Source organism: Nycticebus coucang, chromosome 12 (assembly GCF_027406575.1).
Source record: "Nycticebus coucang isolate mNycCou1 chromosome 12, mNycCou1.pri, whole genome shotgun sequence".
In the NCBI taxonomy this organism is placed as follows: domain Eukaryota; kingdom Metazoa; phylum Chordata; class Mammalia; order Primates; family Lorisidae; genus Nycticebus; species Nycticebus coucang.
The window spans coordinates 55,106,139-55,178,227 of NC_069791.1; the positions used below are offsets into that span (position 1 = coordinate 55,106,139).

The 72,089-nt window shown below is 45.2% G+C and overlaps 1 protein-coding gene across 4 annotated transcripts; it reads right to left on the reverse strand.

Moving 5' to 3' along the window:
- Window positions 1–7,200: 7,200 nt before the first annotated feature.
- KCNA6 (potassium voltage-gated channel subfamily A member 6) lies at window positions 7,201–57,447 on the reverse strand. Of its 4 annotated transcripts, XM_053557799.1 has the most exons (3): window positions 51,987–57,447; window positions 17,966–18,227; window positions 7,201–7,559 (listed from the first exon to the last, which is right to left on the reverse strand). In XM_053557799.1, exon 1 carries the CDS (start codon window positions 56,770–56,772, stop codon window positions 55,180–55,182), a length of 1,593 nt encoding a protein of 530 aa, XP_053413774.1. In that variant the 5' UTR covers window positions 56,773–57,447; the 3' UTR covers window positions 7,201–7,559; window positions 17,966–18,227; window positions 51,987–55,179. The 4 variants fall into 4 exon arrangements, with proteins under 4 accessions (XP_053413774.1, XP_053413777.1, XP_053413775.1 ...); XM_053557802.1 differs by lacking the exon at window positions 17,966–18,227 and having other exon boundaries at window positions 54,270–57,447; XM_053557800.1 differs by lacking the exon at window positions 17,966–18,227 and having other exon boundaries at window positions 54,127–57,447.
- Between the last annotated feature and the right edge of the window lie 14,642 nt (window positions 57,448–72,089).

Consider the following 72,089-nt stretch of genomic DNA (forward strand, 5'->3'; position numbering starts at 1 on the left):
TGGCGCGTTCCTGGTCATCGGACATGGTGTCCCCTTTGGCGTCCACTGTGGTGCTCAGAACATGCATGTCCCCAGAAGAAAGCAGCCCATAGGGTGTGTGGCAGGGACATGCAATAGTTCATGGCCCATGCTTCTTTGCAAATTCAGGCAGGTAGAATATCTTCTTAGTCGTTTGTCTTCTTAACCTCAAGGTCTGCCTTACTATGCCATTTTCTCCTTTAAAAATTCCTTCATCTTCCCTACCCCAAGGGAGTACACCCTGACCAGCGCCAGGACCCTCAGGGTAGACTGAGACCCCCAAAGCTGGCCAGTCCTCCTGCAGGTTTGCCTCCCACGACAATGGCCCCGGACAGAAAACATCCTGCTCCGGCCAGCCCAGCACCCCCTTACTGGCATCTGGAGCAGCTGTTTTCTCTGTCTTCTGTGCTCACTCCATCTGCAAAGCAGGGGTAAGCAATCTTTGCTCCTTGTCACACCAGAGGGCATCCATTGCATAAGAAGGTTAATGCAAAGGCACTTTGAGGAATGGAAGGAAAACCAAGCAACTTGGAAAAGAAACCATCCTCCCTCCCACCAAGCCTGTGGTCTCAACCATGTCTGTGCACATTGTGATTGCAGCAGTGTGCGGGGGCCTGGGGCACGCAGTGCTGCAGCATTTTCTGGATGGCTTTGCTCACCCTTTTCAGTACTTTTCCCCTCCTGTCGTCCTCTGGCCTGCAGAGGAATGGCCTTGGCTCCCCCTAGTGGCAGAAGCTCAGCGCACTAACCAGAGATGCTCCCCACAATGGCAGCAATTAGCCAGTAGCTGTTACAACTACACTCTTATTAACAGTGGGAGAAGACACTGTCCCTGTTTCCATGGAGACCTAGCTACACGTGCATCTACTTCACTCACTGTTCCCTGGATGGTGAAAGTGCCCGGGTTTCTATCTGCACACTGCCCACTGCACAGGACGGAGATGAGGACCTGGAGTCATCATTATGCTCCAGGCTGGTGCTCCTCAAAGAGTGGTCTCCTGACCTGCAGGATCAGCCTTGCCTGGTAGCTTAATATAAATGCAAATTCTCGGGCCACTTCTCAGACCTACCAAATCAGTAACTCTAGGGGTCACAGCCCAGGAATCTGCACTTTTAACAAGTTCTCCAGATGGTGTTTTGTTCCTATTAATCTCCAGAAACTTTTCTTGGCTATTAAAGAGCTGAACAAAAAGAAACTGAAAACTACTTCTTTATTCCAAGCAATATGTATTCAATATGATTCCAATCAATAATGTGATCCTGTCATGTAGTGATTGGAATGAAGAACTCCTTCTCCCAGATTTGCCTCTAGGGAGAGTCCCCCGCCCCTTCCATTGCCATCCACTTTTTGCTTTTATCTAAGCCCAGGTTGGAATGGAGTGTGAGACACCTCTGAGAGAGGAAATTGGAAATTAAAAGTAGCTCCATGAGGTTGTCTCCCATGCTGCAGACATGCCCCATGCTCCCATGTGCCACAAGCGGATGCTAGCCTGCCCGAAGTAAGCAGGACCAAGAAAGCAACTCCACAGCAAGGAAGCCAACACTGCCAGAGAGAACGTAAACCTCAGCCCTGCATTTGCACTTTTTCAGCCTACTGCTGTGAAATGCACCAATTACTGTTAACATTGTTAAGCACAGAAGAGCTCAGAATCATTTCTGACCAGCTGACTGGTTCTAAGAGACCAATTTAATTGTATTTTAACTGGTATTTTTAAGAGATGCTTCTGCGGGGCAGGAGGACTTTTAATGGGCTTCGACCTATGTGAAGTAGAGAGCTGGTCATGAGCCACAACACAAGAGACAAACTGAACATAGCTCTCTTTATTGCAGGAGGGACCCAGGAGGTCATCCCAGTCAACTTCCTGCTGACAAAGGGGTAAACTGAGGCCCAGAGTTGAAGACTTACACTGTAGGAAAAAAAGATGCACAGGTCACCTTCCCATTTGTCCCTTCCTAACAACAGGTCCAAGTATTTGACCTGGGGAGGATTGAATTCAAAATAATTCAGCCTGATTCTAGGTGGTTTGAGGGGGATTCCAGGAAATCTCTATAACCAAGTAGTATTTGAAATAGAAAATCATTTTTCCCAAAAACGTCTGATCTCTTTACTGTATCATCGCCTGGTCTCTATGGATGATTTTCCTCCACATAGAGCAAACTGGGTCCAAGTACCCAGGATGCCAGGCCTCTGTTAGGGTTTTCAGGGAAGTTTCCTGCTTCCCACTGCTCTGTCGCCTTCCCTGGACGACAGCCTTCATAGGCTGGGGCATTAGAGGAGCCTTTGAAGCTGCAGCTCCCCCCAAACCACATCTGCCTAGAATCTTTGAGCAGCTGTTTGCACATAACACCTCCAGGGGGCAGGCTGCCACCCACTTATTGTAGAAGGGCTGGCTGTGCCTCTGCCAAGGGGAAGAACCCAGCAGCCCCAGAGGAGGGCAGTGCCCCAAATAGATGGCACAGTAGATTAGCTTGATCCTTCCTCCTGAGCTCCCCCTAGGAGGAGCCGCCCTGCTGGTAGACACTCGCTGGTCCGTGCTGGTGGAGCATTGTCAGGAGTCTTCCTCCCAAGAAGGGGCTACGGGCTTTGCTGCCCAGAGATCTTTTTAGAGGAAGTTGTTTTTCATTTGTTTGCTCACGCCCAGCACAGGAAGGCCTTGGCTACTGCCATCTCGATCTCCCACTGTGGGCCTCATGATGAGCAGCAGACCAGAAGCAGGAGCCCCAGGAACGCTGATTGCTACCCAGGAAGCTTCTTCTGGCCACTCTCCCTTCTCTGGGGTTTGCTTTTCTCAATTTATTGGAGGCTGTAGTGTGTAGGTCAACCAGCTGGATGCCCATCTCCAAGATTCTCCAAAACTCCACAACTCCATGTCTGTGACTCCTAAGTGAGCTCACGGGCTCTGGCTCATCCGGGAGGAAGCCAATGGCATTGCTCATAACCTCCCACACTGGGATAGGGCCCCAATAGCCACCAAGCACTTCAGGAGCATGACTGCACTTGACTCTCACAATGCACGTCTGACTCACCTTCTCCTAATCTCTCCCGCTCTACACACTGTGTGTTCCAAGATGGAGCTGAGAGGGACAGGTCATCTTCTGTGGCCCAGACAACCAAAGTGTCCTGACCTAAGGGTTCAATTAGGGCTGTTGGCTTGGTGTTGGAGCCCATGAAAATGAGGCTGAGGACTCCACTCTTCCTCAGCAGAAAAAGAAAGTCTATATGACCCATCCTATAGTATTATAGCAATGATAATAATAAAGGCAGTTAATGCTTACACACGCTTATGGCCAGCGGCACAGTAAGCACTGTACTTCCAGCAACTCACTTAACCATCACAACAACCCTTTGCGGCAGGTGATCCACAAAGCTGCCACTCTTGCCCGGACCCTAGAATCACTTTCATAAGAGCCAGAATCACCTGGCTATTACAAATGCCTGTCATAGAGTGTACATGCTTAACAAGAATTGAATCTACACAGATCTCCCTAGACGAGAGGAGAGGGCTTCCGTTTTCCATCTGGAACCTGGAATCACCCCACCTTCAGTCATCCCTGTGATGGAGTTACAAATCTCAGAGTTACTAAGTGAGAAGTGATATCGGGTCCAATTCCCCATTTCACAGATGAGCCAACTTGGGCGTAAAGACGTGAAGTCTTGTGTGCATCACACAGGGAGTTAGTGGCAGGGCTGGGAATGGCTCCTGGGTCTCCAGACTCTCAGCCCAAAGCTCTTTCCCCTCTCCACCTGTGGCTGCCGGGCATTGAGTGGATGAATAGTACCAAGGTCTCCCCTTCAATGGCCCAGGACTCCCTAGTCATCAGCCAGCCCAACTGAGCTCAGGAGGCAGAATCTTTCTAACACTAGCCTAAGGCACCCAAGGGTGCCCTGGTCAATCAGTTCTCTGCTACCTTACCCAGAAAACAAGACAAGAGTACCCCCCAGCCTGGAATGACACATTCCAAAGACAGGCAGATGGCAGAGAGCAGCCTGGGACATCAGTCCTCACTTGTCCACCCACTCCAGACAAGACCTCCTGGCCCCTCCCCGGGAGTGATGACAGAGATGTTCTCAGCCTCCCACTGGTTTTTCTTCTTTTCCACAGAATGATTTCGGGCCCTTCTGCTGGTGCTGTCCACACACCCACCTTCTCCTTCCCCACTGTCTCCGCCCCAGGCTATTTGGTCCCCTGCTTTCCATTTTGGTGAGGCTTCCATCAGACATGATCGCGGCCTGCCTATCACATCCCCAACCCTCCCCAGAGTGGAAAGAAAACCTTCCAGACTGTCTCTCCCTCCTGCTCTGCAGTCCTAAACTTGGTAGTGGTTCCCTAGTCTCCGGGCACCGTAGGGCTCTCTGGCTACATAGCTTATGGGTGTTCTGTCACTCGGCCAGCACAGAAGCAGACTGCTCCGCTCTGGCCTCAGTGGGGAGGGTGAGGAACATGAACAAGGTAGAAAGTAAGGAGAGAGAGAGAGTGTGTTTGTGTGCGTGTGCAGGGCAAGGAGAGTGAGAGACAGAAAATGAATCACAGACACTCAGATGCCTCCCACCTCAGACGTGGGGTCAGGAAGACAGATGGGGAGGGTCCGTGACAGCTGTCACTGCCCACTGGCTTCCTCCAAAGGAAGGTGTGATGCTGGAAAGTAGAGTCACACTCCAGGAGTCTGCTCTGAAATGCTGGGGGGGTCACCCCACAGGCCAGCCTGGGTATAGGAGGAGATGTGGGGGGAATTGGCCTCCAGCAGCAGCCAGGAAAAGGGCTTCAGCCTCCAGGGCCCTGTTCTTAGCTCAGCCACCTTTGCTTTTTTCCACACATCACTCAAATCCACAACCTTGAAGTCAGCCTTGGCTTCAATTTCTCACACCCCATAACGATTCTTCCTGCTGGCGTCCCCTTCAAAATGACCCAGATCTGTCCTGTCTACATCTTACTCCTCACTACCTCCACTGCTACAGCCTGATCCAAACCACCATGAGCTCTCCCCTAGACTATTCAGCAGCCTCCTAACCGGCAATTCTGTTCAAATGTATGTGCCATCATATCACATCTTCCCTCATATCACGTCACTGTCTTCCCCTCCAGGTTGGAGTACACATGCAAAAGCCTTATAGACCCCAGCTGACCCACCCCACTCTCTACCACTCAGTTAAGTCTGGCCTCAGCTTCTGTTCCTTCCCTTCCTTCTCACTGCCCTCCAGCCACAATGTCCTCCTTGTTAGACCCTGAGCATGCTAGCAGTGCTGCCACCACAGGGCCTTTGCACTTGCTATTCCATGTCTAGATGGTCCCCTCTTTGACTTCCCTCTCTCTGCTCTTTCTTTTTTTTTTTTTTTTTGTAGAGACAGAGTCTCACTTTACTGCCTTCGGTAGAGTGACTTGAGGTCACAGGACTCACAGCAACCTCTAGCTCTTGGGCTTCCGCAATTCTCCTGTCTCAGCCTCCCAAGCAGCTGGGTCTACAGGCGCCGGCCACAACGCCCTGCTACTCTCTGCTCTTTCTAAAAACATTACCTTGCAGTTCACATTTTCCTTGTCTCTCCTATTTTAAGCTACTCCCCCACCCCCACACATACATGGTTGAATTCTACAGCCTCCTTTCTTGATTTTTCTCTAATGTCTGTATACTCAGCTACCATAGATACAATGTATTTTAGTTACTTATGGTACTGTTTACCTTTGTCCCCAGGCAGAACTTAACCTTCATGAAGGTACAGGTTCTTGTTGCTTTGATTCATTAGTGAATCTCCAGCACCTAGAAAAGCACCAAGCACATAGTAGGCACTCAAAGAATGCTTGTTGAATGAATGAACAAAGGAATATTAGACACAGTTTTGGAAACAGACCCTCACAACAGGGGCTTATTAACAGAGGGCTTTATAACAGAGTTATTAGGCTTATTTAATAAGAGGAGAAGCTGGCAGGAAAAAGTGTGTGTGTGTGTGTGTGTGTTACAGGGATATTTGACAACCACTTTCGCTGGTAGTAAACAACATGTGAGCCCTTGCTTATATGTACGTAAATGTTTTGACTGCATGCATTAACAAGTGCCAACACTTCATTCATTCACTTCCTCGTTCACTCATTCCCACACTCATTCATTCACCAGACATTCTATGACAATTTTGTGTCAGGTGCTCTGCTGGACATCAGGTGGACTCGTAGCTAAGAACACCATCCCTGTTACTAAGACTTCTGCAGTATGGTAACGAAGCTCTGGCAATGAAGATAATTTGGGCAGGTCTAGGCATTAAAACAAACTAGAACCTCATAAGAATACCTAATTAGAAAAGTAAACCCAGTGCAAGAAAATCTTCCTAATGTGTTTCGTCACTAAAAGGAAAAGATGTTTGGGTGAATGGCCACCAGTGGGAATGCTCCCCTTCAGAGATCCTGGAAGAGTACAAGGCTTCCCAGAAGGAATATCATGGCCCTACCACTCAGGACAGGCCAAGAGTGGGCAGCTGTCAGCTACAGGCAGAGCACTGTGGGCTACTAGACACCATATCCCTATTGCCCCTGGGAGAGCATGGGCCCTGGGAAGTCCATGTGAAAGAAAACTCTGGCCTTGATATGTGCCCAGTCACATAATACCTAAAAAAGGTGGACAGTGGGCAGGGCCAGGTGCAGTGGCTCATGCCTGTAACCTAGCACTCTGGGAGGCAGAGGCAGGAGAGTTGCTTGAGGTCAGGAGTTCAAGACCAGCCTGAGCAATAGCAAGATCCCATTTCTACAAAACATTGGAAAATTAGCTGGGTGTCATGTAGGTGCCTGCAGTCCCAGCCACTCAGGAGGCTGAGGTAGGAGGATTACTTGAACCTAGGAGTTTGAGGTTGTTACGAGCTACACTGATGCCATGGAACTCTAGCCAAGGTGACACAGTGAGACTCTATTTTGAAAAGAAAGAAAAAGAAGAAAAGAGGTGGATAGCACTTAACCATGAATTACACATTTTGCCTTCTTGGAAAATGCCCCCATCAATAAGTCAGCCCACTGCAGACAGGGTGATCACGCACTTTCTCTGGTGACCTGTGGGTGGCTGGCACATCCTCACGTGCAGTGAGGACACCCAGGAGCTCTGTAATCTCAGGTGTCGGCCTGAGATTTGTCACAACCACTAGACTAGTCTGCCTAACTTAGCTACTGATGTTTTCACACAGCATAACACACGGCCTCGGGGACTTTGTCATGTATTTATTTGTTATTCGTCCACAGCCACCTTTCTCCTGGGTGGGTCTGCAGCACAGCCATGCACCTTCTGTGATCCCCTGACCTCCCCATACCTTGGCTCTTTTTCTCACACCACCAGCTTTCACCCTCCTCCTACAGCCTCCCCCCAGCATTCTGGGCCCCGTCTTTAACACCAGCGGATCTGATCTCAGCATTTTCTGGCCTGGTCATTGCTCCTGGAAGGCCACCAGAAGGATGTCACACTAGATCACCCAAGGAGGGGTTTCATCTTCTGAAGAAGTTGAGGGTCCAGCTGCTATCAGAAATGTATGCGTAGGTCTCCTTGCTAAGACCACGGTGCCAGGATTTTTCCTGCCAGGGAAGAATCAAAAGAAAAGGAATAGCTATCAGTATGATGGTGAAGTGCATGAGTGATGGAGCCAAGAACCCTGAGAGCACCAGCTTATTCCTCACCCTCTGGCCTTTGCCCAGTGATCCCCTGCCAGGTCCCTATGCCTGAGCTCAGTGGCTTACTAACCCTGTCTATAAATCCCAGCGGACTCACTAGGACCCCAGCAACTGATCAATACCTACTGGGCACATGCATCCTGCAGCCACTTCTGCGCACATTGTCTGTAAGATTCCGACCTTAACTGTCTACCTTTAATGGTCTCCCCAAGAATCTAGTCCAAGCCATTTGCTTGACTTCAGGCCCTGTAAAGGCAGCCTCATTTGATCTCTCCAGTCCCTGCCCCCAACACCTCTCCCATCCACGTTGGTCACAGGGGCCCATCTCGGATTTTCAGTATACATCTCCATAAGCATGTTCCTCCTCCCTGGAAGAGTGCTTGTCACAGCCTGGCTCCTGCCTTCCCTCACCCGTCCGAATGCTCTTGATTCTCCCTCCCACTTTGCAAATTCCTAGAGTCTTAGGGCACCTCTCTAGGCCCAGCTGAGCCCTCCCTCCTTCAGCCTTCTCCCCATTCCATGAGCCTCTCTGCCCATCCCCAGCATGACTGATCTCTCTCTGCTCTGACTTCCTGCTGTCTTTATGGTCTGGCCCACATGATATGTATGTAGCTGTTTTCTGTCAGAAATTTATGTGAGATTTGTGGCCCAAAGTCTTGGTTCACTGTCTTCCTTTACCATGCCCCAGGCAAAGAAAATTAAATGGCTCATTTATCATCCCTGATGCCATGCATATATCTCCCTGACAACCACAAAGCACTTTACCAGAAAGCTGGGGTCTGGCTAAACAAACAAACCCAAAATCACCTGCATCTCTCTTTTTGCGAAGCAAAGGTGATGATGATTAGGTATGTTCTAACCTTTTTTATGGCTACTACAATAACCAGGTGTTTCTAAGACTGCTTTAGAAAAGGGAAAGGCTTACAAAAACTTCAGTTAACATTATTAATGGGCCGGTCCAGTAGACTCCTGCATATTTAAAACATTTAATATTTGTAACTGCAATTATTTGGGAGCAAGCCCAATCCAAGGTCATAACATAGAGTAATTTGTAATCTTACTAAAGCACAAATATAACTCAAAAGCACTCTGCAAGCCTGGTGTTCATAGGCGTTTGCCTGGTGACTAAGTGACACTATCTTGCCTCCGACAAAGACGTTACCAGGGTCTTCCTACTGGCTCTGTCAGCATGCCATTACTCCTGATAAGGGGCTAAAAATGAAAACAACAACAACTAAAAAACCTTCCCTTTTTTTGTGAAATTCCATTGACCACTAAGTGAAAGATATCACTTCAGCAAATGGTCAAAAGATAACATTTTTGGTTTGAAAGTAAAAGAAATCTCATAACTCTTCCCACCCATGCTTATAGGAAAACCTGGGCTAGCACTTCTGCATTCACAAGCATAGAGCTGTGTCACTGGACACAACTTCCAAATGCCAAGGGCCTGCCATAGGCTCAGCTTTCTTGCTATAAATGTAAATTACACATTGAAAGTTTTATTCTTAGGTGGCTCTTATGGCGCCACCTACAGCGTGTTCTGAGGACATTCACTGTGATTTTCACATCAGCCTGAAGGAACCCTCACTGGGGAAGTCCATCAGACCTAGAGCTGGGTATATTTCAGAATAACGAAGAGTAAATAATAAATGTCTTACCACAAAAAAATAAGTAATTGAGGAGATGTTTATGTTCATCAGTTTGATTTAAGCATTCCACCTTGTATATCAAATCCTCATAATGTACCTCATAAATGTATACAGTGATGATTTAATAAATAAATAATGACAGATGAAAAGCAGAGAACTTGTTTGGGCTCTGTCCTGAAATCCTACTAAAATAACAGTAATGGAAATTTTTACAGAGGGCAGGAAGGGTTAAAGTTAAAATGAAAAATAAGCCAGGACAGTGGATGAAATAATTCAAGGCCAATTTGCAGACGGCTGGAGGAACAGCATTTGACTTTTAAAATCTGGGTAATAAGTGGGTAATCCTGTTGATAAGTGAGATATAAGTTTATTTACCCCCATGAAACCAGTAAAGGCTTAGGAGGTGGAGGTATCAGGCATCACCGAAGCCAGTGGAAGGGCAGAGCTAATCACTGGCTGCAGCTAGACACACCCTTCCAGGTTCCCTCTGCAGCCTCACAAAGCCAAGCATGTACTCATCCCGCCACCCTATCAAAAGAGGGGAAGTTTCTTTGGATAACATGGATCAGAAAGGCCTGGACTGGCGGACAGCTGGCACTCTGTAAGGCAGGGGTGAGGGACTGGACGGAAAGCAAGGGCATAAAGAGTGGAAAGTCCACAGGCAGAATGGGGACGCGGTCAGCCACCCCCCTGCTCTGCTCCCATAGTGATGTCAAGTAAGTAACTGGAGAAATTTTTCCTGGAAAAATCAAAGGATTTCAAGAGAAAAGGAATACCAACATTGATATCTGGAGCTCACCACTCAACAAGTCCCACAGATACAGAGCTTCCCATAAGCTTACGAGTACTTCACTCTTGAAAATCAACAGAGATCCTCAGATTACAAGCATCTAAGGAAAGCCTTCCACAGGTGAAAAACAATGACAGAAACTCAGAGGCAACAGAAAATTCCAGAAGTGTGGGGGGCGGGTAGGGGGGATATCCTCCAAACATATTAAAAAACCTTCAGATAAATAAGACGGAATATTTTATCCATGAAATAAGAGCAGGCTGCTACAAAAATGGAACTATCCAAAGGAAGAAAAGAATTCTTGTTAATTGAAAATATGCTAGCCAAAATGAAAACTTTAAAAGAAAAGCTAGAAGGTAAAATAGAGGAACTCGCCCAGAAAGCAGAACAGAATTATAATGGAGAAAAGGGGAGAAAAAAAAAAGAAAGAAATATGAGAACCAGCCCAGGATTTCCAAAATATGATTAATATAATCCTAGAAAGAGAAAACAAGCAAAGGGATCAAATAAATAATGAAAGAAAATGTTCCAGTATTGAAAAACATGCATTTCCAGACCAAGAGCGCTCAATGAACACCCATGAGATGGATAAAGATAGACCTATTTCAGGATACAGCATCAAGAATTTCAAATATAGGATGGCATCAGATTTTATCAAAAGTATCACTAGGAGCTAGAAGATAACAGAAGCAATTGCCAACCTAAAGTGCTGTCTTCATCCAGGCAGGGAACCAGTGTGGGAAGTCCTTGATCACTAATTAAGGGGCGCCCCAGAACAGTGGTCAGGCAGCAGGCCTCGTCCACACCGCAGCAAGATGACAAAGAGACAGAGGGGTTCCAGCAACAAAAGACGAAGGTCAGAGCCTTGTGTGTCTTCATCGACTAGGATGAGGTTTGAGTTCCTGGTGGCAAGTTTTCTGAACCCCCCCTCCATTTGAGTATCAAACAGTGATAGATGTATGACAAATTAAGCAAAGAAAAAGAAGATATTTAAGAACTCAGAGGAAAATAAAAAGTAGTACAAGAAAGGAAACCACAGTCCACTATGTGGTTCAAGGAGGAATAATATTTACACCGTCATAATAAAGTACAACTGAATAATGTGCTAATAAACAGCGTGGTGTTTATACGATAGTAGGCTGGGAAGGGTGCGTGTCTATAGCGTGGAGAGCGACGGTGGGTGGTGTACGAAAGCTAAGTCCTCATCTCTCATAGTAGGAAGTTAATTTTTCTAAGACCTAAAAAATAAAAATTAAAGAGCAACGTTAATGTGTTCTAGGCTGAGCATCTACCCTGTTTCCCCGAAAATAAGACACTGTTAGGTGTGCTCCCAAAGATGCGCTAGGTCTTATTTTCAGGGGACGTCTTATCTTTCCTGTAAGTAGGTCTTATTTTCGGAGGATGTCTTATTTTCGGGGAAACGGGGTATAATCCAAACATACAAAATGTGACATGCTCCAAAATCTGACATTTTTTGAGCACTGACATGATAGTGACACCTTTGCCTTCTGATGGTTCAATCTATCAATCTTATTTCCTGCACAAAATTATGTAAAATATTGTATGCAATTACCTTCAGGCTATGTGCATAAGGTAATATGCAAGGTAAATGAATTTCATGCTCAGACTCAGGTCTCCTCCTCGAGTCATCTCATTATGTATACGCAAATATTCTAAAATTTAAAAAAATAAAAAATCTGAAATACAGAGCAGAGAGAGGGAAGGAGGGAGGGGAGTGGGGCCTCAGTGACACATATTGTGCCCTCAATGAATCACCAACAAAAAATAAGCATCCAAAATACAAAACATTTCTGTTTCCCCAACCTGTTTGACCCCACCCAACAAGAAACAAGCCAATAAACTAGAAAACATATAGTCCAGGAAAACGGCCCAGCATAGATGTGGTGGAAAATGAATTTCCGGGACACCAGCCCTGTGGAGGCAGAGAAAAAGCAGGCAAGACAGAGTCGAGAAATGGAAGCCTCCAGCAGAAAAAAATGGAATGAAACAGAGAGCCTGATGTGTTTGGTCTCGTGGGAAATGGTGCATAGAGCAGTTTCCCAACTCCGTTGGAGAGTCTGGAAATAATTACAAGTAGGAGCACAGAAAATTAAGCAGGTGAAGAAAATGAGATAATTATTAAAATGTTTACATGAGATTAAATGAACATTATCATAATATACTGCTTGACAATGCAGAAAATATTTGGTAATGATAATCACAGAAACACTGAAGAGTGATTTAACCAAAACATTAAGTGGGAGGCAAATGTAAAGGTCTTAGCAAAATAACTAAGAAAATGCTACAAAAGCTATGTTAACTAATGTGATGAAAATGTGTCAAACAATCTATGAACCAAGTGTATGGTGCCCCACGATCATACCAATGTACACAGCTATGGTTTAATAAAAATAAATAAATAAATAAATAAAAAGACAGTGGTACAGGCACGTGGCTTCATAAAGACAAGAGGTGCTGTCCACTCACCAGAGTCAAAGTCCTCCTAGCAGCCCACAGGCCCTGCACAAACTGTCACCCTACCTTACCTCCCTAATCTACCCCATATGCTGTCCCCTCAGTCACCTTGTTCCAGCCATAAAACTCTCATTGCTGTTGTGTTTTTCAGTTACATCACACACACACCCCCCAGCACCTTGGCACCTGCTGGTCCCTTCACTTAGCATACCCTTCCCCCCAGAGCCACGGAGTTCCCTCCTTCAGGTCCTTGCCCATCTTCTCGGCAAGGTCCCGCCCTTCTCCCACTCCCTTATTTAACATTGAATTTCTTCCCCGACGTTCTCCAGCTCATCCCTACTGCTGCTTACTTTTTCCCATATTATTCATAATCATCTCATATAAAGCGCCACCTCTATGTAATGAGATTGATAGAAGGATATTTTATTTTATTTGCTCACTCTCCCCACCTGCATGAAATCTCCGTGAGGACAGGCAATCTTGTTCACTACCCATTTCTATAACTTGTTCACGGATGTATGCTTAGAACAGAGTGACTGGCCTACAGTAGTTGCCTTAGAAATATTTGTTAAGTGAAAAAAATAAATCAAGAAATAGCAACATACGTGTGCATTTACTGAGGAAAAAACACAGGTAAATACCTGATAAACTGTTAAAATACTTGAAAGTGGTTCCTCGAGGACGTGGCTTCTTGGTAAGAAGAGAGACAAAAGCATGCCAGCTTTCCTAAGGACCCTTAGACTACTGCTTTGCTCTTCAAACCAGGTGCGTGTGTTACAGGCAGGCCTCGGGTTACAAACAAGATAGGTTCTGTAGGTTTGTCCTTGAGTCAAATTTGTATCTAAGTTAGAACAGGTACATTCACCTATTACTTGTAATAGCCTCTATTTGTAGATGTGAGTTGTATGTTAGTCAAACGTTTGTAACTCAGGGACTTACAGTAATAGTCTCCATGCCTAAGTGTGAGTTATACGTAAGTTGGATATTTGTAACTTGGGGATTGCCTGTACTTCATAGAGATTAAAATGGGCTGGGTGCAGTGTCTCCTGCTTGTAATCCCAACACTGCTGGAGGCCAAGGTGGGAGGACTGGTTAAGGCCAGGAGTTTTAGACCAGCCTGGGAAATACAGCAAAACCCTGCCTCTATAAAACAATTTTAAAATTAACATAGCAGGGTGGCTCATGCCTGTAGTCCTAACTTCTTAGGAAGCTGAAGCAGGAGATCACTTGAGCCCAGGAATTCATGGTTATAGTGTGCTATGATCATGCCCCTGCATTCTAGCCAGGGCAACAGAGTAAGACTTTGCCTCTAAAAAAAAAAACAAAAAAGTAAAATGATTATTTAAATATGCTTACTGTTTAAACCCCCCATCCAACATTTAATTCCAAAACCAAAACGAAGTGACTCTTAGATTACCTATTACTTTGTGTCATGAGGGCCTAGAAGTCATCATCTGATTGCCTACCCCTTTCTCTCTAATCCATCACCTCCGTCCCACCCCCAAGTCCTGAAGCTCTCGTCTCCCCCATAGTTCTCAAATCTATTTAGCTCTTTCCATCTCCATCACTGTTGCTCTAACAATATCTTTCACCCAGTCCACCTGAATCCAGCCAGTCCTCCAATCCATTACACCCTGGCAAATACAAAGCTGATTATATTACCCCACCACTTCAACCTGCCTACAGAATTCCCCTGCTCCCAGGCTGAAGCTACAACTCTTCACCCGTGGACCTAGCTCCCTGGTTGCCCTTGTCCATATCCACCGTGTTTCCCCATCACAGGACCTCTGGACATGCTGTTCCCCTGTATAGGATGCATTTCTTACCTCTTTTGACTATTTACCTCCTGCTCATCTTTCAAATATCAGCTAAACAGCCATTAAGTCAAATTCCCCTATTTTAGGATCTTACAGCAGTTCTGTGGATATCAGTCCCTAGAAACACTCCCCACAGTTGTAATATTAAAGTTGGGCTTATAAGATGAACATCTGCAGCTCAGCGCCTGTAGCTCAAGTGGCTGGGGCGCCAGCCACATACACCATAACTGGTGGGTTCAAATCCAGCCTGGGCCCGCCAAACAATGACAACTACAACTTAAAAATAACCAGTCTTGTGGCAGATGCCTGTTGTCTCAGCTATTTGGGAGGCTGAGGCAAGAGAATCACTTAAGCCCAAGAGTTTGAGGTTGCTGTGAGCTGTGATCCCACAGCACTCTACCCAGGGTGACAGCTTGAGACTCTGTCTCAAAAAAAAAGATAAACATCTGCCTCTACCATCAACATCCACACACACACAGAGACAGTTGTAAGGGCCACAAAAGGAGGAAACCATTTGCTTCATTTATCAGTATATCCAGTGCCTACTACATTGTAGGAGCTCAGTAAATACATGCGGAAGAATTTGTTTGAAACATTCTGTTTTACCACTGCAACAAAAATATGTATTGCTTGGATTTAAATAACATTTATTCATCTCTCTTATCTCTACCCTAAAATTCTAGGACATGGAGATTGCACATTTTTCTTTTAAATCCCTGGCTCCCTCTCCACTCTCTCCTACCAGTCACCGTCTTCATACATAATTTCTAGAAGTGGAAATTTACTGACATAAAGTATGCAAAAGATGTCGTGTTGTACGGGGGTTCTATCCTGGAGAGCTAACATGGTGTAAAATCCTCCCCGACACTCTGCCTTGGAGACATAATCACTGATGATATATTTCCAGCATTTCACACTTGCAGTTTAAATATGTTACCTTTCTTCACAATTCAACACGCAGTCAATTGGCTGAATTCCAGTTAACATCTGATTGAGGCTAAATATTCAGCACTTCAGGCAAATCTAATGATTTTCGTCTTGTTTCAACTCTATTAAGTTTTAACACCTGAGCTTTGCGCTGTAGATTTATCTACTTTCCCCTTGTTTTGATAAAATGAGGGCAAAATGTACAATAAAACCACCAAATTATGCACACATATTCTTAGACAGAAAAGATGGGAATAGTGGCTGACAAGACCACTGGGAGAAGGACCATTTATCAGCTAGCACACAAAATCCCAAACTCAGCATGAGATGGGGCCTTCAGGGGTTGATACTAAACTTGAACATCTAATGTTGAGCACCACTTATTTACACTCCTAATACAATTAGGGACTGCCTGATAATTCAATGTTAATTTAGCCCTTTGCTGAGTAAAATGAGTTTAAATTCATCCTTTTTTATCTTTCTACTTATTTAGGACTATATGATAAACTAAATATTTGCTTGAAAGTTCCTTCCAAAGAGTAAAATGATCAGGTTGTCTTCCTTTAAATTAACACCCCTTCAGACACAAGGTCTTGGACAATCTGAACTTTTTTATGTTTGCAATAGAATACAATTGAACAGTTAAGAATCCTCCTTGCATATATTTTTTAAATACTCCATCTTCTGCTCCCTAGTCAGTCTCTGGCAATAGTTATTGGGGGCCACATCTTTAAATGGGCCCCACACCCCAGAGTTTGGGCCATGCCATATTGGCAGGGAAGAATCCCAGCCATCCTTCTTTGCTGGACCCAGCCCATTCCACTGATCATCATTATCTCATCATCTATGCTCCATAACTTGGCATCGTTTTGGAAGTTAGACTTAAGAGCTGTTTTCCCGATCATTCTGCTAATTCTTTTTTTTTTTTTTTTTTTGGTTGGGGATTGAGTGTACAAAAAACCAGGTTACACTGATTGAATTTGTTATGTAAAGTCCCTCTTATAATTGTGTCCCTCCCCCAAAAGGTGTGTCACACCCGTGACCCCCACCCCTTTCCCTCTCTTTGCTCTCCTCCTCCCCCCCACCATGTACTAGGTCATTAATTGCCCTCATATCAGAATTGAGGACATGGGATTCTTGCTTCTCCATTCTTGTGATGCTTCACTAAGAATAATGTGTTCCACTTCCATGCAGGTTAATACAAAAGACATAACATCTCCATCTTTTTTAATAGCTGAATAGTATTCCATGGCATACATATACCACAGCTTATTAATCCATTCCTGAGTTGATGGGCATTTAGGCTGTTTCCACATTTTGGTGATTGTAAATTGAGCTGTGATAAACAGTCTAGCACAAGTGTCCTTGTGGTAAAAGGATTTTTTTCCTTCTGGGTAGAAGAAAATCCATGGGATTGCAGGATCACATGGGAGGTCTAGCTTGAGTGCTTTTAGGGTTCTCTATACTTCCTTCCAAAAAGGTTGTACTAGTTTGTAGTCCCACCAGCAGTGTAAAAGTGTTCCCTTCTCTCCACATGCATGCCAGCATCTGCAGTTTTATGATTTTATGTCTGGGCCATTCTCGCTGGGTTAGATGATATTTCAGGGTAGTTTTGATTTGCATTTCTCTAATAGATAGGGATGATGAACACTTTTTCATATGTTTGTTAGCCAATTTCTGCTAATTCTTACTGATATAGAATGTGTCATCCCTTGAACCCTTGAGCTGCATAAAACGTCCTGTTCCTTTTGACCATGTTACCAAATCCCTGTGCATTTTCTAAGAGGTGGAGAAGTGGTATACAACAAGTGGTCAGAGCACTCTCAAGGCTTATGTTCACCATGATCTTTAAGAGCATATATACATCATAATCAATTAAATGCAAGTTAAATAAGATCAATCAAACCAATAGTTTCCCTCTCCAATTAGAATATTCAGGGATGACATAAACACACTCATGCAGAACTGGAGATTTCTTCTATCAGTTTGTTCCTTAACTTCTATAACCATTCATTATAATGTTTCAAGATGGAGTTTTTTTCTGATCCTCAAAAAGTACACACTCATTATAAACAATTAATGCACTTCAGAAAACTATAAAAACAAGAAATGTAAAATCACGCACTTCCCTTCTACCTAGAAAAACCACTTTGCCTTTGAAGTCACAAAAATCTGGTCTTAGTCCAGTGACTTCTTTGGTGGCCCCATCTGATCAATGGAAAACATAATTGAAGCTGCCACACAGAATGAGGACTTAAGATACAATGCTGGGATAAGGCACAGTGTTCGATATGTCAGTGTGCACTTTTTATGTTTCTACAAAGTGGATTTTGTGTGCTGAACAATGATTTAGAAAATGCATTGCTTCAATAAATAAATGCAGTTAACCCTTGAACAATGCAGGGGTGTCAACCCCTGTGCAGTCTAAAATCTGAGCATAACTTTTGACTCCCCCAAAACTTAACTACAAATAGCCTGCTGTTGACCAGAAGCCTTATCAATAACAAAAAGCCAATTTGATGCATATTTTGTATATGTATTCTTACAATAAAGTAAATTAGAGAAAAGAAAATATTAAGAAAATCATAAGAAAGAGAAAACATATCCATTATCCATTATATGGAAGTGCATCTTAAGGGTCTTCATCCTCACCGTCGTCATCCTTAGCAGGCTGAGGAGGAGAAGGAGGAGGAGGGGTTGGTCTTGCTGCCCCAGGGTGGCAGACATGAAAGAAAATCCATGGATAAATGGACATGGACAGTTCAAACTTGTGTTGTCCAGGAGTTAACGGTACTCAATTTATTAAGATTATAAATCTTTAAATCAAGTTCTTCTTTAAGCTTTTGAGTTCAGCTTGCAGATTGAAGAGTTCACCTTTTTTTTTTTCTTAACAGAAGTCTAAATTCCTTAAGAGCTGTAGAGAGCAATATAAGAAGAGGAGAACACTTTCAAGGATATGTGTTATGAACCAAATGTTGTGTTTCCCCAAAATTGATATGCTAAAGCCCAAACCCCTAGGGTGACTGCATTTGAAGATAAGACCTCTAGGAAGTAAACTTAAAGTTACATGAGGTCATGGAGGGTTGGGCTGGTTTGATGGAATTAGTGTCCCCATAAAAGAAGGAGGAACACTAGAGGAAAGGTCACATACAGGCACAAGGAGAAGGCGGCAGTCTGCAAGCCAGAAAGAGAGTCCTCACCAAAACCAATTTGCTAACACCTTGATCATGGAATTCTAGCCTCCAGAACTGTTACAAAATTTATTTTTGCTGTTGAAGTCATCCAACAAAGTCATCATCAACCAAATACCTGTGCTATTTAATTATGGAGCCTGTAACAACTGATACAATAGGAGAAAAAAGAGTCCTCCCCTACACCTGGAAAAAAAGGGATTAGCAGTTAGCAGAAGGGAAAGAGAAGAGACCCACATACCACTAGATTGTAGCATCTTGAGAGATGCCAGATTTTGGAGGGAATTGCTACTTGATGTAATGACCTTACTGGCTTTGAAGCATAAGACTCCCAGCATGAAATCTGCAGAAACACTACCAGGTATGGGAACTGAAATTTATACCTTGCCTCGTGGTTGCCAGATTTAGCAAATAAAAGACAAGATCCCCAGTTACATTTGAATGTCAGATTGTTTTGCAATATCTGGGACAATATTTGTCCAATATTTGTCAATATTTGTAATATTTAGGACATTATTTATCTGAAATTCAAGTTTAATTGGGCTGACAACCCTACCCAGTACAAGTACAGTATTCTAGAGGACAATCTAGTAACCCCTGTTGAAGTCTTAAAAGCATACATAATCTTTAGCATAGAAATTCCATTTCTGAGAATTTACTCACAAGAAACAATAAGGTAAAAGGTAAACATGCACAGTTAAGAATACTTATCAATGCATTATTTGTAATCATTAAAATTGAATTATTAGAAGAATGGTTAAATAATTATGGCATTTCTTTTCAAATGTATGCATCCGTAAAAGTTTAAATTTTGTGGTCTATATTTATTATTAACAAGAAAGGATGTCCAGAATCCATCGTTAAATTTTAAAAAGTAATAATTTTAAGTTTGCTATTATTTTTTAATAAGAGAAATGTTTATTTTTAAATACCATGTACATGGGGAGAATCACAAGAATGATTCTCCCTAAGTTTTATTTTATTTTTAACTAAGTGTACTAATATGTACAAGCAGCACACACACACATATACACACATTCCTTCTTTTTTATATATACATAAAAAAACTGGAATAATTATGCCACAGTGTTGGCGTAATTGGATAATCCAATTATCTTTGGATTGTGGAATCATTGGTTATGTTTACTTTGCTCTATACTTTACACATATATTAATAATCATAATAAAACAATGAAACAATTACAATTTTGAAAAAAGTGCTAGTAACTTTTAGAAAGTTATGTAAAAACATTCTTTGGTAATTCTACAATCTTTTTTTTTTTTTTTTGAGACAGAGTCTCAAGCTATCAATCACCCTGGGTAGAGTGCCTTGGCATCACAGCTCACAGCAACCTCAAACTCATGGGTGTAAGCGATTCTCTTGCCTCAGCCTCCCAAGTAGCTGGGACTATAAGTGTTTGCCACAATGCCCAGCTTTTGTTTTGTTGCAGTTGTTATTGTTGTTTTAGCTGGCGCAGGCCAAGTTTGAACCCACCACCCTTGGGGCATGTGGCCAGAGCTATAATCACTGTACTACGGGCACCGAGCCAATTCTATAATCTTATAATCTAAGGCAGTGAGTCCATGGGTAGATCCAAAAATTCCTTACCTAAATTCCTGGACATGTTCCACATCCTATACTAGTGCTACTTTATGACAGCTATGCATCTTTCTCACACTATAGAGAACTTGGATATAGTAGATATTTGCCATTTTTATGTATTTATGTATTTATCTATTTATTGACAAGGAGGGCAATAGGGCAGTATTACCTTTTTGGCTACCCAACATCCATTTTATCCATTCTTTTAATTATAGAGCACAAATGTTCCCCTGCAAGAAGCTTCTTAGTCTAAGTTCTTTGGGTAAAACTGACTCCAACCCTGGCTCCAAGAGTGTGCATGTAACTTAGATGCATCTGGTAAAAGTACACTATTCCTCTGGTCTAATAATTTGGCCAAGAATGAGCATGAGATGAAATTCTGACCAATGAAAATCAGATCCTGTTCTTTGTCAGGTCAACAAAAGCACTTTTTATTGGACCAGAATCTAGGAGGGTGTTTACCTGGAGTTACTAGCCATCTTGCCACCATTAGAAGTCAACATGGAGAGCAGAACTGCATCAAGAAAGACAAAAAAGAGAGGCGGAGCAAGATGGCAGCCAAGTAACAGCTTTCTTGCATCTGGGCACCGTGAGTCTGGGGAGATAGAACTCCAGGCATCTCTGGCTGGTGGGATCTGCCTATCATCACCCCTGCAAGGATACAGGGAGTCAGCGAGAAACTTCTGGACCCCAAGAGGAGGACTAAAACAGTGGAAAACTGGCAAGTGGTCATGTATATTTAATTGGTCTAAACCTGCCCGCAACTGTAAGTTCAGTAGCAGCGAGACTGCAAACCAGAAAGGCCTTACCTGTGAACTGTTTTGGTGTCTTTGGACTTGGCACTCAGTTGAACTGCCTTGGGGAGAGCCTGAGCCGGAGTGCGGAGAACTTTGGCCATTGTCTAGGGCCCCAGTCTGAGCCGCTGAGCCAGACGGAGCAAATGGTGTTTGGCAGTGGGTCACAGGGAGCCATTGTGAGCAATCTGCCCCAGCAAGCTCCGCCCTCAGGGTCACAGAGCTAGAATTGGGTGGGAGCTGGTAACCCAGCGACCAAATAGCCTAAGGGCGGGGTCTGAGCCGCCTTGCAGCCCTAACCCTCAGGGGCAGAGTGAGACCAGTTTTGGCACACTGGGTAAGTGGATAGCCACTTCACCAGTGATTCCAACGACAAGCACTGTCCTGGGAAAGCTTCTGTTCAGCAAGTGAACAAGTTCAAAGTGTCTTTTAAGTGGGCTGAAGAGAGATTTAGGGTGTCTGCCTGCTGGGGTTTGAGAAATCAGCAGCCTCCAGTCGTATCAGAACTGTGATTAACATCTCATACCCCAGACCACGTGCTTCCCAGACAATATTCAATAACATATACATACTGCTTTGGTTTTGGTTGTGTTTTTTTGTTTTGGTTTTTTTTTTTTGGTTTGGTTGGGTTTTTTTGTTTACTTTGATGTTGTTGATGTTGTTTTGTTTTTTAATTTCAACCTTTTCCATACAGATCCTTTTTCTTTCTCAATTTTTCTAGTTTAATTATAATTTCCCATTGCTGTCTTTTTCAATAGTTATAACTTCATTTTTGCTAGTGTTTCTACTGCTATTATTTGGTTTTTCACCCAATTTTATCCCGTAAAGTTTTCTGTTTGCTTGTTTTGGTTTGATTTATAGCATTTTTGTCTTTCCTCTCTACTGGGTGGAGGTGGGGTACTGTGTCTGATCAGGTTAGCAAAGAGCTACCGACTTCAAGGGAACCACCCAACTGGGCACCCCCAGAAGGTGGGATTTTTTTAAGGTTGTGTCAAAGTACCCTACTGTACACCTATATTGTTCTGTCTCCCTCTTTCTGTGCCTCTCTTCTTTTTGTCAATATTCCTTTTTCCCACCCCCTCTCCTTTCTCTATATTTCTTTTTTTCTTATCACTCAGTCCTCCTTTCTTTCATCCCTTTTTTGCTCTTCAACCTTCTCACCCTTCTGGTCCTGTAACCCTTAGTCCACAGGCACGAGAACTTAAAGAGCAAGAGGAAGTGAAAGGAAAATTAGGGCAAGGAAACAGATAAAAGAAACCACTCATGAGGAAGAATCAGCAGAAAACTCCAGGCAACATGAAGAACCAGTCCAGAACAACCCCACCAAGGGACCATGAGGTAGCTACTGCAGAGGATTCCACCTATAAAGAAATGTTAGGAATGACAGAAAGGGAATTTAGAATACACATGTTGAAAACAATGAAAGAAATGATGGAAACAATGAAGGAAACTGCTAATAAAGTGCAAAATAACCAAAAGGAAATCCAAAAACAGAATCAAATAAGAGATGAACGATATGAAGAATATAAAAAGGATATAGCAGAGCTGAAGGAACTGAAACAGTCAATTAGGGAACTTAAAGATGCAATGGAAAGTAGCAGCAACAGGTTAGACCATGCAGAAGAAAGAATTTCAGACGTAGAAGACAAAGTTCTTGAGATAACTCAGATAGTAAAAGAGGCAGAAAAGAAGAGAGAGAAAGCAGAACGTTCACTGTCAGAATTATGGGACTTTATGAAGCGTTCCAACATACGAGTTATAGGAATTCCAGAAGGGGAAGAAGAATGCCCCAGAGGAATGGAAGCCATACTAGAGAATATTATAAAAGAAAATTTCCCAAATATCACCGAAGATTCTGACACACTGCTTTCAGAGGGATATCGGACCCCAGGTCGCCTCAACTCTAACTGAGCTTCTCCAAGACACATTGTGATGAACCTGTCCAAAGTCAAGACCAAAGAAAAGATTCTGCAAGCTGCCAGGAGTAAGCGCCAGTTGACCTACAGGGGCAAATCCATCAGAGTGACCGCAGACTTCTCTAATGAAACTTTCCAAGCAAGAAGACAATGGTCATCTACCTTTAATCTACTTAAACAGAACAATTTTCAGCCCAGAATTCTGTACCCTGCTAAGCTAAGCTTCAAAATTGATGGAGAAATCAAATCATTTACGGATATACAAACATTGAGGAAATTCGCCACAACAAGACCAGCTCTACAGGAAATACTTCAACCTGTTCTGCACACTGACCACCACAATGGATCAGCAGCAAAGTAAGAACTCAGAAATTAAAGGACAGAACCTAACCTCCACACTGATGCAAAAGATAAAACTAAACAATGGACTCTCACAAAATAAGACGAATAGAATACTACCACACTTATCAATTACCTCAATAAATGTTAACGGCTTGAATTCCCCACTGAAGAGACACAGATTGGCTGACTGGATTAAAAAACACAAGCCATCTATTTGCTGTCTGCAAGAAACACACCTGGCTTCTAAAGACAAATTAAAGCTTCGAGTCAAGGGTTGGAAGACAATTTTTCAGGCAAATGGAATTCAGAAGAAAAGAGGAGTTGCAATCTTATTTTCAGATACATGTGGATTTAAAGCAACTAAAGTCAAAAAAGACAAAGATGGTCACTTTATATTGGTCAAGGGAAAAATACAACAAGAAGACATTTCAATTCTAAATATCTATGCACCCAATATAAATGCTCCCAGATTCTTGAAACAGACCTTACTCAGTCTGAGCAACATGATATCTGATAATACCATAATAACAGGGGACTTTAACACTCCTCTTACAGAGCTGGACAGATCCTCTAAACAGAAATTAAACAAAGATATAAGAGATTTAAATGAGACCCTAGAACAACTGTGCTTGACAGGTGCATATAGAACACTCCACCCCATAGATAAAGAATATACATTCTTCTCATCACCCCATGGAACATTCTCCAAAATGGATCATATCCTGGGACACAAAACAAATATCAACAGAATCAAAAGAATTGAAATTTTACCTTGTATCTTCTCAGACCATAAGGCACTAAAGGTGGAACTCAACTCTAACAAAAATGCTCGATCCCACCCAAAGACATGGAAACTAAACAATCTTCTGTTGAATAACAGATGGGTGCAGGAAGAAATAAAACAGAAAATGATTAACTTCCTTGAGCATAACAACAATGAAGACACAAGCTACCAAAACCTGTGGGATACTGCAAAAGCAGTTTTGAGAGGAAAATTCATCGCTTTAGATGCCTACATTCGAAAAACAGAAAGAGAGCGCATCAACAATCTCATAAGAGATCTTACGGAATTGGAAAAAGAAGAACAATCTAAGCCTAAACTCAGTAGAAGAAAAGAAATATCCAAAATCAAATCAGAGATCAATGAAATTGAAAACAAAAGAATCATTCAGAAAATTAATGAAACAAGGAGTTGGTTTTTTGAAAAAATAAATAAAATAGATAAACCATTGGCCAGACTAACGAGGAATAGAAGAGTAAAATCTCTAGTAACCTCAATCAGAAATGATAAAGGGGAAATAACAACTGATCTCACAGAGATACAAGAGATCATCTCTGAATACTACCAGAAACTCTATGCCCAGAAATTTGACAATGTGAAGGAAATGGATCAATATTTGTAATCACACCCTCTCCCTAGACTTAGCCAGGAAGAAATAGAGCTCCTGAACAGACCAATTTCAAGCACTGAGATCAAAGAAACAATAAAAAATCTTCCAACCAAAAAATGCCCTGGTCCAGATGGCTTCACACCAGAATTCTATCAAACCTTCAAGGAAGAGCTTATTCCTGTACTGCAGAAATTATTCCAAAAAATTGAGGAAGAAGGAATCTTCCCCAACACATTCTACGAAGCAAACATCATCCTGATACCAAAACCAGGAAAAGACCCAAACAAAAAGGAGAATTTCAGACCAATCTCACTCATGAATATAGATGCAAAAATCCTCAACAAAATCTTAGCCAATAGATTACAGCTTATCATCAAAAAAGTCATTCATCATGATCAAGTAGGCTTCATCCCAGGGATGCAAGACTGGTTTAACATACGCAAGTCCATAAACGTTATCCACCATATTAACAGAGGCAAAAATAAAGATCACATGATCCTCTCAATAGATGCAGAAAAAGCATTTGATAAAATCCAGCATCCTTTTCTAATTAGAACACTGAAGAGTATAGGCATAGGTGGCACATTTCTAAAACTGATGGAAGCTATCTATGACAAACCCAAAGCCAATATTTTACTGAATGGAGTAAAACTGAAAGCTTTTCCTCTTAGAACTGGAACCAGACAAGGTTGTCCTCTGTCACCTTTACTATTCAACGTAGTGCTGGAATTTCTAGCCAATACAATTAGGCAAGACAAGGAAATAAAGGGAATCCAAATGGGAGCAGAAGAGGTCAAACTCTCCCTCTTTGCTGACGACATGATCTTATACTTAGAGAACCCCAAAGACTCAACCACAAGACTCCTAGAAGTCATCAAAAAATACAGTAATGTTTCAGGATATAAAATCAATGTCCACAAGTCAGTAGCCTTTGTGTACACCAATAACAGTCAAGATGAGAAGCTAATTAAGGACACAACTCCCTTCACCATAGTTTCAAAGAAAATGAAATACCTAGGAATATACCTAACGAAGGAGGTGAAGGACCTCTATAAAGAAAACTATGAAATCCTCAGAAAGGAAATAGCAGAGGATATTAACAAATGGAAGAACATACCATGCTCATGGACGGGAAGAATCAACATTGTTAAAATGTCTATACTTCCCAAAGCGATCTACCTATTCAATGCCATTCCTATCAAAATACCAACATTGTACTTTCAAGATTTGGAAAAAATGATTCTGCGTTTTGTATGGAACCGGAAAAAACCCCGTATAGCTAAGGCAGTTCTCTGTAACAAAAATAAAGCTGGGGGCATCAGCATACCAGATTTTAGTCTGTACTACAAAGCCATAGTGCTCAAGACAGCATGGTACTGGCACAAAAACAGAGACATAGACACTTGGAATCGAATTGAAAACCAAGAAATGAAACTAACATCTTACAACCACCTAATCTTCAATAAACCAAACAAGAACATACCTTGGGGGAAAGACTCCCTATTCAATAAATGGTGTTGGGAGAACTGGATGTCTACATGTAAAAGACTGAAGCTGGACCCACACCTTTCCCCACTCACAAAAATTGATTCAAGATGGATAAAGGACTTAAATTTAAGGCATGAAACAATAAAAATCCTCCAAGAAAGCATAGGAAAAACACTGGAAGATATTGGCCTGGGGAAAGACTTCACGAAGAAGACTGCCATGGCAATTACAACAACAACAAAAATAAACAAATGGGACTTCATTAAACTGAAAAGCTTCTGTACAGCTAAGGAGACAATAACCAAAGCAAAGAGACAACCTACACAATGGGAAAGGATATTTGCATATTTTCAATCAGACAAAAGCTTGATAACTAGGATCTATAGAGAACTCAAATTAATTCACATGAAAAAAGCCAACAATCCCATATATCAATGGGCAAGAGACATGAATAGAACTTTCTCTAAAGACGACAGACGAATGGCTAACAAACACATGAAAAAATGTTCATCATCTCTATATATTAGAGAAATGCAAATCAAAACAACCCTGAGATATCATCTAACCCCAGTGAGAATGGCCCACATCTCAAAATCTCAAAACTGTAGATGCTTGCGTGGACGTGGAGAGAAGGGAACACTTTTACACTGCTGGTGGGACTGCAAACTAGTACAACCTTTTTGGAAGGAAGTATGGAGAAACCTCAAAGCACTCAACCTAGACCTCCCATTTGATCCTGCAATCCCATTACTGGGCATCTACCCAGAAGGAAAAAAATCCTTTTATCATAAGGACACTTGCACTAGACTGTTTATTGCAGCTCAATTTACAATCGCCAAAATGTGGAAACAGCCTAAATGCCCACCAACCCAGGAATGGATTAACAAGCTGTGGTATATGTACACCATGGAATACTATTCAGCCATTAAAAAAAAAATGGAGACTTTACATCCTTCGTATTAACCTGGATGGAAATGGAAGACATTATTCTTAGTAAAGCATCACAAGAATGGAGAAGCATGAATCCTATGTACTCAATTCTGATATGAGGACAATTAATGACAATTAAGGTTATGGGGGGGAAGCAGAAAGAGGGACGGAGGGAGGGGGGTGGGGCCTTGGTGTGTGTCACACTTTATGGGGGCAAGACATGATTGCAAGAGGGACTTTACCTAACAATTGCAATCAGTGTAACCTGGCTTATTGTACCCTCGATGAATCCCCAACAATAAAAAAAAAAAAAGAAAGACAAAAAACTTTTACCCCCTGGATTATACTGTCCCTGAAACCCAGTTTTAGATGAAGTTATATGGTTAATGAACTTCTCTTTTATGATGAATTTGTTTTAGCCAGGTTTTTAGTCACTTGCATCTAAAATAAAGTTAACTGGACCATCAAGGCCTAAGCTCTACAGCTCTATAAATAATTAATAGCTACATTTTATGAATTATTAAATACATTAGCTCATGAACAAGCCCCCATCTTTTGAGATCCTGTGAATCAGCATTATTTTTTCTATTTCACAGATGAGGAACCTGACACTCCATGAGATTAAATAACTCACCCCAAATCTCACAGCTAGATCAATGGAACCAAGATACCAAGACACCAAAGTCTACATCCTTCCACTGCACCATACTATTGTTAATAGAGGTAAAAATCTAGAAAGGGGCAACAAGATGTTCGAGAGTTATTTCTTCAAAACCCCCCACACTTTTTTGGGATTAAAACCTCCATTTCTGCCTAAGGCCAGTAATCAAAGGGGCAGAAAAATGTTCTTACCTGCTTGTTTTCTAGTATCTTTAGCCACGGGAGATGGCTCAATAGAATTGTCCAGATAAGGATCACAAGATCATTGACACAGGAGATAAGGTAGAAGGAAACCACCAATTATAGTTAAACAACAGTAGCCTAAAGCCTTGGCCTAAAGGTGACATTAGGACATGTGACACTGGTCAGGTAGACCCAAGGTCACATAGACCCAAGTGCAGAAAAAAAAGATAGGATGGCAGTCTTTGAGATACCAGTCCTCTGCCCTTCTCCTGTGCTGGCAAGTTAATTAACTTCTCTTTCCTTTTCCTTGAACCACTTGTTCTTGTTCTTCTTCATTCTCCCTGATTTGGCCTCAGGGACAAGTACAGAACTTTCAGTAACACTATCTTCCAGTCTAGACTTGGAATTCTGAACTCTGGCCTTACACCACAGAGAATTATTTTATTGAGCTTGGGGTCACTACCAGTTGAGGTCAAACCACCACCTCAGAAAGCTTAACTTCCTAGAATAGCTCTGATTTGATGCCACACATATGAAAAGTATATAAACAGATCCCCAGTTAAAAAGTGGGCAGGGGAAGTCACCTCAGCATTATCATTTTCTCTAATTTCCAAACAGGGATTACGATCTGAAAGTAAATTTGGGGCACACTTGAGTAGTGCCAAATGCCATCAGCATCACACACATTCTCCCCAAAAAGCATTACTCAAAGTTGACTCTGTTATTGAAATTAACTGGATAACTGCAAATTTTCCACTTTACACAGATACTGCTTAAAACCATATAAGCTGGACATGACTACAAAGGAATGCAGATCTGACAAAGGAATCATCAAATTTCTAATAAATCATCTTTGGTTTCATGCACACACACACACACACACAGACATATAAATAAAATTATTCTCACACAGTTACCCACCACATGACATTCTATGTACAACTTATTTTATATTTCTTATTTTTTACGTGACCCAATATCTCTCTCAAGAAAATGAAGTACAACAGATAGTTTATGTGCCCTGTTGAAGTCAGGCAACAGACCAAAGGAGCTCAGGAAATTTCACCCCAAAATGTGTCTTCTTGGTATAAAGAATATTTTGAATTAAAAGCCCTTAGAGATTAACAAGTCCTTGGAAGGGGTTTCCCCTTGATCAGAAGGACCCTCCAAAGACTTTCCTTCCCTTCTCTGTTATCTCATTATATTGCAAGGGAAAAAAAAAATCAAGAATGCAAGGAGAGCTGGCCCAAATCATTTTAAATATAATACCTGACTCTTAAGGTTAGTTTAATTAGCAAAAAAAATCATTTCCAGGGCGGCGCCTGTGATTCAAAGGGGTAGGGCACCAGCCCCATATGCCGGAGGTGGTGGATTCAAACCCAGCCTCGGCCAAAAACCGCAAAAAAAAAAAAAAAAAAAAAAAATCATTTCCAAACCAATTTGTTCCCCCATCCATTCATCCTTGCTAGCAACCATTTATTGCCCCTAAATAGAATTACCTCTAAAGGAGGGTACAAAAATACCTGCATCCTACTGTGATATCAGGTAATCACTCTGTGATTCTCCCCCTGCCCTTGGTAAATAAACCTCTTCCTCTTATTAATCTACCTTAATTGTGAGTTAATCTTTCAGTGAACTTTCGGGAAAAAGGAAGTTTCCCTCTCATCCCCACAAGGTCAACAGCACACAGACATCAAAGTTTCTCACTTTTCAGAGGCAACTGATCAATGGGGATGCTCCTATCCCAGTTAGGCTGTACCTAAAAAGCATTTAGAGGTCAAAGAAAGCAGTTGGCCTCAGTTTCTGCTCTCCAAATAGTTATCACCCCCTAAACTCCGTAGAGGCCTCCAATGTGTGGAAGGGACCTTGCTATGGTCTCCCCGACATCAAAGGCAGGGATCAGGGCTGCCTGGACAAGCCTGGAGGGAGGGAGGCTGCATGCATGGCTTTCTGAATAAATCTGTCAAACATCTCCATTTGATTTCCAGGCAACCCTACATTTTATGATGGACATTCCAAGAACAAAAGAGCTGCTGTTCCTTACCACTCCCTCCAAGCAGCCTGAGGGAGGGCTTCCCAGGCTCCAGCAGTGGGTGAAGGAGATGCCAGCGGAGGCTGAAGGAGGTGCATTTATATGACCCTGTGGCAGAGGCGGGTCAGAGGATGGTAACCTCCACCAACGCCTCTGCCTTTCGAGTGCGCAGGCGTGTTCTCCACTCCCTTGCAGCCGGCGCCTGGGAGAGCAACCTCTGCAGCCCCTGCAGCGCCGCCGCATACACAAAGGTTCTTTTCAAATCTACCTCTGAACCGCAGAGCCCACTCTTAGGCCGTCCACCCAGGGACTCTTAGCAGATGCTCAATAAGTGATCGCAGCCTCCTCTGCCTGGTCTTAGAAGAGCCCCCCATCCCCACCCCCCGTGGAGTCCCCAGAGGACTGTGTTGAGAGCAGCTGGCCCCCAGGCAGGCAACACCGGGGTGCATTGTCCATAGGAGATTTAAACACATCAGAAAACTGACCTAAAGTCAGACTGCCTTTTATTTCCACACGTGTCAGTGTGTGGAAATAACACAAATTATTTTTCTCTGCTCTCATGCGGGGACAATCAACACACAAAAACACCAAATGTGTGGGGGTGTCTCTCTACACACCAAGCAAGCTGTCGTTTCTGCAGCGGTGTCTACCTGAAACTGAAAGCACAGCGGGAGGGCTGGTCCCCCAGGACCGCCCACTTCCAATGCCAGACACCGCCGGCTCCAGGTTTTACTTCTAACCGATCTGTTTCATAAACCAGGGATCCCATAACCTTCTCCTTGGGTTAAATTGTTAGAGCGGCTCACAGTACTCAGGGAAACATGGCTACTGGTTTATTATAAAGAATATTACAAAAAGTACAAATGAAGAGATGCAGAGGGTGAGGCCTGGGGGACGCAGGGTGGAGTTTCTGTGCCGCCCCTCAACTTCCACACGTTCAGCAATCTGGAAGCTCTCCAAACCCAGTCCTTTTGAGATTTCATAGGAGGCTTCATTATGTAGGCATGATTGACTAAACCACTGCCACTGGTGATGAACTCAACCCTGTCCCCTCCCAGAGGTCTGTCATCATGCCCGGGAGCAGTCCCCCAATCTGAAGCTATCTGGGGGCTGCCAGCCACTAGTCAACTCCTTAGCATACCAAAACCACTTTGGACGTTCTAAGAATCTTAGGAGTTGTCTATCAGCAAATGGGACAAAGATATTTCCCAATGTCACAGTTAGCAATTTGATATTTCATAATATCACGGTTAGCAATTATGAGCAACGTTAGTGATAAAACACTGCTCCTGAGTGGACTGCCCCACCCACCTCTCTCCACAACTGGGTCTGCAGCACTACCCCCACCAGGTCCCCACCCACTAGTCTTTTCCTCACTTGTCTTCATTCAGCCAGAGACATCATCCAGATGTGATCTGAGCCTGGCATCCTGATTTAAGACTCCTGCTGGCTCCCACAGTCTTCAGAAGAAATCCACCTTCTAGCACCTTCATGGCTCTTCACTGTTGGATTCCAGCCTATTTTTCTACCCTCCACACATCCTTTCTCCCACTCCATGTGTCCCAAGCTCCTAGTTCCTTGAACACACCATTCCATTCTCAAGCCCCCTACCTCTCTGTTCAAGCCATCCTTTTGACACACCTTTTGGGTGCGGGACCCAGCTACAAAAGGGACTCGACCTAACAAATTCAAATATTGCAACCTGATTGTTTGTACCCTCACATTAACCTGAAATTTTAAAAAAAAATTCTTTTCGGGTGGCACCTGTGGCTCAAAGGAGTCGGGCACCGGCCCCATATGCCAGAGGTGGCGGGTTCAAACGCAGTCCTGGACGAAAAAAAAAAAAAAAATTCTTTTCAGCCATGAAAATTCCGAGTTGTCTTCTAAGGCCCAACTAATGTGTTAACTTCTCTTGGAAAGCTTTCCTGATGCCCTCCAGTCCCAGGAAGACACCACTGCTCTTCCTCCCATCCCCACCTGCCGCCTGCCTCCACCGGATCACAGACCGCAGAGGCTACTTGCTCTAAAGGCATTTGCTGGTTTCCCTCGCATGGCCTCCAAGGAAGACTAAATTCCTAATCCCAATAGTCAAGCCCAAGACACCCGTTGGGCTACATTTTACTAGTTAACAGAGCTACTGTACCTTAAATCAGTCCTTATAACCAGCCCACTTTTCAGTTCCTGGGCTCTTGGATCAGATCAGGCTTCTTTCCTTTCTGTCCATATGATATCCACTTTGGGAGTCTTATTCTCTCTCTGCCTCCCGAAAGTCACCTCTGAAAAAGCCAGTCACAGATTTCGGTTCTGAGGTAGACCCCACTTCAGCCTGCCGTTCCAGCTGAGAGTTTCAATTCACTCAGTTACTGGAGAGTTCTGAATTGTAGGCAGCTGAGTTCTGCTTTGGACACTAGTAAGGCAGGGCTTCGATTCTTGCATTCATCTTTACTTATCACTCCCTCAGTCAGAATCCAGTGGTGATAAGGTACGAACAGCAGGGCAAGATCTGGGCCTTCATGTGAGCACCAAAATTATGCCTCCACTGACCTCTACCACTTACCATATTGAGCTGCAGTCCGTTCTTTACCTATACCTGCCATCTGGATGCGCTCCCCTCTTAGAAGATTAAAGTTCTCCTCAACTTTGATTCTCTAGGACCAGGCTTAACATAAATGCCTATTCAAAATAATAAACAGGTACAAGCTTCTTACCATGCAAGAAGCTTCTTCCACACCTTACTGGTTTCCAACTCAAACTTACTGGTTTCCCCTGCTCCGGCCTCTTTGCTCTCAGAACCCTAATTTCATTCAGGTTTCCAAAAGCCAATGCTTCAGGGTCCCTCCCAGCCCTAGGGCTGACTCCACCTGACTCTAAGTCAATGATGATAACCTTACCCACTGCCTCAACCAGTTAGGACAGCCCTGTGTCCCAGCCACAGCATAAGGGAAAGCTAATAAGAGACAGCTAGAAAAGTTTGCCTCATTTTTAGAAAAAGCCCTTCCTGCCTTTGGACATTTTCTTCTTTTTTTCCTTTAGACATTGTTATGTGAGGACAGGACACTTGAAACTGCTGCTGCCATCTGTAAACGTGAGGGGAAAAGCCAAGCAAGTCCTGGGAACAGACTCCTTTGAACCTGACCATCACTGGCTATGGCAGAGTGATTGCAGAAATGGTTTCACTTCGCCACCTGCCCTTGGCAATGTGACTTTGAAGCTCCTCCCATCAAGAGGTGAAGTCTATTTCCGCATTACTGAGTCTGGGCTGGCCTAGTTTTAGGTCATATTATACAGCAAAAGTGGCTGCACTGATTCTAAACCTGATCTCAAAGGGAAACTCCCAGGCTGCCCTCCTAGAGGCATAGGAAAGACACAGTAGGATGCTGAAGCCCCCTAGCCAACAGCCAGGCGACCCCCAGAAGCAGTACCACCTGATCACAGATGCATGAGGAAGCACAGGTGAGACCAGGAGAACTGCCAGTTGAACCCCATCGAAACTGCTAAGAAACTAAAAGCTAATAGTTACAGTTTCAAACCCTGAAGTTTTGAATTGATTAGTAACATAACAACAGCTATCTGATGCATTGCCAATCCTGGAGCTGTCCTTCCTCAAGACTCAATGTGATGTGAGATTACAAAAATGTCCTTTTTTTTTTTTTAATGACACTGATCTAGTGCTGTTGATGAATAAAAAAATGAGATAGGGCCCCTGCCTTCAAGGAAATGACAATCCAGTTGGACTTAAGACACATATTTTCATTTTTTTTAGAGACAGAGTCTCACTTTTTTGCCCTCGGTAGAGTGCCATGGCGTCATAGCTCACAGCAACCTCCAGCTCTTGGGCTTAGGCGGTTCTCTTGCCTCAGCCTCCCAAGTAGCTGGGACCACGGGTGCCCGCCACAACGCCCGGCTATTTTTTGTTGCAGTTTGGCTGGGGCCGGGTTTGAACCAGCCACCCTCGGTATATGGAGCCGGCGCCCTACTCACTGAGCCACAGGTGCTGCCCAAAACACATATTGTCAATAAGGTTGCTGACCCTTTGAGGTGAGGGAATAGTAGTATGTGTATCTGTAAAAAGGAAATATACTCAGAAAATGTGCACAGTGATACAAATTAACTTCTGCTAACTGCAAAAGAAACAGTCTAATGAGAGACTATTAAACAGGAGGCCAGTTCGCTGTCCCTCAGACCATTGGAGGGCCGGACTATAGTTTAAAAACTATGAACAAATTCCTATTCACACTGCACATATCTTATTTTGAAGTAACAAAACAAAACAGGAACAAATAGAATCACATCGCCTCATGTGGCCCACGGGCCGTAGTTTGAGGACCCCTGTAACTTCACAAGGAAAGGTGGATAGGAGCCAGGTGGTCTTTGAAGGAGAAGGAGGAATTAGTGAGATGTAGACAGCAGGAAGGTGAAAAGAGGCAGAATTCTAGCTGGGCCTGAACAGATGGAAATCCTTGGGGATTTTTTTCTGGAAACAGGTGAATAACTAGGAATTGAACTCAGATGTGTAACTGTAGCCATGAAGAATACAACAAGGAAAGAATCATTTTTCAATGCCAGCCCAGCAAAGAATGAACTCATAGATGAGGTCACAAGGCAGAGCTGCCAGAGATACAAACCAATATCCTCACCAGCCGCCTTCAAACAAGTATCAAAAAGTGCATTGTCCCAGAGGTCAGCAGAACTATACCCCAGGACCTCAGAAGTGACCAGAACTGAGGAATCTCTCTCTACATGGGCATCCCTGGACCTCTTACTGAATCTCACCCAGTAAGCTCATTGCCATGACTGTGGGGTTACCGAGAAGGCCTTTAATAAGTGTTGAATTGCAAGCTAAATGGATTTCATAAGGCTAGGAGAAAAGTCATAGAGGAACCCATTTCTTTTAAATCACCAGGGCCTGCCGCATCTCTCTCTGAATCACCCTGCGCCTATGAGGAATGATCACAGGCTAACCAGATGACGCATGGGCTCTGTGCAGGGCATCCCCCTCAGGGTCTGGAAAAGAGGGAAAAATAAAGGCCCTATTCTCTGGCTCCAGACACAAACATGAGGGCACTAAATAATTCCAAAATCACACTAGCTTCAGAATTTCATAACTAGGAAGGAAGGAAGTTACTTAACTATGACCAGAAAGCCTTCTTTCCTTTGCTGAGCAATGATTATCTGCGGAGTGTATCTTATTCTCATGGCAATACTCTCACCATGTTTTGGTGAGATGAGTATAATGATCCCCATTTTATCACAAGGAACACAAGGCCCAAGAGTGTGAGGGATCTGCCCAAGGTCTCAATCCCTGCTAGTGAGCAGGAGCTAGGGATTGAACCCAGATCAGTCTGATACAGAAGCCTGTTCTCTCTACTGTGCCCCTATGAGGTGCTCATGTCTCCAAAGTCTGAGCTGAATGCCAGCTTCCACAGGATATTCTTCGTAAAGGCAGCAAGGGAGCAAGTGAATTAATTATGTGGACCCCACCATCCACCTCTGTCATAAAGTAGCTTCGTAGCCATGTGGCCTTGGGCCAATCAAGTCATCTTTCAAGACCTCAATTCTTTTTAGCACTTATAAAATGAGAAAGTGAAGCTGGAGGACGGCCGAGACCCCTTCCAGCTCCCAAGATGGGGAAGTTTACCATTCTTCCATAGAGAGACCAGCCCAACCGGCACCAGAATCTTTTGTCCCTACTGTTTCTAGTGAAGCCGCTCAGTTTTGCTCAGGCTCAAGCCTGGTCCAATCCACGCATCAGGGAGACAGAGTCAGATGGTACAAACAGGGTCACCCTCATAGGTGACAGGGCAGTTAAGGAGGTCACCATAAGGGACTCTTGGCCCCTCTGTCTGATAACACCCAACCAGAATAGTAAAGATGCACCAAGCCAGCCACACTGGGCCACATGCAACTTCAGACACTGCTCTGCACGTCTGCACCACTACCTCCTTTGCTTTGGGAAAGGAGAGCTGCTCAGTTCCATCCTCCTCTGTCCTGCTTCCAAATCCCCTCACTGGCAGGAAAGGCACACAGAGTTGTTGTGTAAGAACAGGAGAGATCGTGGAGACCAGCCTTGTTGGCAGGAAGTGTGCCTCTCCTGAAAGACAGTGCTGGAAGATGAAAAATCACAGAGGACACTGACAAACCCTCCACACCATCCCACCTAACCAACTGACAACCCACGGTGGGCACCCTGCAGCAGTCTGCTAAGCACTGGCTTTGTCTGCAGCTACAAGGCTGCTGAATAGGTACAGAAAGAGAATTGGGGAGAATCAGCATTTAGTACTTTTCCCTGAGTGCAGCTCCTGCCTGCATTGCCTCTAAAGCAAACCCCGCCTCCTCCTCCTGCCCCCTTCCACTCCAAGCTTCCCAGGGACAGAGGCTACAAATTCTGACACAGAAAGCCTGCAGTCCCTGGGAGTCTCCAGGACACAGCCTGTTCAAGGGAAAAGGTTTGGATCAGGGAGAGGAAGAGCAAAGAGAAACAGAAGTCCTGGTTTGTATCGGGAGAGAATTTTGAGTCCCTAGTTTGTTGCGGGTGGAGGATGAGGCCGATGCAATCACCTGGTGATGCTTCTCTTTCCTAGGCCTGCCTTGTGAGGCTCCTGTTAGCAAGGTGTCCAGAGTGGGGCTCACCATCCCAGGGTCCTCCAGCCCCACTAGGTGACTTCCTGGGAAGGATCAGGTGGGTCTACAGGCTCGATGGGTGATTGGTGGGCACAGGGGGCGAGGGCAGCTTTGGCAGTGGATCTGAGAATTCGCAATGCGCTGGGATGGAACTCTGCTGGGGAGGGATTCTGGCTCCAGCGATGCGCTGCGCTTTCTGCAGAGGGATGATGGGGGCAGGGGCACCAGAGTTTGGAGCTGAGGCCAGCATGTGTGTCTTGTCCAAGCCCCCCCGGTTTCTGTCCCCTCCGTGCCGTTACCCAACTGTTAAGTGGGACAGAGTGTGGGAGGAAAACGCAATGCACCTTTCCCTGGGAGGCTCCCTAAGGAGGAAGAGCAGCTGCAGCAGCCTGGATGTGGAGGAGAACAGGAAGCCAGGACCTCCCCTGCAGCAGCACTAGGAGAGGCAACTGAGGGTGGCTCAGAGGATTTCACCTCAAGATTATCAGGGGAGGGGGAGGCTGCCCTTTTCCGTAAGGCTTGGCAGGACTGGCCGTGGGCCAGACACAGAACAGCTGCTGCTAACTGAGAGAAAAGCTGTGCAGTACTGGGCAACTCGGTCCACCTCTCTGGGCCAAGGACAATCACAGCAGTGCCTGCCTTAGTGAACTGTTGCGGTGTTCAATGATGAAACGAAATTGTAAAATGGGAAACGAAATTAAATGTAATATTGTTATCATCAGAATGTCTAAGGCTGGTAGTGCCCAACTCTTTCTTCACACAAGAATCTCTAGAGAAGTTTCTTTTTTTAAGTGCTAAACCTGAAAACCACCGTAGATCAATTATTCAAATTAGGACAGGTAGACAACAGAGGGACAGGAAGTGATGCTTTTTTTAAAAAGCATCTCCAGTGATTCAGAGGCTGTGAAGGTTGAGACCTACCACACAAGACTTCCCCAAGTTCCTGAAGATAATCACCAGGGGCGCTGGTTTTCAGAAAGCCAGATTCTTAGGCTTCTCCCAGATCTACTGAATCAAAATTCCAAGGAAGCCTGACACTCTCTATATTTAGCAAGCAATAAAAGCAGTGTGGACTCCAGTGAGGAGTCTGTTGACAGTCTCCTTCCTACTGGATAAATGATCATGCCCAGCAAAGCTTCTTGACAGCACAGGCAAATCACAGGCAAACCGGCTCAGACACTGTGGACGGCCATGTGCTGTGGGGATGCGTTCACTAGATGGCCAAATCCAATCCTATTCCTGCTTTTCCAAGGTGCCAGTCCAATTATAAGATGACACGTTTCCAAGCCAAAGAGCCTGGGAACCTTAAGATAAAAAGAGGGCCAGGATAACTTATCTGTACGTATAGCAACACTAATTAGGAATGTTCTATTGTTTTGTCAATAGATTGCTCAGGCTTTCTTATTTCACATTCTGCTGACTCTGTTCCATTCATAAAATTACACAGATGCACACACAGACTCCAACCTCATCAAACACACATGGGAAGAAGATGAAGGTGATTAAAGGAGCTGGTGTATGCGCACCAGGCAGCTGTGTTACTTGCTTCTAACATTATGAGCATTATTCTTCCATTCTACACTAGTGATGTTCCTGAGTAACTGTGCCCTAGGGATTACTCAACTTAGCTCCTTCAGGTCACAGGGGCAATGCTAGCTCAGACAGGAGCACACCTCTGGAGCCAGTCTGCCTGGGCTAAAACCCTACCCCCTGCTTACTGGCTGTGTACTTTGGGCAGGATACTTCTGAGAAACAGAGGCAGTGAGAGGGTAACTGGGAAGATGAGATGAGTTGGTACACGTAAGCCCTTAGAAATGTGCCTGGTACGCAATACGCTGGGTAAGTGATGGCTGCGATTAGTTACTGCTGTTTCTGGGGTTGTTTTATTAGAGGTGAAGAAGGTGAGCCCTAGAAAATGATTTGTTCACTCTGTTCACACTTTTTGACTCTCACAGGAATACTGTCATAAATGTGAACAAATACTTATATCAAAAATGTTCACTCTAGCAAAATTTATAAGAACAAAAAAGTACCCAACATTAGGGAGTAGGTTACCAGAATAATGGTGCATCTATGTAATAAATGCATGAGAAAACTAGAGATGTGATAAGAAGTTTTTAAAATGAAAACCTATAGGATCTGTTTAAAATATAGATACAGACAGACATAGTTTGGGGAAAAAAATACAACAACACACCAATACTGTCTCTGGTTGTAAGGTTATAGGAATTTTTATATTCTTCCTTGTGCTTTTTTGAATTGTAGTAATTTTTCATAATGAGAAGAGATTATTTTTAGAATCAGAAAATAAAATGTTTGTTGCAAGCAACTTGCTGAAAGTCAAACAGAGCATTAGGAGCCTACACAGGCCTTCTATCCCTGGCCAGGCTTCTGCTGCTTCATGAGGCTGGATTAGGGCAAGAAGGGGCAACCTGAGTGGGACCAGGATGAGGAACAAACCCCAAACCACAGCAGTATCTGGTGGGGGGCATGCAGGGCTGGGCAGAAGCCCCTCAGGGCAGATCTGCCGGGAGAGAGCTAGGTGTCCTGCCAGGTGTTTCTAGCCCTGTCACCCACTGTGTGGCACAGCAAGGCAACCCAGGCACTGTAGTCCAACACCCGACCATGGGGCTGCTCACAGCCTTCTCCCAGAAATGGAAAAAGCCAGCTTCCACTTTGTCTAAGGATACTAGAGAATGGTATCAACCTTTCTTTCCTTTGTTCTTTCTTTAGGCTCCCACCGTGAGTGCGGAGCCTGACACCCAGAGAACACTGGTCATCATCCCTGCTGGTCTGCATTCCCCTGTTTCTCCTTAATATAGAAATGTCTTTCCATGCCCAACATTTTTCCAATCATAATGCCAAGGTGCTTGACACAGCCAAAACTAAGAAATGTTTATTTTATAACTTTGAAGCAAAAAAAGGATCTGGAATCACTTAATAACTAAGATAGGCTTCACCTAAGAAAAATAGGAAGGGGGCGGCGCCTGTGGCTCAGTGAGTAGGGCGCCGGCCCCATATGCCGAGGGTGGCGGGTTCGGACCCAGCCCCTGCCAAACTGCAACAAAAAAATAGCCGGGCGTTGTGGCGGGCGCCTGTAGTCCCAGCTGCTCGGGAGGCTGAGGCAAGAGAATAGCGTAAGCCCAGGAGTTGGAGGTTGCTGTGAGCTGTGTGATGCCACGGCACTCTACCGAGGGCGATAAAGTGAGACTCTGTCTCTACAAAAAAAAAAAAAAAAGAAAAATAGGAAGGAAGGAAGGAAGGAAAGGAGGGAGGAAAGGTGTAAAAATGCAGCAGGAAGAGATTTATCATGCTTGATACCAGATAAAAATTATTACATCTCTTTCAAAACTCTGCCTATGACCTGCTTAGCATATTTATAAACATTAAGTTCTGATCTCTGTCTATAAAATAAAAGGCTGGAGTATATAAACTCTGAAATCCAATGATTCTATATAAAGTTAAAATTTTTAGTAACTCCAACTCTTTTTAAAGATCAAACGCCAAGCAATAGGGTCTGCCAAGTTATCCAGGGAGCCAGCTGTACAGCTGATGAACGGGCTGGAGCATCCATTGAATTTTCAAGCAGAAAGAAACTCCATTGTCTAATCCAACCAGCCTGCTTTACAGATGGACACAGAGGGTCAGAGAATAATACTAACAGCTAACATTTTCTGAGTGGCAGGGAGGTGACATGCTCAGGGTCACACACCAGGTTAGTAACAGACCCAGAATTAGATGCAATTCCCACTTTCCCTGCAGTCAGCTTGTTGTTTTAGTGGATTTAAAGATGAGGGAAACAATCAGTTATCAGAAACTCTTCTTTACAACTCCAGATGTCCAGAAAAGGAACAGATCTAAAAGTGACAACAGGCAAAAGCAACTGCCCTTTCTCCTTTGACTTCAAGCACACAAGGGAAACCATGGAAGAAAAAGTTAGACCTGGACCAGGCATGGAGGAGCAGACAGCAAGCTTCAGCCCATGCTGGGATAAGCAGGGAAGAGTCGAAGGTAAGAGCCCTCAATAGCACAAAGGAAGCCTGGCAGAAAAGAGCTCCCCGGACAATTTAAAACCAAGCATCAGAGGAACCAGGTCCAACTGGGAGGCATTGATGCCTGCAGCACTTTGTGAGTGAGGACGAGTAAAAGTCACACTTTGAAAACAGTGTTTGGGAAGATCAAAAAGAATATTGATAAACCTGATCACTTACAGTTCACTGCTGATTATTTCTTTGTGTCTTGCTCATATTGTGAATAAGATTTCATTAATAGGATAATTAGTGACTGTTATACTAGAATATGTTCATTAAAAGGTTTGGTTTATTTAGAAAAGTGTTGGTGGAAGAAAAATCCATGTTACGATCTTTGATTTGGTTCACAACATGCGTAGAAATTGGACTATTAGACTGTGAGGCAAGTAACGCATGCATCCTCAGCCACCTTGGAAAGTGCATCTGAATTGTGGACATCGCCAGCAAAGCAGAACAAAAACGCTAAATAGGACGAACAAAACTGACTCTTAGCTTCTCAAAGATTTGAATTTAAGTAGGTTTTCCAGGACAATAGTGGAGAAATGCCTTCTTTCATATTATTTACAGCTTTACCAAAACGCTGTTTTAGTTTCCACACAAATCAAGAGAGGTGTGAAGAATTTTCAGAGGATTAATAAGAAACCACAACATGGTCCATCTGAGAAAACCTTTAATGGCTGAGGCTCCACGCACTCATCTCCACGGCAAGGAGGTTCAGATCTCTGAGTTTTTCAAAGTATATTGCTTGGATTATAGTTTTTGTGGGATGTGAACACAAGGCACTAAAAAGAGGGGTCAAGATACTGTGGTAAGGGGCAGCACCTGTGGCTCAAAGGAGTAGGGCACTGGCCCCATATGCCGGAGGTGGCGGGTTCAAACCCAGCCCTGCTCAAAAACTGCAAAAAAAAAAAAAAAAAAAACTGTGGTAAAAATAATTTAAAAAAAATACTGGGTTAAAAAAAGCAAAATAGGCTTATTTGCTGCAGGACTTCAGAGCCTTTCATTTTTTGTTTATATGCATTGTGTATCCCCAAGAGGCAGTGTTTCTGACACATAGTGCCCAGGGATTGTAGAACGAGTGTTTGTTTGTTTGTTTGAGCAGGCCCAGGCTGGGTTCGAACCCACCAGCCCCGCCCGGTGCATGTGGCTGGCACCCTAACCACTGAGCATAGGTGCCGCCCTGGAGCGAGAGTTCTACATATCACGTTTGAGGAATTTTGGAAAGCATTATTGTACGTAATATGGTCACCTGAGTATCCATTGCAGTGGAAGGCAATATAGGAGGAACAAAGTTTAAAGTACAGCAGAGACATGTAACTGAAATAGAAAGGAGGTGTCCTGACAACAAAGATTGTGAAGCCCAAACACAAATAGTTTGAAGGAATCTGCTAAGAATTTTATGGATTCTCTTTCTCCGGGAAATTTTCAGAATAGGCCTAGAATAATTTGGAAATTTTTCTAATGCAGAGTAATGAATTCCATGACTTTTAGAAGTCTCTTCCTGCTCAATGATTCCATGTCATTTTGCCTGAATCTCTACTTATATATCAAGTAGATTCAGCTGATTTATTTGCAAATTAAATACATACCTGGAATGTATGTAAAGGAAATCCACTATCTGTAAATTGGGTCGTATTTTCTACTGATTCGTATTGTAGTTCTAAAGGAGACCTTGATCTTACACACACCCGAGGAAGTCTGCCACCTGTGTCCTTGTATCTCCCTTTAAAGATCATTCTCTCACTTATGGCCAACCTGTAAATCAGGCAGGTGAACATCTGAGCCGCGTGACCCTTCCACACTCAGTTATCCAACCTCTAAGTTAATTCCCAGGTTTGCTGGAAGTTCTCAGTGATCCCAGGGATACTGAATGGATAAGCTACCTCCTTGCTTATGATCTTTCTTTAGGAATGTATCAGAATCCCTGGATATTTCCTCCTGCTGGCTTTTGTCAGCATGGAAATAGTTTTCACTCTAAAAGAGTATGAAACCCCTCTGTTATGACCAAGTATTTGATAATTGAATAGCTGAATCATGGTCACTGTTAGATTAGAAAGTTCCAAATCTACAAAGTAAGAGAAATTATTACACACGCACATGGGCGCACACGCACGCACACACACACACTTCCCAAAAAACTGACTTATGAGAGCTCTAAGTGGTTTTAACTATTCCTCAAGGTTGGACAACATTCAGAAGCCTTGCCTATGCCAATGAAGTACACAAAGAAGGAGACCACAGAAGTCATAACTAATTTTTATTGATACTCAGTACACTCTGGGTCCTGGGGTTACCATTATCGCCCTTAATTCCACCAGCCACCATGAGAAAAGTCTATTAAAGGCCCAGTTTGACAAAGGAGAAAACCAAGGCTCAGAAAGGTCCCTAATTCTCCCTGGGTCACGTACTTAGGTGTTAGTGGGTGGAGTCATGGGCACTGACTCCCTCGGGGCTGAGCAGACATCACCCCTGCCTACACTGTGAACAGAGAGACCAAGAGGCTCAGAACTGTGCCCTCACTTTTCCTGTCCTGCCTCACCTGACAGGGCTGCAGGTGTGGGACATGCTGACATGTAATGCTACACTTTGCAAATTCATCACCTAGAGCAGCCTTCCCCAACATTTTTGGCACTGGGAACCGGCTTCATGGAAGATAATTTTTCCATGGACTGGTGTTGGGAGCATGGAGGGTTGCAATTTCAGAATGATTCAAGCTCATGGCATTTATTGTGTACTTTATTTCAATTACTTTGTGATATACAGGGTGTCCATAAAGTTGGTGTGCAATTGAAAATAGACAACTGTTTTAAATCACACACGAACTTTATGGACACCCTGTTAAATGAAATAATGCTACAACTCACCATAATGCAGAATCAGCAGGAACTCTGAGCTTGTTTTCCTACAACTAGGCGGTCCCAGCACCAGCATCACCACCTCAGCTCCACCTCAGGACATCAGGCTTCAGATTCTTGTGAGGAACACACCCTGGATCTCTCCCACGCATGGTTTACAGTAGGGTTCACCATCCTGTAAGAATCTAATGGCACTACTGATCTGACAGGGGGCAGAGCTTAGGCGGTGATGTGAGTGATGGGGAGCGGTGGTAAATACAGAGGAAACTGCTGGCTTGCCCGCTGCTCATGTGCAGCCTGGTTCCTAACAGGCCACAGACCAGTACCGCAGGCACTGAGGACCACCCAGAGAGTCCACATGCAGTAAGAAAAAGAGAAAGTTAAAACAAGGCTTCCAGTTCTGAACACATATTTTGAAAAATATCCTCTAATTCCTCCAATGGAGTCAAATCTAGTCAGAAGTCCTTATCATTTCTGATGCCACAGTATTCCAAAGTATGCTATAAACTAGTATAAATTCATCTTTCTATTGACTGTATGCTTTCTTTTAAGTTTCACTACGTTGCATGGTTTTTTGAAATGTGAAAGGGCTTATTTTTATTGAAAAGCACCTCTGCAGGTGCAGTGCTTATATATAGTGCATGCCTATACCCCTAACACTGAGACTGAGGCAGGAAGATTTCTTGAAGCCAGGAGTCCAAGACCAGCCTAAGCAAGAGAAAGACTTCATCTCTACAAAAAATAGAAAAATTAGCTGGGCATGGTGGAATGCTGTAGTTCCAGCTGCTCGGGAGGCTGAAGACAAGAAGGAGGATCTCTGGAGCCCAGGAGTTTAAGGTTGCTGTAAGCTATAATAACACCACTGTACAACAGTCTGCACAAGAGTGTGAGGCCCTGTCTCAAAAAAATAAATAAATAAAGCGCCTCTGATAGAAAAATAATTTTATTACATACATATACAATAACAAAAACTTTTCACAAATGCATCTATTAGAAAAAGTGAGGCAGACAGAAATTAAAATGTAAGACTCACGGTGGATTTCCCTTAATCCCAATCTAATTTAACCTTTTCTGTCCCCCTGGATAGGTCAAATGTTGAGGATGGGTTTGAATTCTGGCTTTCAGAAATAAACGATATTCCCAGTGAACAACGACCAGAATGAAATCTGTTTCCCTCTTAGAATCCTAATGATTTAGGCCTGACTTCAGCTCTAATTGCTGTTGCAACTTCCTTCCTGAATTCTGGCCCTGAAATATTTTAAACAAATTACAGGTAAAGCTAGAAAAGAGGAAAGCCTTTCTCATCTCCCTCTTGAAGCAATAATGTTGAACACGGTTCCAATGTTATGGCCATTTAACTTCTGGCCAATGAACCTGAAAATAGGAGAGTCCTGAAAGCTGAAACCAACTGGGAATAATTCAGGAAGAGAGGCAAGATGAGATCTGGGGATGCCTGTGACAGACACAGAGCCCCTGACTGGGCGGCCAATCATTATCAGAAAAGCCGCACAATACTGCTTATAAATGCCTGCTCCGAGACCCTCTCAGTCCCAGCCAGCAGGAACGAACTGGTGTCCCATGATCTAGCATCATGAAATTTGGTAGTAGTCCCCACATAGAAAATCCCAGCACACGGAGGTTTGCCTGATTTCTCACTGTCATCATTTCGGACGGGAACTGTGAACTGCATCGCACATTCCCCTGCCTGCTTAACCCAATGGAGAACACCTTCTTTGCCCTGCAGCCTCACAATTCTGTCTCGTCAGTAACTGAAACCATCTCCCCTAGCTGGTGGCCTTCACTGCCGCTTTTCTAGCACATAGTCCATTCCCCACCTGCCCCACCACTTCTTAGCCAAATAGTTGACCCTGAGTCAGCTGAATAAGATCATAGATGAAGGCTCTGGAGCCTGACGACATGCACCAATGGCCACAGGTGTCACCAGACAAGGTACGCTCAGGGTTTTCTTCCTTACACATGACATCCTTTCTGTCTTTCATTCTCTAAACTTTGGTGGAAAGGTGCATAGAGAGAAATGTTTCCCACCTATGAGAAACTAGTTGCTGCAGGCACAGTGACCACCAGCAGATGGCTCCCGCCTCAGGATGAGGCGCACCTGGGAATGACCAGCCTCTGAAGGGGCCACTGAGTGTCAGCTCCTGCTGGTGGTGGCTGGAAACCTGACATGCAGGATCAACAAGATCCGACCTTTTGCTTTTCAAAAGGAACCAAAATTTCAGATCTGCGAGTGAAACCTTCCAATATTTCTTAACGTTGTGCCACATTTGGTCCTCAAGCCAAATTCAACCACAAAAGACCTCTTACAAGGAGTGATCAGCACCGTTTCCAGTAGGCACTCTGTGATTGCTCTCTGGAATTTCTGTAAGACGGTGTAACTGAAGGCTTCAGATGCAGAAAAGCAAAACAATACACACACATACACACTTCCAGTTGGTGTGGGTGTGTCTGGGCACACGTGCGTGAATGTGATCATTTCTCTGATGCACAGAGAAAAGTCTTCCTCAGGGAACACAAGCTATTTTCCCCACCATGCCAGACTTTTTCTCTCTTTCCAGCAATACCCAATTGCCTTAGAGCAGCTAGGCAGCTCCTATGTGATTTATGGCTCAGCTACCAGGGCTTCTGGAAATGTTGCGCTTCCTGACCCTAGGCCTGTGGTTTGTAAGAGAGATCTGTTGTTCCTAATTAAGTAACTTCTTTCTCTGACAGGGCAGCAAAATAGAGGGAAGAGTCTGGAAACTGATTTCGGCTTCCCAGGGCATCAGAACTCAGTATTCCTGGGTAAGTTACTAAACTTCTCCATTCCTTCCTTTCTCTATAAAATACAGAAGCCGAACATAACCCTCCCCGTCCTGATTTCCAATCTATGACAGTTTCCTTCAGCCCAGTCACTAAATTTAACAGAAAAAATAAAGCCTTGAAAGGTTAAAGAATTTCTTAATCGCTGAGATTAGATGCCTAGGTCCTGGCTGCCACGGCTGGAGCCTCTCTTTGCCCAGTGCTAAAATGCCTTTGGTCCTCACTAAGGTAACAGTCAATAGTTCTTTTTAAAAAGCTGTAAGCAGATTATCTGATTCTGGTTTTTCCAGCTAGGCCTGCTGCCTCTGGGGAAGGAAAGAAAAAGTTAAAAATCACTTAATTCCTAATCCCATGGGTAGCTCTGCTAAGGGGTGTGTGGTTGGGTAGGATATAAATAAAGTTATTTTATTTTATTTTATTTTAAGGTTGGGCATGGTGGCTCACAACTGTAATCCTAGCACTCTGAGAGGCCAAGGTAGGAGGATCTCTTAAGCTCAGGAGTTCAAGACTAGCTGAGCAAGACTGAGACCCTGCCTCTACTAAATATAGAAAAATTAGCCGGGTGTGGTGGCAGGTGCCTGTCATCCCAGCTACTCAGGAGGAACACTTAAACCCAGGAGTCTGAGTTGCTGTGAGCTAAGCTGACACCACTGAGCTCTGGCCTAGGCAACAGAGTGAGACTCTGTCTTAAAAAAAAAAAAAAAAAGGAAAATTAAAATAGTTCTTAAGCTTCCGTAAGCTTCTGTTTTTCCATGGAAAAATGTTAGGGTTGAGTCAGAAAACGTGGGATTGCAGATTCAGTTCTGCCACTACCTGCCTGCGTGGTGCGGGGTTAATCATTTCACCTGTCCGCATCAGTTTCCCCTTTCATAAAGAGAGGCATTTACCGCCCCTTCCAGCTCCCATGCCCTGTCCATCCGTGACCCTCAACACTGCCCTTTGCAATGCTCGGGCATCCTGGGAAGATGAGAATCCTCATTCTAATTTGGAAACAAACTTTGTAGAAAATATATATATATTACCAGGATATTCATCCTATGCTTCCAAGATGTATTCAGATTATATTTCTGTATATTAAATCACATCGTAAGTGCAATTATTTAAAGAAGTTCTGCTGTGAATCCTCTAGGCAAAAAGCCTTCTGGTAAAAATAGACAGCTATCCTGAGTCTATTTTTTATGACATATTTCATTTAAGTGTTTCAGAGGACAAAACTGAAGTTGGCAGGGACCCTGCCTCTCTCAGAGGTGCAGGTGATTCCAGCCCCACTCTTGGGTGGGTGTTTGGTGTCACTAAGGGACCCTCTGCTGACTGGCAGAGGGAAGAGTCATGCTTTGCTGGGAGTTTATTTTCTGCTAAACCTTTTAACTGGCAGTCTCTTTTGAGCTTCACAACAACTGTGTGAGGCAAGTGATCTTAGTTTCTTTATTTTGCAGATGACAAAACCGAAGCTTGGAGAGGTTAAATGAGGTACAACTAATACTCAATGATTCAGACTCCAGTCTCCAACTCCAAAGGCAAGCAGGCCAAGAAGCTCCGAGTTCAGAAACACGAGGGTAGGGGCTGGCCCTTTGTGAGAGGGGCTACCATGGTTGCAGCAGGGAGCTGAGGGTGAGCAGAACACTCTGGCCTATGTGGTGACCTCAGTGACAGCCATCTTCAATGCCCTTAGAGTGGAGGCAAATGAGATCCACATAAGGTGGGGGGTGGGGGGACTGGCTTCTTCCAACTCCAGTGTCTCCTGCCCTCTCCGCCTTAAAGGACAGGAAAGCAAAACGCACCCCAGCAATGCCAAAGGGTGCCATCCCCACCTACAAAGTGGGCGCGGCGGTGCAGTGGGACATAAAGGTGGCTGGGCAACAGAATGGATGCTGGGGAGGAGGACTGCAGTGGGGGAAGTTTGAAAGCCCCTGAAACAGTGTACGAAAACTCTGGGCTGGGGTCCAGCTTGTGGGTTCTGTCCCTTGTTCTAAATTAGGAGAAAGCTGTGAGGAAGTGTATAAGGAAGGCTCGGATGGAATGTCAACCCCTAAAAATGTTAAAATGTGAGAGGGAGGAGAAAAATGATGGTAGTAGGGAAGGTCTCTATGGAAAGATATTCTCTCTCTCTCTCTCTCTCATATATATCCCCATGGGCTTTCAGAGACTCCTGGGGGATGAAAGCATGGGACACCTGCTGCTGTTACAACAGAGACAACCCTGCATGTAGATAACTGCCTATACACGCTTTTAGGAGCCAAGCAGTACTCTCTTCTTGCTCTGTACCCCCGAGACCTCCCTGGCTTCTGTTGTATTCCATCTCCCCTAAAGACGATGGACCATACAGAGCTGTGTGCCTTGAACACATCACGGCACCTCTGAGCCTCAATTTTCTTTTCATCTGCCAAAAAGGAAAACAATCCCTTGCTTACCTACCTCATTTCTTTGCTATAGGATAATAATGACAATAAAAGCCAAGCTTGTATGTAAACAATGTACATATATGAACTTGTTTAATCCTCAAAACAGCCCTATGAGATTGGCACTATTAATATTGCCTCTTTGACAGAGAAGTAAACTGAGGCACAGGGCAGTTTCCTAACTTGCCCAAGGTCACCAGCAAAGGAGGGATTTGAACCTGACCATCTGGCTCCAGCGTCCATGCCTCCAATGCTGTGAATCACTTTGTTATATGGCATGATGCCAGAAGCCCCAAACACTTTTGAAAGTGCTCTGTCAATGAACGGTGCCCTTCTTGGTCTTCTTAGAGCTGTTCTCACGGGGGAGGCTGCAAAGCAGGGTCAGGGCTCACTGGGTAAGCGAGGATAAATCCTGCAAGGGTAGGTCTGCACCCCAGCAGCCAGGTGCCCAGCTTCCCGTGGCATGTCCCCCCACACCTCCCGGCTGCAGGACTGTCTGTTCTTGTTCAAAGCAGTGTCTCCGATGCCAAGAGCAGGTTTGTCTGTCTCCTGGAGACAGCGGTTGTCAAGCCCTCAGAGAACAGCAAGCTTGTCAAAAATAGCCGCGCCAGCAGACTGCAGGGCTGCAGTTTCCTTTTGCCTGGTCGGCTCTGCTCTCACCAGGGGCTGCTAGAGATTCCAAAAGGTTTTCTAAGGCAGGTAAAGCATAGCTACTGTCGCTCATGACCAAGGAAGAGAAATTTGCTTTAGAGTAACAATGATGAGGACACAGTTTGTGTTTAATTAAAAAAAAAAGAAACTGTTAAAAGCCCCAGCAGGCAAGGCCCCAAATAGGTCAAGTGATAGCCAAGGTTAGCCTTATGTTAATGACACTTACATAGTGCAGGCCCCTTTTCTCCTTTGCTCTGAGCAGGAGGGAGTCACTATCCTCTTGGGATAACCCTTCAAAAGTGGTTGCAGTTAGATTTCCAATCTCCCTTTGGGGTACCATGTGGGACAAGGGGACAAGGACCAAGAAGGGACAAAGAGGCAAGGTGATCTACTTTCTCAAGTTCAGAGCAAAAGGACATGAAAAAATGGCAGTCTCTAACTCCACAGGGACCTCCAGCCCAGAACAGAAAAGTGGTTCATCGGGAGACCTGGCAACCTGAAAACCCATCTGTCTTTCTTCCCAAGGGCTCGTGTCTGGGAAGATCCCTCTCCCGCCCACCACCAAGCTCCAGACCTTATTCTGCCATGAGCTTTCTGTGCAACCCGAGGCAGCCTGTAGAAAGTGGGATGCAGAGAGGAAACCTTACAGCTTAATAAATAGATTTCTTTTCCTCCCCTAAGCGACTATGACAAGTTAGAATTAGAGCACACTATCCTTCGAGGGCACTAACACATAGTCAAAACCAGTCCGAGGCAGGATGGCAGCTCTAGCCAGACTGTCCCAGGCGGACAACATTCTCCAGGAATCTATCTTGATTGTATGTGGAGTTGCCCGGGCTCAGCCAGTGGAGGGGAGCAATGACAAGCTGCAGGACAGGAAGGTCCATCTGAGGAAAAGCTGGGGGGGTGGGGGAGAGAAGGCAGCCTGTGAGCACAAGGCAAACAAGGCAAGAGAACCGAGTCTGAGAAATAATAGTGGAGAAGCTCAGTAAGGTACCTGAGGGCTCTCGCCTCTCACTTCTTTTGTTTGCCCAAAGCACCAAAGACTGCTGGGACTTCTTTATAGGTTATGAAGGGTTGATGGGTTCTTAAGGGTGAATGACTGCCATAGAGAAGAATGTGGGGAAAGGGGTAGGAAAAATAAAACCTTGGCTCCTGTGCAATTTCTTAAGGAATTCTAAGTTTGTGAGTATGGGGATTAGGTAGGGTTTTCCGTTTATTTGAGAGGATTTTTTATATTTTTATTTTTTGCTAGCAAAGTATAAGTTCTTTAGACAAGATCACTGCCCTAGTCCTACATAATTAATAACATCCCACATATTTATCATAGTTCCCTACATGCTATGTTTGACACTACTAAAAAATGGCTTATCTTTAAAGAAAAAAAAAAAAGCATGCAAATTCCACAACAGTTGATGTCAAAATTAAACACACACACACACACCAGTTCTTGATATTGTGCATGAACAGCAAGCAGTGACTGCGTGTAAGCTCTGAAGTGTCCCCATGTGGCAGAAGAAAAAAACTGTCATTCCATTCCAATTATTCAGTCTGGGCCATCTTTAGATCGTGATTATCACCACGATCCTGTTTCAGAACTTGTCTGTCAACCCCCAAATGTTCTCTGGTGCCAGTTCTGCCTGCACAACATCCAGCCCTTGGGGGGCCCCTCCAGCCATCCTGATGTCCTGATGCAGACAGGACTTGCCCTACGCTCTAAGACCTCCACCAAGGAAAGTCCACAAACTCTCCTTATGGATCGGCTGGTGAATTTTAACCCACCTTGTCAAAGAGTGTCTGTTCCCTGCACCTTGCACCTCTGAGATTTATGTCCTTTCCTTTTATTTTGCCTTAAGACAAATAAAACAGCCACCCAGAAGCTGAGAAAACCTCCAAGTAGAGTGAGGAAAATCACATGTATTAGCCCACCCCTGAGTTAAGGCTTTTTCCAGACTAACTCTAATCTTTTGCCTTCCTTCTAAGTCCTCTATTCTTGTTTATTTGACCATTTCTATGGTTCTTTTGTCTTTGATCTCTCTTCGGGCCTCTTAACTTTGGGGAACCCTGAGGTGGACACATTCCAGTGCTATTTGGCAGGGCCTTTATCTGAGACCATTCAGGTTCATTCTCCTCCCTCTCCCTTCTCCCTTTTATGCTTGCAGGTTCAGGAAATTTCTGGGAGACATTGTTCTAAACCCATAGCAGTCTCATCCTGCTTGGGAGGCTCAGGAAATCCCCTTGTAGAGGTAAGTCTGGCAGGAAAGGGTGGTATGGTGAGATGTCAGGAAAAGGGGGTCCTCCTGCACCCATCCTGCATCCCAGCTGTCCTGGGGTTCAATGTGTGATCTCAACTTCCACGCCGCAGGTGCTCCCAGCCAGTGACAGGTGGAGAGAATGCAAAAGAGAGATAGGAAGATACACCCAGAAAGATTAACAGTTAAAACTAGAAGGAAGGAAACTGGAGGAGGGACAAAAAGGCAAAGAAAGTAAGAAAGAAAAGAAGAAAGGGGGAAAATGCACAGAAAGGGGGATGACAGACAAGGGGGGCAGCAGCACTGAGGTAACAGAAACAGAAAAAGGAAATAAACGTCTGAAGGAGCAAAGAAAAATACACACAAAAAGTGAAGTGGCTGCCAAGGAAAGAAAATCAAAACCTTGTCTCTGCCCAGACACAGGCTCTCCCACCTCCTCCCCCAACCTCGAGTTCTAATTTTGCCTGAAGAACTAAGCCAGAAATGAAATTTCCCTCCAGTAGAAAGAACCTACCTTGGATGTGAAGGCGGCCAGCTGTCCCTGCTCGCTCCTTGGGGACTCGCAGGTAGGAGGAATACCCCGCATCCCGGGCTGAGGCTGACAGTTCAGAAGCCCTCTGGGAGGAGCTCCTGCTGGCTGGAGCCAGGTGTAAGGAGGGCTTGGACCCCGCGGCTCCTGGCAGCTGTGAATCGCCACCCCAGCTGTCCAGGTGACACAAAGCGCGTTTTCCCTTGGTGCTTAGGGCACGACATCCATATAAAGGGCTTAGGCTCAGAGAAGGACCCCTTGACAAAATCCTTCATGGAAACTAGGTCAGGCAACAGCCTCTCAGGTTTTCTTCAGCATCTTACGAAGAGCCATCTATGAGATTCCTCCCAGGAGCCAGACTGTTCCCTGGGAGGAAGGAGTTGCATTTCTCTGTCTCTCCTCCAACTGGGAAGAGCCTCCCTTTGAGGAGATGAGAACTCCGTGATACCTAAGACCATTACTACTCTTGGGGAGGCACAGCCTGGCTGCCACTTGAGGGATAAGTCATCCTCTCCCAGAGCTCCCCTGGTCATGCTGAAGAACATACTAGTGATGTTGGTTTAACTGGGCAGTTGCTTAGCATTCGAATGTCTGAAGAGTCAGGAGTGAGATGAGGCAGCTTCCGTGACTGGGTAGGGAAATCAGGAAGAACGGTCCAGGGAGGAAGTTTTGGAGACCTGCTTCCTCTATATTTTCCAAAGGTTCCCCCATCCCTGTCCTGGCACTACCTGCCCCGGAACCAATATGTGGGAGGTGCTCCCATTTAAGGAGCTGGGAATATGTGGTCCCCTGTTTTCCTTTGATGCCCAAATCAGAGGATGGAGAAAACAGTCTGGAAGGTTGCTACGGCAACCAGAGTCCCTGGAGAGCCCAGCTCTTCACAAACCCTTTACTCTCAGGCATGCTCTGACTTGAAAAAGAAATGTGTCTCGGGGATGGTGATGAGGGTGATCACATACACATGTACATGCAGACATGTCCCAACTTTAACCCTCAGCTAGGAACATTCCGTTTGCCTCTGGAATGGGCCCTTCTCTTCTTTTCCCAAATAGCCAGGAAGAACTGAAAAGATTTGTAAAGCTAGCATTGGCCTTAGAGCAGGTTTCTGAATCATAAACACCTCTATTTCCTACTGTATTTCAGGTTTGGAGAAGCCAAGCTCCCAGTCAAGGTGACCTCAGCCCCGGAAGGACATATCTAAAGATTGCCCTCCTTTCTGAAGGGTAAGAAGAAAGACTGAGGCTCAGTCCAAGAGGCGAGTAAGGTATTAGGGAGCTGATGGTCCATAATAGCCTATCCTTGGGCTTTGAATCTAAGGCAGGAACTCGGGTAAAGGCCTTGCCTGGGGGGAATGGAGAGACAAGGTAATGAACTAAAAATCAAATCCATTACCAAAGTTCATGCATTGCATAGCATCATCCCCAGCTTCAGATGAGTTCATTGATACTCCCCATGAGGTAGGCAGGGGAAGACATTAATGATTCCGTCTAATGGGCGGAAAAACTGAGGCACAAAGAGGGACTGTGGTGCCAAGGTTACCCTATAAAGCTGTCGCCAAATCAGATTTTAGATCTGGCACTCAGAGGAGCCACACTGCATCTCAAGCAAACCCTCAAAAGACTGTCCCCTTAACAAAAAAAAAAAAAAAAAAAAAGACTGTCCCCTTGTAAGCTGCTCTTCAACAAAATAATTATGTTTTTAAAAATGCTCATCAAAGACTCTTAAAGCATAGATATGACAATAAAAACATGTTTACAGTCCTTTCGGTTTCAGAACTGCACCAAGAAGAGCTCAGAACAGTACATCGCAGTTCATCAAAGGCAAAAATGAGTGGCAATGTTATGGGGAGAGAAAGGAGGGGTGTGGGGAGGTGGGGGATGGCAGTGGTTTCGCAATGAAAGGAGGTGGCTTCGCCCAGATGGGAACACCACCACTTCATCTTACCAGTGAGAGCAGGTCAGGTGTAGCTCCAAGGGGCAGAGCTGACGAGTGCTTGACTCAACAAAAAACCCCTCAGAGTGAGGCTGTTGGTAAAGTAATAATGCTGGTTCCTTACTCTAAACCACATATTCTACTGCCCATAAAATGAGAAGAAACCCATGCTGGCATCGAATTGTGCTTTTACCTGTCTGTGGGTTTAAGCCGGAGTTTGCAATCCTAAGTCAAATTCCCAGGAAGTAGAGTGGAAGGCTAGTGAGGGCTAGGGAAATGGGGGTGAAAAAGCTGCCTCTGCAACAAGACCCCTCTGCCTCTTCAAGAGGATGATACCTTAAGTAGCCTCTTGCTTCAGTCTCTGGGTGAGCCAGCTGCTTGACTCCATTCAGCCAGCCCTCCTAGCTCTGCGGTTCCTTTCTTCCAGCTCCTCTGCACAGGAAGGCACTTAGACAAATAGAGTATTTGGCTCTGAGAAGGAACCTTCCTGGGAGCTAGAGAGAATCAGGGGATCATAGTGGGAAGGATTAAATGCAGACCAAAGGCCAGAGTCTCCTGTGCTGGAACACACCTGGAAGAATCCATTGGTCCCTCTGGTCTGAGACTGACCCTCACGTCCTCCAGGTGGTCAGATTTGATTGTGTTTTCTCTAATTCCATCCAGGATTAGAAACAAAGAACCTATTTTGAGGCTGTGCAAATAAAGGCCCTACCACAGGTCCTCTGTAGGATGCCCAACAGGTGTTACAGGTCACTAGAATAAAATGGCCAGGTGAGTATTATTTCTGTCCTCCAGCTTCTGCCAGTTACCAAGTGGCCAGAAGCTAAGAGCAGTATATGACCCAAACAAAGGACACTAAGGAGAAAGATGGGACCCAGGTACGGTTGGTTTCCATCCTGTTGATGTTGCCATTCCTAAAGATATTACAAGTCCCAGATGTGAAAAATCAGTCTTGAGGAAAGGTCAGGCAGAAATGTATATGTCATCCATGTGACAGAAGATGGGCATGACTGGGTGGCACCATTGGAATTTCAAAAATGTCACTTAGATGGATAAACCTTGAATGCTGCAGGGATTGAGCCACAAAGTTGACAGGCTGTGTGTTTGGTCCTTGATGCCAGGTGGTGGGTGTAGGAGAAGGGGCCAAGAAGTCAACTGGGGCTGGGGTGAGAGTCATGCGAATGAGAAGGAAGCCTAAGAGACTGGCTCAGCGCTCCACTTCTCCCGCAGGCCCCGCCTGCCGCACTCAGACCTCCGTGAGCATTCTCTTTTCTCCAAATGCTCGATGTGGAGTGGGAAGGTAGCTGGGTCTCCGTTCCCGGGGGGCCTCGGAGAAGTCAGGCTTGCCAAGTCCATTGTCAGTCACCTTCAGGTCTGGTGTGGGCTGCCCACAAGTGACATGGGTGTACTGGCCCTGCTCCTCCTGCTCCGTCTCCCGGTGGTAGAAGTAGTTGAAGTTGGAGACGATGACCGGCACAGGGAGAGCAATGGTGAGGACCCCCGCGATGGCGCACAGGGAACCCACAATCTTGCCCCCCACTGTCATGGGGTACATGTCCCCGTAACCTACCGTGGTCATTGTAACCACTGCCCACCAGAAGGCATCCGGGATGCTGGGAAAGAGTGAGTCATCGTCATCAGCCTCTGCGAAGTAGACGGCGCTGGAGAAGAGGATGACCCCGATGAAGAGGAAGAAGATGAGCAGCCCCAGCTCCCTCATGGAGGCCTGCAAGGTCTTGCCCAGGATCTGCAGCCCCTTGGAGTGGCGGGACAGCTTGAAGATGCGGAACACCCGGACCAGGCGGATGACTCGGAGGATGGCCAGGGACATGGCCTGCTGCCCGTTCTGGCCGCCCCCTCCGCTGGCCGACTGCTGCTCCTGTTGCTGCACCAGCTCGGTGCCCAGGGTGATGAAGTAGGGGAAGATGGCCACCAAGTCAATGATGTTCATGATGTTGCGGAAAAAAGCCGGCTTGCTGGGGCAGGCGGAGAAGCGCACCAGGAGCTCAAATGTGAACCAGACGATGCACAGAGTCTCCACCAGGAAGAAGGGGTCTGTAAAGAAGGAGCCCCCGAGAGGACTGAGTGAGGACGAGCCCCCTGTCCCCATTCCCCCAGGGGAGATGCCAGGGTGGAATGTATAGGAATCGTCTTCATCCTCCTCTTCCTCCTGACTGCCCCTGGACACCGGGGAGACGCGGCTCACACCGTCACCGTTGCTTCCACCTCGACCATCTGCCCGGAACTGGGGCAAGGTCTCCAGGCAAAAGATGACGATGGAGATGAGGATGACCAACACCGAGACGATGGCGATGCCCCTGGCGGGCCCGGAGCTCTCCGGATACTCAAAGAGGAGCCACACCTGGCGTTGGAAGGGCTGCGACGGCAGCGGCTTCTCGTCCTCACCACCGTCGGGCAAGCAGCCCTCATCCTCCCGGAAGGCCGCCAGGGCCTCGTCGCCCAGTTGGTAGAAGCGAATCTCCTCCAGGAAGATGTCCAGGGGCACGTTGACCGGCCTCCGCAGGCGGCCCCCCGACTGGTAGTAGTAGAGGATGGCGTCGAAGCTGGGCCGGTTGCGGTCGAAGAAGTACTCGTTCCGCAGGGGGTCGAAGAAGCGCACTCGGCGGCCAGGGTCTCCCAGCAGCGTGTCGGGGAACAGCGACAGGGTGCGTAACTGTGTCTCAAAGCGCAGCCCGGAGATGTTGATCACCAGCCGCTCGCTACTACAGCAGCCCCCACCCCCGCCGGCCTCTGGGAAGTCTCCCGCGTCCTGTTGCTCCCCCTCCGGCCCACGGACCTCCCCCGGCGCCGCCAGCGTAAGGGATTTCTCCGATTTCATGTCCCCTCCACCGTGCGCTCCCCGCCACTAGGACGGCGCCCACCACACCACCTCTGGAGCGCGGCGCCCGCTTCCCAGCTCCCGGCTGTGCCCTCTCTTTAGGGTGGGGCTCGCGGTCTGACCTGGCGCTGGGGTCGGAGAGCCCTGAAGCCCTGGTCCCAGCTAGGCTTGGTCTGGGGAGGTGAGCTGGGCGCCGAGGATCGGGCTCTGCGCTTCCAGCCGCCGGTGCCTCGCTGCTAGAGCTTACTGGGATGCCCGGAACCTCAAACTGGCGCGTGTGAAACTGGCTGCCCGAGAAGACGCGTGGCTTCGCCCAGCAGTGCCCAGGACTGGGCTCCGGGACGCAGGGGTCCGCCCTCCAGCCTGGCCAGCTCTTCCCGGCTCCCACCGCGCTCCTCCAGCCGCGCGAGCCCCGGGGCTGCCGCTGGTACCGCGGCGCCAGATGCGCCTCCCTCCCTCCGGCTAGCCGGAGACTCCTGGCGCGGCTCGGCCTCCGCCCTACGTCCACCGCGGGGCTCGGTCTGACCAAGGTCGCGGTTCCAGCCGCCACAGCCGTCACCTCCTCCCTAGGAGCCACGCCACAGGCCTCAGAAAGGGCCTGGGGCTGCCCCGGCGCCGGAGCGCGGGGACCCACCTCCCCGCGGCTCGAGCCTTTGCTGCAGCCGCCGCAGCTGCAGCGGCTCGGCTGTCGGCTCTGCCCTTCCTTCCCAACACACACTCTCCGAGTGACGTGGCAGGCCCCGCCCGCTGCCCCCTCCCACCCACTCGCACATCACACCCCTCGCCCAGCCAGGGGCTGCTGCGAGCCGGGGCGCTGTGGGACTAGACACACGCTTGCCTCCCCAGGGATCCTTCCCGCGCTCTCCTGGCACGCCCCTCGCCTTCAGCATTCACATCCACGGCCCCCCCAAAGGGCCTCCAGGACCGTGACACCACGCCCCCCGCCACCCCGCTGTTTATCTGTTTACCGGCTTGTCTCCTTTATGTTTACCTAGTGGACCTGCGCGGTGTATTTCATCAACAAGAAGACACAACCCGCCCCACTGCACAATACGGAGCCCCGTGCCTTCCCTCATTTAGAAATCTAAGGGGAAAATAATTATACCACATTTCACCCGTCTGTATTTAAGAAGACCCCATGTGCTAGCTTCTCCAATATATACTGAAAAAAAAAAAATAGAGGAAGTATTGTTGACGTGTCTTGAAAGCTTTCCATTTAAATTGCATTCCAATGTAATTCTCCCAGAGAATTTGCCTTTGCAGACATTGGAGGGGAAGACTTCAGCCATTCTAGCATTGCAAAGAAATAATAGAGAAAGGGGCGGGAAGTCCATCATTGCCCTTCCCATGGGAAGTTCTCCAGGACGGTGCGGGGAAGGTGAGGCAGGAAAGAACCAGTGGAGGGGGCGGCTTAGCAAAGATACCACAGCCCAGGGGAGTGCGCTCTGAAAGCCCGTTGTTCCCAGCCACCCAGGATGCATGTGGAATGTCTGCTTCTAAGGGTAACCAGGCAAAGGGAAGAGAAGATGGATGGAAAGAGGTCAGAGTTTTGATTTAAAAAAAATTTTGTTACATTTGCTGAGCATCTAATATGTACCAGCCATGTTCTAGGTGGTTTACCAGAAAGACAGCCTCTGCTCCTAGACCATGTTACAATGAAGACCCATTTGGCAATATCTGGGTAGGGCAAAGTTTGTTGTTAGGGACCAGTTGACTCTTTCTATAACTGTCCAGAAGAAAGGAGATAAGAAAGATTTTCCATCCATTTCTGCCAAAGAACATATTGCTTTTCTTCACTAGATGGAACAGTTTGGGATCTGAGGAGGGACGCTCACCTGATCTTTTCACACTGCCACTTCCAGGTAGAGTTGACATTTGCTTCTCTGGGCCTCAGTTTCCCCCTTTCTGTCTGGCTGTGGCCAAAATAAATTGGCTGACAACTGCAGGGTGTGTTTTTGTAATTTCTTGTACATATTAGATCGTTGGTAAGAGTTCATTAAGGGTCATGGTAAGACACTCAAAGGTATTCTCAAACCACAAGGTGCATCTGAAAGTCCTTTGTAGTGCAGAGTGTTTTAAAACTAGAGTGGTTCTTAGCACCTTTCACGTGTGGAAGGCTGGGGGAGGAGAGAACCAAGGCCCCCATGCATAGGGAAGAGGTCAGGTGTTGAGTAGGTAAAGAAGAGACTAGTGTCAGAACTCAGGCGCTGGTTTTGTTCCTCACCAAACCTGCCAGACAGCAGCCTGGGCTTCCCTTCTGTGCTAGTATGGTCAGTTGCCGTTCCCTTCTCTCACCTTGCATGCTTTAATGAAGGGAGGGAAAGCAAGAATACTGAGTTACCAACCCAACAGTTTTCCCATTTACAGGCTATGCAATTAAGCAATTTAGACTTCACACAAAAGTTGCTCCATTCAAAAACAAAAACTTCCGAAGGAAAGAAAAGGAAAATAACAACAAATACTACATAAAAGAGACTCTCTTTGACCCTCAGCCAATATCTGTAATTATTTTTTGAGTTGTAAGTTGACTTGTTTGTGATTCTTTTTTAATTTTGTTTTCAAAAGTTATATTGAATTATTCCCTTGCACATCTGCTTTCATCATTGCTATTTTTATTCGTGAGGTTGTCAAGTAGGTCAGTAAGGCTTCAAAACAAACCTGGGAGAAGCAGGGGAAGGAACCTGCATTCTGCCAGAGGGTGCAGAGCCTGATACAGAGGCGGGAACCTCCATTTGGGTTCCCCCTGGGTGAAGCCTGGCCAGCTGCCTGTCACCCCGGAGGCAAAGCTGATGTTCCATGGTTACCTTCACTTCAGGCATGAAACTATTCCCCCAGAGAGGCTCCACGGGGAGGGAAAAGTCATCAGCAAACTCATGAATCAGAGTTCTGTTCTTACTTCCTTTTGTGAAAGAGACTCGTTTCTTAATTTAAGAAAAACCCTATGCTTAGGTCATTCCTCCCAAGCATATATTAAGGTTGAGGAAAATCGTATCTTCAGAAGTGCCAGTTCCCAGATGAAAGAAGACCAGAAACACAACTCCACCCACAGACACTGCACAACGGCTTCCAGGGACAGCTGATCTTCTCCCCTGGCACCAATTTCATGCCAGCACTGAATTTTTTTTTCCTTCTTATACCTAGATTCAGATGTTCACAGTGGTCATAGAGATCATTCATTTATTTAACAAGTATTTACTGAGCATCTACGGGGTGCCCAGCCTGTTGCCAGGTGCCCAATGATTTAGACAAAATATCTGTTCTTAGAAGTTTACGTTTCCATGCAATATATACATTACATTCTAGACAGAAAAGTTCAACAATAAACAAAAAGAAGCTCTTTAGATATTGCTTCGAAGAGAATAAATGGGATGTTATATCGGAAATGAACCTGGGGGTTCAACTTTGAAAAGGGTGGTTGGAAAAGTTCCCTCCAAAGAGGTATTATTTCAACTGAGAATTCAAAATGAGAATGAGGCCAAAATCATGCCTGAAGCAGAAGAGCTTTCTGGCCTGACATGCACTAAAGTTCTGAACCAGAAGGGTCATGGATGTCAAAGCATCATAAAGAAGGCTGTGTGCTGGGAGGAAAATGGGCTAGAGGGAGAGAGGTACAAGATGAAGTTGAAGAAGAAGCAATAGTAAGATCTTTTGCTTCTTTTGCAGCACGAAGCATTCAGGTTTCATCTTAAGCTCAATGTGAATCCAATGATAGTTCTCCAGCAGAAAGAGAGAGGTCACATCACTTCTCTCCTCTGTTTGAGAACCACCATTGGCTTCACACAGAAGAAAGAAATAGAAAGATCAGAAAATTGAAGTATTCTGGGGAAAAACCAGTGGTGACATAAACCAGGAAAAGGTAGACCAAGCAAAGACAGAGCAGAGAGGAGGCCAGAGGATGGAAGAGGGATGTTTGCAAGATAGATCAGCAGAAACTGGTAATCAACAGGACATGAGAAATAAGCAATGAATGCCAGGGTTTGGGTTGGAGCACCTGGGTAAGTGGATATTTCCATTTATTAAGAAAGAGAAGATGAGGAGCTAAACAAGTTGGGATCAATCCAGACCTCACTTTCAGACATATTAAATGGGAGGAACAAATTAGACATACATATAAAGACAACAAGAAAGCAATTGTTTATTCGAATCTGGAATATGAAATTCCCATATGGAAATTATGGGGTGTATTTTTTTTTAAGACAGAGTCTCGCTGTATTGCCGTGGGTAGAGTGCCATGGCGTCACAGCTCAAAGCAACCTCAAACTCTTGGGCTCAGAAGATCCTCTTGCCTCAGCCTCCCGAGTAGCTGGGACAATAGGTCCCCACCACAACACTGGGCTAGAAACTTGTGATTTATAAATTGAAAACATTTAGAGATATTGAAATCCACTGCACTAAAGTCTTCTAGGGAGACACAATATGGACAACGAAGAGAAACAACCAGGACCAAGTGTTTCAATTTATCATTAAAGTTCAGGAGGAAGAACCAGCAAAGGTGCCTGAGGGATTGTCAGTGGGGTAGAACGAAAACCAAGAGAAGGAATTGTCCTGCAGACCAGCAACTGGGACCAGACCCCAGGGATCCAGTCCTCCCAGACCTGTGCTGACCTTCCAATGGGACACATCATCTACCACAGAAGGAGCATGGGGCGGGAAGAAGAGGGCGTCCGTGGGGAGGAGCCGCCTAAAAATGGATGTATGTGCCAAACAAGATAAACACATGCTTGGATGATTATTTATATTCTTGCCTCTGCCCTAAAATGTACTTATCCCAGCTGTATAAATGATCTTTCCATTCTATCTTCTTTTTATTACATTTTTTACATTGTTCTCGTGTGTGTGTGTGTGTGTGCGCGCACGCTTGTTATCACCTTAATGGTGGAATCCCTGTAGTTTCCCTCTAGGAAGAGAGAATGGTGGAAACGCACCTTGTTTCCCTGTGTAATCTTTGGGGAAGGTTCTTTTGACTGCCCTGTGGCCCACAAGACCCTGCCGTGAGGAGGGGTGGCAAGTGGTCAGCAACCTCACCTCCTGTGCACCTGTGCACATGGGCACACATGCCCTCCCTAAGAAGACTGACCACTGAGAGCCCTCCTTTGCCTGTCTCCCCTCCGGGCAAGCAGGGCTCAGCGCCTGTGTCCTTTAGCTCTTCAGGCTGCCCATGTGGAAGCTGCTGTGACCATCACCATGTTCTGTGTGACCCAGCCCCCTTCTGTTACCTGATTTGCCTTCCCCCCCCCCTCCCCGGGGCCTGGCACATTTTCAGTCCTCCTCTTAACCTCTCTCCCCACTTGCTTTACTAGGGAAATGAGTGGAAGATGTTTTGGATCCTGAGGGAGAAGGGAAGCAGCCAAGTCTTGCTATCTTCTTTTTGTTCCTTCCCTACACACACACAAATACCTCCCCAGCTCCCCCCCCAAAATGTAGTCATCTGGGTATATGCCTAGGAATTATAGGATTGAATGGCAGATCTATTTTTAGGTCTCTAAGTGTTCTCCATATATCTTTCCAAAAGGAATGTATTAATTTGCGTTCCCACCAGCAGTGTAGAAGTGTTCCCTTTTCTCCACATCCATGCTAACATCTCTGGTCTTGGGATTTGGGGATATAGGCTAATCTTACTGGAGTTAGATGATATCTCAAAGTAGTTTTGATTTGCATTTCTCTGATGATTAAAGATGATGAGCATTTTTTCATATGTCTGTAGGCCGCGCGCCTATCTTCTTCAGAGAAGTTTCTCTTCAAATCCCTTGCCCAGCCTGCGATGGGATCACTTGTTCTTTTCTTGCTTATACGTTTGAGTTATCTGTGGATTATGGTTATTAAACCTTTGTCGGAGACATAACCTGCAAATATCAATCCTATAATTCCTCTACTAGGCATATACCCATAAGACCAAAAATCACATCATAACAAAGATATTTGTACCAGAATCTTTATTGCAGCCCTATTCATAATTGCTAAATCATGGAAAAAGCCCAAGTGCCCATTGATCCACGAATGGATTAATAAATTGTGGTATATGTACACCATGGAATATTATGCAGCCTTAAAGAAAGATGGAGACTTTACCTCTTTCATGTTTACGTGGATGGAGCTGGAACATATTCTTCTTAGTAAAGTATCTCAAGAATGGAAGAAAAAGTATCCAATGTACTCAGCTCTACTATGAAACTAATTTATGGCTTTCACATGAAAGCTATAACCCAGTTACAACCTAAGAATAGGGGGAAGGGGGAAAGGGAGGGAAGAGAGGGGGGAGGTGGGCAGAGGGAGGAGGATTGATGGGATTACACCTGCGGTGCCTCTTATAAGGGTATATGTGAAACTTAGTAAATGTGGAATGTAAATGTCTTAGCACAATAACTGAGCAAATGCCAGGAAGGCTATGTTAACCAGTGTGATGAAAATGTGTCAAACGGTCTATGAAACTAGTGTATGGTGCCCCATGATCACATTAATGTACACAGCTATGATTTAATAAAATAAAAAATAAAAAAAAGTAGTCATCTAAGAGTTAACATTAAAAAGAATTCAGAAATTGAACTTCAACAGTTAATTTCCTGCCAGTGGCACCTGCTAGTTCCACAAACGAATTGATATGCTGTGAAGACACTTAATAGCATGACTCTCTGACCTGGAGACCCATCTAATAATTCATTTTGGGGGGGATACAAGGATCATTCCCTTCCTCCTGGACTTTCCCTGTGAGCAGGTGGGTGGAGGAGGACACAGGCAGAGACATAGCCTATAGATGAGCACTATTCATAATTAGATGCTTAATCAAATTGTGATGATGGGGATGATGCCAATTACAAAGTGTGATAGTGATGATGTTGCTGCTCCCGAACTCACTAGAGAAAAACCTAACAGCTTTCACTCGAGTGAAGCTGGATATGGGAAAAGAAATGCATTAGACATCTGTGCCCCACAAGTCGAGGGCCTTAGGAAATGACTATCCCTGCCAAGAAGTAAATCTATAAGGAACTCCTTATCTTTCAGAGAGGATCCCAAGAGAGCTTATTAGTAACACAAGTTTGCAGTCTGCGTCTTCATCCCATCCCCCTCCTATAATCGTCCTTAGTGCTATTTTCCAAAAGTCTCCAGCTCTGCCTTTCAGGAACTTGGGGAATTACACTGCAGCTCCCTGTGGCTGGGGGTTACCCAGCAAGTAGTTCCGGCCAGTGAGTTGTAAGCGGAAGTGACACGTGGCATAGTGATGCTGGCATTTTTGAATCAAAATATTTCATTCCCAAGGGGAAAGTCTTCCTTCACTCTGGCAGAAATGACCCGCTTTGCTCAGGATGGTGGCTGCTTTGTCCGAGGAAGGTGCATTCAGATGACACAAACTGGGACCCCTGCTGAAGCTACAGCTGCGTGAGTGGAGAAACAATCCTTTGTTGTCCTAATCTTCTGATACTCAGGGACTGGTCTGTTACCACAGCGGAATCGAGTCTATCCACGCTGATTCCGACATCAGTACCCAGAATGAGAAGCTACAAGAACCAGTAACGTGACATTTGTAGCGTTGGCTGGGGGTCAGGCGATGGGCAGTGAAAAAGCTTCACTAGAGGCTGTTGCAGGCAATCTGTATTTCAAGTGGCAAAATATTTGAAAATCCATAACCTGTGATCACTTCGAAGGCAGAAAATGGATGTGAAAACTTGCCTATCTAGGCTCAGTGCCTGAACTCCGTGGTTAGCGTGCTGGCCACATGCACCGGGGCTGGCGGGTTCAAACCTGGCCCAGGCCTGCCAAACAACAATGGCAACTACAACAACAAAAAAAATAGGGGCAGTGCCTGTGGCTCAAAGGAGTAGGGCGCCAGCCCCGTATGCTGGAGGTGGTGGGTTCAAACCCAGCCCCGGCCAAAAAAACAGAAAAAAAAAAAACAAAAAAAATAGCCGGGTGTTGTGACGGGCACCTGTAGTACCAGATAGTTGGGAGGCTGAGGCAAGAGACTCACTTAAACCTAAGAGTTGGAGGTTGCTATGAGCCGTGACACCACAGCACTCGACCAAGGATAGTAAGACTCTATCACCAAAAGAAAAAAAAAAAAAACCTTGCGTATCTAGGAAGAGGTTGGCAAGGGGGATTGTTAGTATTATACAGTACTGTATGGTGGCTACTATTGGATGGATCTGATCATGCAGGGCAAGATATTGAAGAACTCAGAAAAGATCTGGCCAGTTAGCACACAGAGATGAAGGTCACAGGAGAGAGTCCAGAAATGGGGATTTTCAGGGTTAATAAAGGCAAGAGCTTCTCATCCCCCAAAAGAAGTAAACGGAACTTTAAAAGACCTTGTACAGAAAGATTGATTCAGACTTCATCTTGCTTGATGGAACTAATCAAGCATAGGGCAGTCGTGTCCGTCAAGTCCATGGCTAATACCTCTGAATGGAAAAAGGCATTTTAAAGTAAAAACTTAGTTTAAAATACTGTTTTAAAAAAATTGAATTGGACAAACTGGCTCAGGTGAGAGAGACAGTCTAGAGCTGTAACCTTCCACAGAAAACTGGTAGATTCAAATTATCCTCTGTTAGGTCCAGCTGAAGAAGATCCCTAAAACCAGGGGCCCCACAGGCAAAATATACTTACTCCCCAAAGGAGACAACTGCCAAGTCCCGCCCAGGGCTGGTATCAGCTGCCATTCTAGGCTCCCTGGTGCTGTGTAGTCTACTAGTCCTTTCATTAGAGACTGACACAGTCTGCTCTCTACCTGAGCTATACATGTGGATCCTTCTAATTCGCAGACATAAGAACTAAGAACACTAATTCTCTGCTCTTCTCCCATCACACAACATGCAGTGATTCATTTAAAATAGAATAACTGCAATAAACATAGTTTTGGTCATTAACTGTTGGCACATAGATAAGCCTGGAACACACAGAAAAAAAAAAAAACCCTAAGATTTTAAGACAGTCATACTGCCAGAGGAAACATGACCTGGACGAAACCAGGTCAAGACAAGAAACTCACGATTGTTCAAGACATAAATTAACTGTTAGCCGTTTGAATTTTTGTGGACGAGAAGCAGAACGTTAAAAACTGCTCAACCCCCAAAGAGTATATCTATCTGCAATGCCCGTCCAATGTGACCAAGGAGGAAATAGAAAGAAGAACCTCTGGGGGAGAAGCCATGGGCCAGAGAACAGTGGGCTGGGAGCCCCTCCCAGGCAGGCAAATGAGGACCTCATTCTGTTTAGCGGGATTTCAGAATCATTGCGGACCAGGGACTGCTGTTTTTCCCCATCTCTCCCTTTCTGAATGGGACTGTTGATTGCAATTATCCCATTTCAGATGGATCTAGATTAGGGGATTCAAGTGTATAACTGACACAGAGCCAGTCCCTCCCTCTAGTGCAACACGCCACTAGAATTTCAGCTTGATACCAGGACTGGGTAGGACTGCGTTGTCTCCCTTAGGAAGTAAATGTATTTTCCCTGTAGGAGACAAACGTAATCAGAGTGGCAGGTGATGGTCGTCATTGTTGCTATTTACCAAGCATTTCCAGAGGCTCACCTCCTCAGTACACGGCAGGATTATGTCTATCTTGGTCTTCATGTGGTTGGGTGACTAGTTCCAGCTGATAAATTATGCTATATGTCATATCTGGCCAGAAGCACTTTATTGCCACAGCTCCTTTCTTCTGCTATAATGACCCATAACATTGAGAAGGTGACAGCTCCATCAGTTGGACCCAGGTTGAAAGACAGAGAGCAGTGAGCCCCATCACTGCACACCAGCGATGGGTATGTAGTCTGAGCACTGCATAGCCCTTTGTTACATGTTGTTTGTTACTACAGCATAACTGAGTCTCTCCTGACCAATATGCCCACTGCATTCCCACTTGGAAAATACACACCACACAGAAGTCATTATTGTTCTATTTTCTATGGATATAAAATGAGAATTGAACATGGATCACCAAATTCATTTCAAAGGCTTACATTTGGCCAACTTTTCATTCTTGTCATTGCTTACTTCTCCTCCCACCGTATTATTCTGTAGATAGCTCCCCATTGTTTATATAGAACTGGCCTGAATTTTTGCTCTTCCTTGTCTATTTTCTGAGCCAACTCTGTACCAGGGAGGTAGCAACAACCTAACTTGGTCCTATCTAACATCTGTAATGGGCTAATGGACAGGGGCTGTCTTTGTAATAAAATGCTGTAAGTTTCTTTTGTTTCTTAACCTTTCAATAGACAGTTACTAAAGATAGCCATGGCTAATTACAAGCATTTTGTGAATGCTTATTGCATTCCAAGCACTTTACTAACAGCTATGAGGTGGAAACTTTTCCTTGCCTCCTTTTAGAAAAAGAGAAAAGAGAAGTTGCACAATTTCCCAGATTGCAGCCTTAGTGAGTACCAGAGCACACTGCAAGTGCAACCAGTATCGCGTCCAGAGCCCATGTAGGAGAGACCCTCTGCTCTTCACCTCCCAAACTGTGTTCTACATGATTCCAGTTTTGCACCAGGTTAATAGATATTTACACAGACATAGCTATAATTCACCCTATAATCTAGTGATGAGGATTCTAAAGTGCTGCGACTTGGGTTCAACTCCCAGTCAAGAAACCAGGTCCTTGCAAATATAAATTCTTTAACTCAAAAGGGAAAAAAAATTGGCTTGATAAAAAATTAGTTTGATATTTATACACACGTATGCATACACACACTTCCAAATTTAATGAGTTTGGGAAATGTATGCCTTGTTTCAGAGAGGTTTACAACAGACATTGGAATAGTAAAGGCCATGATACATTGCTTAACGTTATTTAACCCAATGTTTCTAAAATGGATTTAACCAGAGAACCCTACTTCTCACCAAGCCTTTCATTTTGAGAGTTGTGAACTATAGAACATAATTCAAGAAAATGAGATAATAGAAACCAGCATTAAAAGGGACAGTGGACATCATCTCACAGTGGCATTATTTTGCTGATGTCAGAATAGGAGCTTAAAATGAGGGAATGACTTCTCCACGGTCTCATGGCTGTGATGACTGGCATCCAGCTTGCTTAATTTCTGCTCAGCAGGGTTACTCTACCCCATGGGTTATCAATAGTCAAGTCTTCCAGGACCAAATGGCAGGGCAGAGAGAAGCATGAGGTCTTCGTAGACTTCAATCACCCTGAGGACAAGGACCCTGCCATGCCATCTTTTCCCTGGCCAGCAAAACACCCTGCACAGAACAGGTGCTCACTAAAGGTGACTTGACAAGTAACATTGAGAAACAGAAGGACAATCCAGTAACCAAGAAGAAGAGACACAGAGGTCAGGAGCCTTGTGCAGAGAGAGTGTGTGTTACTATACAGGCAAAATAAGGAAGCACAAGGCCCAAAAGGAGCTCCCTTTAACCATGACAACATCATCCTGCCCATGGCACTGAGGGAGTGAAAGCAAATTCTGCGCATACATGCATGAGTGTGTGTGTAGGAGGGAGGAGAGGGGTGGTAGAGGGAAGGGGGGCTGGACGAGACACAGGAAGCCATGTCTAACTACAGATGTTGCTCCAGTAGCAGGCACTAGGGGAAGGAGCCCCGAAAGCCAAGCCAGTGATGGAAAAACAAAAAGCCATGATTTTCAGGGTATATTCTAGAATGATGGAAAAAAGATTCTCCTGCCTCTTCTGCCATCAGAATGAAGTACAGTGAAAGTTCTTTGAATATGATCCTGAAGAGATTGATCTTGAACCTTTGACATAGTTAAAAAAAAAATTGTAGTTTAAAAGTTCTTATCTATTATTTTGCCAGATGTGGCATCCGTGGAGTAGAAAGTTACTTTAGTTCTGGAAACAGGTAGAAGAACTCTAAGGTTAAGAATGGCCAAGCCCAGGGTATGGTTTGTGATGGAGAGCTTAAGGCTTTACCATGAAAACAAAAGTAAAATGATTGTCAGTTTTTCCTTGGGGTCAGGAATTTGGGAAAGCCTGTAGTTATACAAGAACTTAAGAAAAGACTCTCTGTTAAGTAGGACAGATCTCCAAAACAGAGTGGGCAGACAGGATCTCAAAGGCATTACCTATAAGTAATTGTTCCAGTTGGGATGCAGAGATTGGAGCAGTGACATTTGATGTCCACTTTTAGGCTGTTCTTTATTCTGGGCTCAAATTTCCCTTCTAGTCTCAGAGAAGGAAAGGGTGCTCTTCGGGAAAGGAGGTGACGAGAGGTTAGGGATGACCCCAACAGAAAGGAGAGACTCCATAGGACCATTCATGTGCCTCCCACTTTGACATGCACTGATGGGAGCAGGTGGTAAGACTGGGCGGGCTGGGACCTGTGTCCACGCACAGCATTCATGTCGTCCCTGGGCGTATGCTCCAGGCAGAGGGCCACTGTTCCCTTGTCCTAGGAGTCTAAGTGGTGTGTATCAGAGCTTTTAAAATTCTGGTTCCCTTCCTGAGAAGCAACGGGTGTGATTTTAATGTTCTGGTTCTCTTGCTTTACTGATGTAATGAAATATCTGGGGCTAAATAATGCAAAGCTCCTGGTCCACTGATGCTAACTTCTCTCTTTTTTTAACTACAGTCTCTAATTCACTCAAAGAAGCAAATTATGTTTTATGGCCTTTTATAAAATATTCATTCCCTCCTCCCCAGTGCTCTCAGTGGTTCAGGAAGCCTGGAAATGGCCTGGTGTAAGGAGGATCTCATTTCCTCCCAGATACGATTTACAGAGGCCTGCCAGGCTCCTGACAACAGAGAGGGGTGGTGATGCCACAGTGGGCTGAGAGGAAGGACTCTTCAGAGACCTCTCTCCCAGGACACTGGGAGATTGGGGCTAGGGAAATTGCAAGGTGGGGAGTGCAGGGAACCGGTTGCCCTTCTCTGGAGTCCTTCCATTCCATCCATGTCTCCTTCCAGGGAAAGCCTGGCCTAAGCCCCCTCTGCAGTTCACCTTCTCCACTGCCTCTCCTTTGTCATCTTCATGTTGTTTCCAGCCAAACTTGGGTCCAGAACAGCCATGTAGAGGGGACCATTTTGTGGAGGATTGGTGGGGGGGGGGGTGCAAGGGGAAAGGATGAGGTGATGGCTGCTCTGGGGATAATGGAGGCTCCATGTGAACTCCAACTTTCTGTCCATTTACACTTCCCATCCAAGTGACCGAGGGACACAGGACCATAACAAGTTGAGCAATCGCCTTCCTTTTGGGGGTGCTATACAATTTATAAGGCACATTCACACCTGGGGCCTTACACACTAAAGTTGGGTCAGAGCCCAACTTCTGGGCTTGGATCAGTGATGATTTCCCTCTGTCATCTCATCTTTCTGGGCTTTAGTTTCCCGGCCATCAAGGGGCTTGGATGAGAAGTCTGAGGTCCGGTAGAAGTTATAATCCTGGTTCTGTAACCCTCGAGTCTGGATACTTACTCCTAATTCTAGGCTTATACCATTTCCAAGAGTCCCTGGGCCTCTCCCTAGGTGTGGGTAGAAAGAACCCACTTGCCAAAGAGCAACAGTGGCAGCAACTCCTTAATGAGAGGAGTCATCCTTCAGTTTCTTTCTGGCCCGATACTGTGACACCAGACATCACTTAACCAGGTCCTTTCTCTGGGCCAGGAGTAGCTTTTGTGGCCCTCCCAGCAGAGTCCAGGCCTGATCCTCCCAGGGGAGGACAGAGGAGGACATGGGCCACCAGCTGTATGCTCCATGGCATGGGGGTGCAGAGCGGGGGACACAGACTCTCTCATTACCCTGCTGCTATTTCCCCCATCCCCTCTATTCTTCACTACTCCTGTAACATTCCACACTGGGAAGTGCCACTTCTGAGGATAAGATGACAGCAGAAGCTGAAGGATCTATTCGAACAGCCAAAATGTGGAGAGGTGAAAGTCACAGTAGAAGATATTTCCAACTGATTTGTCATCTAAAAATCTCTAAGTACTCTCTGTGCTTCCCATTTATTCCCAGAACCTCTGAATCAGAAACGCCCAAATCAATGCGTGCAGGTGTTTTAAATTATCCAGGTCTCGGCAGGCATCGTGAGCCCTGAGCGCCTCGAGCTGCAAACTACATAGAATTCTCCATTCAACTCAGAGATGACTTGAGCAGAACAAAAAGAAGGCTCCTGGAGAGGGCGCTCTCCCTCACCCGCTTCTTCCTTGTTATCATTACCTATTCTCTTTTCCCGTACCTGTTGGAGACTCAAGGAAAATTTATTCATTTATTTGACAAATATGTTTGGAGCATCTTCTGGGTACCAGGTAAAGCATGAAGCAGTGTTTATAGAGTGGTGAACAAGATAGCGTATCCGGTCATATAACTCATACACATACACCCATACACCCACACACACATTGCCATGTGTATATACAGAGACAGAAGGGGTATAATCCCCAACCAGCCCCCAACTGTGTCTGTGTTTAGCCATTCAAGTCACCCTGCTGAGGCCTCAGACATTACAAAACAAATACGGGCCATCCTACTGTGACGTGTTGAATTTTTGAATTGTAGAGCTGCCAGATTTATTAAAGATAACACATTGTTGTTTTGAGCCACTAGGTGTCGGGCACCTAGTTATACCGCCGTAGATGACGGAAACCCTCAGCAAAGTCAGTAACTTGCAGTAAGTCACCTAGCCAAACTCACGGAGATTCAAAGCCAGCTCAGCTGCTAGAAAGAGCCTCCTGGGTAGTGAATAAGATGTGATGGGGGCCATCACTGGGGTCCAGGGTTCATCCTATTCATCCGCTTTCCTAAATGTGGAATTAATACTCTGTGGTTGCTTTCTCTACACACATGGACATATGCGTGCACACGCACGCCCACGAGGACATACCAGGGCGTTGTATTACACTCTCATCACCTGAAGGGGGTTCTCACAGGAAAAGAATAAGCATGCAGCCCTTTCATTTAGAGAAAGCACATGCTTGTCTAATCAGAGTTGGCAGACCGGCCGGAGGCCAGATCTGGCAGATGTAGACCACACTCCAGCCGTGCTCGGCAGCCCAGATTAACCAGACACAAGGTTCCAATTTGAATTCCATTTCCATGAAAAAAACATCCAGCCTAATTCTCTGCTCCATCCCAAAGCCAAGAAGGGGCCCTGCTCTAGGAAGTGGCCCACATCCCCACAAGACCGGTTCTTATCCCCTTGTCAAAAATAGGGAGACCCAGAAAGGAGGAGGGGGTACCAGTGGAAGGCTGACTCAGTGCTGTCCGGAAATTCTGCAGCTGGCATTCCCAATTTCGTCATTTCAGAAATGGGCAAAGAAAGGAGTAGAGCCACATTTGGGGCACTGGAAAGCAAAGTTAGAGTTTTTTACCACTTCCACGTGTCCCCATTCCACTTCCCACAGCTGCTTAAGGGAAA

Excerpts from the sequence above, each read along its gene's own strand:
- KCNA6 (XM_053557802.1), bottom strand. The coding sequence starts at position 56,772 with ATGAAATCGGAGAAATCCCTTACGCTGGCGGCGCCGGGGGAGGTCCGT.